This window comes from Pipistrellus kuhlii, unplaced genomic scaffold, assembly GCF_014108245.1.
Source record: "Pipistrellus kuhlii isolate mPipKuh1 unplaced genomic scaffold, mPipKuh1.p scaffold_m20_p_8, whole genome shotgun sequence".
NCBI classification, from domain to species: domain Eukaryota; kingdom Metazoa; phylum Chordata; class Mammalia; order Chiroptera; family Vespertilionidae; genus Pipistrellus; species Pipistrellus kuhlii.
The window spans coordinates 17,160,964-17,233,052 of record NW_023425584.1 but is presented as its reverse complement, the minus strand read 5'-3'; the positions used below and the strand labels follow the sequence as shown (position 1 = coordinate 17,233,052).

General features: G+C 39.6%; 1 protein-coding gene across 1 annotated transcript; it reads right to left on the bottom strand.

Moving 5' to 3' along the window:
• Window positions 1-39,210: 39,210 nt before the first annotated feature.
• Window positions 39,211-51,233, bottom strand: NMUR2 (neuromedin U receptor 2). Its single transcript, XM_036424454.2, has 4 exons — window positions 50,415-51,233; window positions 45,788-45,872; window positions 43,542-43,667; window positions 39,211-40,433 (listed from the first exon to the last, which is right to left on the bottom strand). The coding sequence occupies exons 1-4, from the start codon at window positions 51,138-51,140 to the stop codon at window positions 40,159-40,161; spliced, it is 1,212 nt and encodes a 403-aa protein (XP_036280347.1). The 5' UTR covers window positions 51,141-51,233; the 3' UTR covers window positions 39,211-40,158.
• Between the last annotated feature and the right edge of the window lie 20,856 nt (window positions 51,234-72,089).

Genomic DNA, 72,089 nt, shown 5'->3' with positions numbered 1-72,089 from the left:
ATTGGGAATGCCATTTCTATCTGCGCTGGAAGATGCTTTGAAATTACCATATGCTGCAGTAAATGAAGGAAGTGTACAGAAGGGAGATACCATAAAGGCAACTTAGTTTGATAGTAGTTGAAATGAAAAAGTTTTAGGCTGGGATAGCAAGTTCATTTAATGCATTATGGCAATGTGAATGGGGTCTCAGCTAGAGTCCCCTATGCCAATGGGGGAAGGGATGGTTACAGCTCCTTATAGGAGGGAGGGGGGGCCTAAGTCCAGTCAGATGGCCCTAGAGATGGTATTCAGTTTTGTTTGGAAGGGGAGTATTGATATAGGGCACATCTAGGAAGAGAGAGAAGAAAGGAGATGGGGGAAAAAACACAGGTTCTATGAGGAATGGTTGAAGATCCTGGATGGGAGTGGTAAGCAGGAAATGGTAGGGGAAGAACCCATGATGAGGAGGGATATGTGATTGGTGAGAAGGGAGAAAATTGTCCTTCAGATAAAACAGTAGCCGGTTTTAAGGAGGCAAAAATACTGTCTCAGGGTAAGGAAAAACATTCAGAATTTCTCAGTAGTAGAAGGGTCTTATCTTGACTATTTGAATGTCCAAGGCAGCAGGGAATGTCCATTTGCATTGAACACTGGAGCTCCTTATCATTGAGGGGGCAAGGTGGGGTTGAGCGGTCTCAAGCAGAGGCTGGAGAAGTCTACCTTCAGAAATATGCTAAGTTGATTGGAGATTTACCAAGGATACTCTTTTCCAATTCTGTTATTTTATGGTGTATATATCATTATGATTGAGCCTTGAAGTTCTAGTTGGAGTGCTTATACTAACTGGCTATGTGACCTTGATGAAATCATTTAACCTTTTTGGACCTCAATTTACTCTTCAAAGTGAAGATAATAACACCTCTCTGACAATGCCACAGTAATGCTACAGAGACTTGTAAGGACAAAATCCTGTATATGAAAGTGCTTTAAACAGGACCCGAGGTGTGAATGATTCATTGATGATGCCACAATTCACAGTTCTCCAGCTGTTGTTTAGGAGGCTCCTGTTTAAACTGCCTGGGTTGGAATCCTGGCCCTGCCTCTTGCTGGATATGTGGTCTTTGATAAGTTATCTAACTTACTGAACATGTTTACTGTCTAAATTAGGGGTGTCGAACTCAATCAGAGAAGGGGCCAAAATCTAAAATCCAGCCTAAATCGCGGGCCGAATGGTTTACTGAACAGTCATAAACTGTCATTGTGATGGAAACGCAGCGGAGTGCAGTGATGACAGCGCGGTGCGGGCCACATTGCAAGGCCTGGCGGGACGGATTTGGCCCGCGGGCCTTGTGTTTGACACATGTGGTCTAAATAATGGGGCTGGTAAGGATAATGTTGATGTCAGGGGGCCAGTGTGAGGATTAGGGACATAATACATGGGAAGTGATTTTTCATGGAGTCTAGCACTGAGTATGCCACCCACAAGGCTTTGTGCTTCTTACCATTACCATTGGCCTCAGGCAGTGCTCACATCTGTTGTGGTGGGTTGTGCCACCAGCTGGCTGAGTTGTTGGGGTATAATCCAGACACCATCTGGAGGCACTCGAGCCCATCTTTGAATGTCCAAGGCAGCAGGGAATGTCCATTAAGGGAGATGGAAATACAGCTACCAAAGTTTGTTAATTCAGCGACCCCAAATGTTTTCCTTTATTTGAAAGCTAATAATATTCCATCATAAATGTTTCATAATTGCCTTATGAATTATTCACCTGCAATTTAATAACCTTAAATTTTATGGGATTATGGTTTTATGGGAGGAAAACATTGCCAACCTGGGATCCAGCTGTGAAGAGAAAGTGCTGATGTTACCAGTTTGTTTTCACTATGCAGTGGAAGGTTTTTTTTTTGAACTATGAAATATAGAATATTAATAAAAGAGCAAGTAAAAGGAGCTAAAAGAGGAGGAAAAAAAAATCCTTGCATTTCTTTTAAAAAATATTTAATCTCAGAGCTGTGTTTGCAAGGTTTTAACCTTTTGCCAAGAAACTAATCCACTTCCATTGGTGTAGGTGTCATTTTCAAAGAAAAACCACCTTCCTTTCCCTTCTTTACTTACCTGGCCTTGGGCCTTCCTACACATTTTTCCATTACTCAATGATATTTTTAGTCTGTATTCCTTAGTAATTTTAAAATTAGTATCACTGTCTCACTGTCCTAGATTGTTAGGCTGTTAGTTTTGGAAGATCCTAGGTGTTGTCTAAGCAGAGCATAGTAGTATAGTGGAAAGAGCAGTGGTTGGAAGGTGTGGTTGGAGATTTTAGTCTTGAGTCTAGACTACCATTTAATTGATGTATAACCTTAGCAATTCAATTAAGTTTCCTCAGTCTTGGATTTTTTATACATAAATGAGGATAATAATGTCCATTCTACTTACCTCATAGAAATCTTGAGAAAGTCCAATAGATGAAATAGCCTTTTAAAAGCAAAGTACTATATGGATATAAGGAACTGGCCCAGTAACACAGGTAAGGGAAGGCAGGGGTGTAGATATGACTGAACCTAGTGGAAATATGAGCAGAAAGATCCAAAGAGAACGCTAGTTCCTATCAAATATTGTAGTTGGTAAAGTAGCTGACTCCTTCATTCAGGCTTGAATTTTCATTGGGAGCAGAAAAGAACAAAGCAAGACCATCCTGTCCTCTAAGGATAGGTAGGGGTGCTTATTCACCAGCTGTTAGTCAAGCCCTTTTAATGCAAATCATGAGGTATACATGCACTTTCAGAATCAGAGACTAGTAGAAAGGCAATAGGGATAATGAAAGAACCATTTCAGTGTGTCCATTTTACAGATGAGAAATCTGAGACCTAGTGAAGAGGGTAGATTTTTGACCCAAAGTTCCATGATGATTAAGAGGCAGAAGCAGGAACCAAATACTTGGTCTTTGATTTCTAGCACTGGGCTCTTGTCTGCCATAGGAAGTGCCACGAATGTACTGTAAATAGGGGCCCTTGGAATAGAGGGCAGGAGGCTACTCATGAAAGTGGGATGGGGGCAGGTATTGGACATGGCGAGGGCTGAAGGAAGGGAGCTAAGAAATGTGATTTTGTGTAGGCAAATGGGCCTCGCAAGCAGAGCCTCAAAACAGTGGGGCATCTTTTTGGACGGGCCGGACCTGAGTCATCCAATTAAAACAGGAACAGGTGCTCCAGGGCTGCAGCTCTTTCTCTTCCCCACAGTTTGTGCTGACTTCTAATAACATTTTATTAAAATTCTCTGGGTTCTGATTAATTTTCCTGGCTGCTTTCTTTCTTATTACTCTCCTGGCCACGAGATAAGAGCAGTAAGTGCTCTAGTGAATGGAGTGAACAGTTGGGCTCAACTCATTGGCCTAAATGGCTCTCTGTCCTCTGTAATGAAGCTTTGGGGGTTTCTCCTGGTGCATTTGGTGGGGGAGGAGTGATTGGAGATGACACCTGCTGGTGTCTGAGAAGATAGGCATTATCAAACTTACCCTCTGGGGTATCACCTAGAAGAAGATGATTGATTTGGTTACTTGAGGGTGTGAGTGTTGGCTAAGGGAGGAAGAGAAGTCACATTTGCTGAGTGCCCACTGAATGCTTAGCATTTGTCTGTGTCCCTTCCCTGGGTTCCTAGAGTATCCCGTGCCTGTATACTTTTCTAACACAGGCTGTAAAATCCATTTCCCCAAAAGCACAGTGAGCAATATGGGGGCAGGCATTATGTCTTGCTCACAGAGAATTCTCAGTCTCATTACGAAGGCCAGTTCATAGCAAGTTCTCAATAAATAGGTGTTCAATTAATGAATGACTGTTGGGTGCTAAACATAGGCTGTTCAGTTTAGTGCTCACCACTACCCTTACTCCAATTCTTATTTCCATTTTACAGGTCATTAAGGCAAGGCTCAGAGAGGCTTGACTAGGGTCACTCATATCATATGTACAGGTCTACATGACATAAAAAGGACCATGATCTTTCTACTAATTTAACATGCTGTCCACTTCTAGGGGCAGTGTCTTATCTCTAGGGACTTGCCGAATTCCAGACTTATATCCCAATGAAGTGTTTCCTTTGCAAGTTATATATTTTGAACTTATCCTCAAGGCACACAATGTGCTAAGGTATTGAGCTTGGCCTGTACTGAAAGTATTTTTGTGGAACAAGAGGTGGCTTCAGAAATGGCAAAAGTGGATGTAGTGGCATGTGAACTGGAGTCTAAGAAACTGTGGTTATTAGGAGGGAATGCAATTTAGGCATTATCTTCTCTGTACAGTATTATAATTATCTCTAACCCTGCCAATGCATACTTGAAATTAGAGGCTGAATAATTATATAATAATTCTTCTTCTTAATGGTTGTGGGAGTTGCCATTGGATGACAGAGCTATGTTAGTTGATGAGGCAGGCAAGAAAGGAGAGTTGAAAACACTTGTATGTAGAAGGAATCAGAGAAAACAGGGAGGAAACAGGAAAGGAGCAGGAAGAGGTAAGGCTCTGGGAGCTAAATCAAGGGTGGGAACACTTAAATGGAAGGCATTTAAAAAGACAATTTTGGTCTGGTGAGTATGGCCCAGGGATAGGCTTCAAGGTACTTTCTTGAAAATGTATGTAAAATTTGCATATTTTTGTTTCATGGAAAGAGGCTACATAGCTTTTACCTTCTAAAGGGTTCAGAAACCTTTCAAAGGATTTATGAACCAGTGGTTGGGCTAACTAAAAGCAAGTCAAGGAGTCCTAGGACCAGTGCTCCAGAATGGAAGGAGGGAACCCAACAAGTTCCCCAAATTGCATTAGGAAGATGGATGTATGGACAGGCTGTCATGGTTAACATCTACTGAGTATATATCTTCATAATGTTGCTTTAAGCCCTCTTTCAATATTATTTTGTTGAATCCTCACCAAAGTGCTTTGAAGGAGGAACCCCTTATAATCTTCAGTTTGCAGAGGCAAAAATCTAGGCACATAGAGCTTATGTCAGTTACCCAGAGTCACATCATTCACATGTGACAAAGCTGTGATGGGTCTGAGCAATCTAATTCCTCAACTCGTCATTCTGATTATACCCTGCATGGCCTCTCTGGAGGAATACAGGAGAATGTCCATCCGGGATGTGCCTTCTGAGGTCACCTGACTGTGTCTCCATGAATGCAGTTTCCCCAAATGGCCTCAAGTTGGGTGGTTGAGTGAACTGTGTGGGAAGAGCCCTAGTGGATGAGGGCCAGGATGGTGATTGTCCCAGAGAACCTCCAAGGAAAGTCACCCCACGGTGGCAGCAGCAGCAGAAGGTCTGGAGATTGGGTGATTGGGGGAACCTTCTGTTCATGAAGAGGCTTCCTGGAGCAGCCTTCTGGAAAGATGGTGAAAGTTGAGGCTCCGCTTTAGAATTTACCCCGAAGTTTCAGGGGCGCTTCTTTCTGCCCTAACATTGCCCCAAGCGGTCTTCCATGGATGTTTCTCTGTTGTTTAAGCAGCAAAGGACAAAAGTGGAAAGAGTGGAAAGAGTGGGCTCCGCTCTCAGCTCCTGTCCCTCCTGCCTTATGTCCTTGGGCAAGTTTCTTAGTATCATAGTGCCCCCTTTCCCTCCTCTATGGGCCTGCAGTTAGTGCCACCTAGAGCCACCTACCTCAGAGTGCTGTTGGGAGTATTAAATGAAAGAAAGAAGATAAAGCAGCTGATAAACACTCACATATGGGAGCTGCTAATTTCCCTCTTACTCCAAGGAAGATCCATGTCTGCTATTTGTGGAAATATCCATTGACCAAAACAGATCCTTTTTTTTTTTTTTTTTTTTTTTTTTTTTTTTGCCAGCCTTTCTTAAGCTCCCTTTGAAGTTCTCTGCTCTTACAGAATATGAACTTTGCTTTTCCAAATTCTACCCCTTCAAGGAACCAGAGAGACATCTGTGAGCCATCTCTAATCAGACTGAGAGAGGAGAGAGAGAGAGAGAGAGAGAGAGAAAGAGAGAGAGAGAGAGAGAGAGAGAGAGAGAGAGAGAGAGAGAGAGAGAGAGAGAAGAGAAGAAGAGAAGAAGAAGAAGAAGAAGAAGAAGAAGAAGAAGAAGAAGAAGAAGAAGAAGAAGAAGAAGAAGAAGAAGGAGAAGGAGAAGGAGAAGAAGAAGAAGGAGAAGAAGAGGAAAGAGGAAAGAGGAGGAGAACTTTAACTTAGTGGTATGCTGTAGCTGGCTTATAGCATCTTGTTAAAGCTGATTGTTAAAGTTTGTTTGTCATATTCTGTTCTAAGAACTTTACATGTACTAACTTAATCCTCACAAGAGCCTTTTGAGGTTATCATTATTATCCCCATTTTACAGACTAGGCTAGGGAATAGAGAAAGTGAGCTGCCAAAGGTCACATGGCTTGCTAGTGACAGAACTGGGATGCAAACTAGGGCAGACTGGCCCCAGAGCCTGCATCCGTAGTCAGCTACAATGCCTCCTGAGGGTTCTTGGGCGGATTCAGTGACTTATGTAAAGGGCTTGGCCCAGTGCCTGGTCCTTAGTATTGCTTGATAAATATTAGTTGTTATTATTTTTATCAGGGAATCTTAAGTTTTTTTGAGGTCCTGAGAATTTGATGAAAGCTGTGGATTCTTTTCTGCTAAAAGATGCACAATATGTACAACACACACACACACACACACACACACACACATTGTGACGGTGTATGGATACAATATTGGGGGACTCATGGACTCTGCAGTACTCATTGATTCTGGGTCTACCTTCTCGGGCACATGCCATAAATCAGCCAGCTGCTCCTCTTTCTCCACACGGCCTTTGAGCCATTGATCCAAAGATGGGGAGTGGATTTCCTTTGTTCCTCCTTTCCAGTGGATCACCCACATTTCTTCAACTCCTCTCCTTTCAGGACTGTCTGTTCTCCTCCCTAGCCGCTCCCCTCCCCTGTGGATGTGCTCTGATTTGCGTTATGTTTCTCAGTGTGAGGTCCAGAATTGGGTCCTGTTACAGCCTTCCTCATTTTTTCCTGATCTCTGCCAACAGATATTTTTTTCTAGTTTCATTTTGCTTCTGTTGTATGCCTCTAGGGGGACCTGCAAGTTCCCTGGCATCTGGGATATAAAGCTGAGCTATCGTTTTAACACTGCTAACTTCACACTATGCACACCTACAAACACACAACAGGACAAGAATACATGAACCAGCATCTTGGAGTGTCTTCCCTTGTTTTAACCCAACTTCAGTGACCTGGAGGCATCTACTTTGGCTTCTGCCTGCCTTTTATACCCTCCTTGTGCCTCTGTCTTCTTTCTTACCCTTCTCAACCACCCCTTCTCCCCCCTACAGAATGCCTACTCTCCAGACCTTGAGTCTAACTCTTACAAAAGATGAATAGCAACTAATAAAAATTACCTGGCCTTTCTATATGTGTGAAATTTTGTATGTATTATCTCATTTAAATTAAACCTGGTCAAGGGAAACCAAAGCTCAGAGAGATTAAGTAACTTGCCTAAGGCTTCACAGCTAATCACTGGCTATGCCAGAACCATGTTTATAAGACTTAAAGGTATTTCAGTCACTGGGCACTGGGGAAATTCTTGCAGGTGGAGGATTTCCCCAGATTTCTCCTTCCCCACTAGCCTTGTGGCTCATTGCCTAGGTAAGTACAGGCTGTGGCCCATATTCCCTTCCCCCCCACCTCTGGAGGAAATGGGGCTGTGAACGCCCTTGGAGGAAATAAAGCCAGCCTTCTTTGTGAAAGTGCCTGAGCTGGATTTCTGATAGTCCAAAAAGCACTTTACATAAGAAACACAGTGGTGAATGCCTGACAGGCTAGGCATCTTTCCAGCTTCTGTGGCTTACCAACGCCCCCTAGTGGCCAGTGGGTCCAACTGCCACAAACCACGATCCTTACCTTCTATGCTGTCTCCTGGCTCCCTGCCCTACAGAGTTTTAAAACACTGCTTTGGGAGGGTGGGGATAAAAGGGAGAAATCAACCAAAGAACATGTGTGCATGCATATGAGCCTAACCAGTGGTCATGGACAACCGGGGGTGTGTGTGTGTGTGTGTGTGTATGCGTAGGGAGGGGTTTGGGATAGGAATGGGGGGATGAGGACAAATATGTGATACCTTAATAAAGAAATAAAAAATAAATAAAACTGCATTAATTTATGCTCAACATATTTTGCAATATTAGGACAGAAAAAAAAATGGCAGAGTCATAATAAACTCTGGGCAATGAGGATTTCACAATGGGTGATCTAATTGATAATATCAGGGGCCTAGGCTGTCACTAAAGCCTTATCCACCCTTTACTTTAAACCTCACCAGAGGACATGCTGACAGAGAGAGGGGAAGTTAGAGAGCGAGAAACATTGATTTGTTGCCTTTCATATACTCTCTGACTGGGGATCAAACCCGCAACCTCTTGGTGCACAGAATGACGCTCAATGAACTGAGCTGCTCCAGCTGAGCAAAGCCATTTCCCCTTTTTAACATTCTTATTCACAAACCTGGGAAGGAGACAATACCATTATCTCAGTTTAGTTGCTGAGTAAACTGAGTTCAGAAAGGCCACACACTGGTTAACAAGATAAACACCCCCAGGTTTGTGCAGACATAGGTCTATGTGAACACAGGCTCTGACCTTTGCCAGGACGTGAGAGGTTTGTTGGTATGGTGGTGGTCTGGTCTTTGGAATAATAAGGAAAACTAGCTCTAAAGAATTCATTCTGTGCCAGGCACATAACTAAGTGCTCTTTTGTGGAATACCCCTCGGTTCTTCCCAGCCACCATGGGAGATAAACATCTTGAGTTGACAGATGATAATGTGGACTGTTAGCAAGGTCAATACTGCCAGAGGTCATGCAGGTTAGCTGGGAATTGGGACCTAGGTTGTTGGAGTTGAAACCAATTACTTTGATTTATATGAAAGCATTGTGTGTGTATTCTCCTTGTAGCAAATCCGGGTTGTGGGTCCTTAGTCCTCATTCCCCTGAAACCTTCCCTTCCTTCATTCCTTCCCCTGACCAGCTATGAGTTAATGAGAGTTTGCCTGATAGAAACTCAGGGGTCTGTGAAAGTCTGTTGGTCAGTGTCCCTCAGACCATAGACTTTGTAGTTGGGGGGAAAGTCTGCTCTTTGTGTGTTTGATGCTCTCAGGTGTCCTCTCTGACTCCTAGTCAGTAATGTCCTAGTCTTGCAGGATCTCAGTTAGGGAGGCAATGGCAAGAGTAGAGTAGAACGGTCATGAGTCAGGAGACACTGCAACAGCTACAAAACCATTCAGGACTCAGTTTCCTTATCCACTAACTGGACACAATCGTGCCTACCTCAGGGCTGTTGCAGGAATGAAAGAAGACAAATAGATAAGATATTAACAATACAGGGTAAGTCTCACTGCTGTGTTGATGACTGAGGGAACACACAGTGACTTGCTCTGGTTCCTTAGACAGGTTCCCTTAGTCCTGGCCCCTTGTTGCCTAGTAGCATGTGAAATTACCATTTCTGGCGTATAAGACGACCCCCTAATTTTACAGTTAAAACATAGGTTTAGGCCTATATTTGCTGTATAAGACTACCCCCCACTTCCAAGGCAACACCAGTTCTTTTTTTAATAGACCGCCTCTCTGACTCTGGCCAATCTGAGCAGGCTTTTTACTAGAACACAGTGTAGCTTCGGGTACAGAACATGTATAATTTGCATGCATAAAAAGCCTGCTTGGATTGGCTGAGTTAGAGAGGCGGTCTATTAAAAAAAGAATTGGTGTTGCCTCGGAAGTGGGGGGTAGTCTTATACAGCGAATATAGGCCTAAACCTATGTTTTAACTGTAAAATTAGGGGGGTCGTCTTATATGCCAGAAAATACGGTAGCTTGTTTCCCTTGCCGCATAAAGCATTGGGCTTAAGGAGTGAAGCAAGAACAATATGCCGATAGAAGACAGCCCAAGCAATGAAGCTCCCCTCCCATAGGCACAGGATGGGTGGGAGGAGATGGTGAGAAAGCCTTTCTCTGGGGCCATGCCACCCGAATCCGGTGCCAGGAGAGAATTGAGTATTGGAAGCAATAAGGGACATCCATGAAGGAATTAATTTGCCTGGAAAGGAATTGCAGTGACTTAATGGCTTTATTAAACTCTTAGTCCATTGATTTCCGTTTATTTTACTTCAGGGCTATGTGGGAGCTGTGCTTTGCTTTACCTGGCCACATTGATTAGCCAGTATCTCTGCTCCTCTGGCCTAGCATCTGTCCTTCTTTACACACATCACCATTTTTTTTCTGTCCTTGTTTCCCCATCTCAGTGACTGGGTCAGGTACATGTACATGGTCCAAGCCAATCCTCTGGATTCCTTGCTAATTGGAATCATGGTGTTGGGAGGATCAATGAAGCCACCTCATTCTAAAGCTCTTTGTTCTGGTTATAACTACACCCTGGATTAGGGTTTTGTTTCAAATCAAGCTTTGAAAAATGCTTTTAATTTTGGGGTACTTTTAGATGATTATCCTATTGGGCCATACCAGGCATTTTCTTAGGAATGTTTTCAAGCTTCATTCACTGTGCACCAGAATCAGCTGGGATCTTGTGTAAAAGGACATATCTGGGCCCAAATATTTTGACTTGGTAGGTTATTGCTCCCTTCACCCCCTTTTTAAATTGTGGTAAACTTCACATGACTTAAGCTTAGCCATTCTGAACAATAGAGTGGCATTTAGTACATTCATGGTGTTGCACAATCATTACCTCTATCTAGTTCCAAAACATTTTCCTCAGCCACAAAAAAAAACCCATATCCATTAAGTAGTCACTGCCCATTCCCCATTTCTCTTAGTCCTTGGTGATAAATAACCTGCTTCTTGTCTTTGCTGAAATATCTATTCTGGCTATTTCATATGGATGGGATTGTCTAGTATTTTGACCTTTTGTATCTGGCTTCTTTCACTTTGCATAATGGGTGTTTTTTGTTTATAATTTTATTATTATTTTTATTGATTAAGGTATTACATATGTGTCCTTATCTCCCCATTGCCCCCACTCCCCCAATCATGCCCTAACCCTCACCCCTTGTTGTCTGTGTCCATTGGTTAGGCTTATATGCATGCATACAAGTCCTTTGGTTGATCTCTCCCTCTTACCCCTCCCCTCCCCTACCTTCCCTCTGAGGTTTGAGCAGCTGATTGATGCTTCTCTGTCTCTGAATCTGTTTTTGTTCATCAGTTTATGTTGTTCATTATAATCCACAAATGAGTGAGATCATGTGATATTTATCTTTCTCTGACTGACTTACTTTGCTTAGCATAATGATCTCCAGCTCCATCCACGTTGTTGCAAATGTTAGGAATACCTTTCTTTTTAGGCAGCGTAGTATTCCATTTTGTAGATGTACCACAAGTTTTTTAATTCATTCATCTGCTGATCCAGTAGGCCGTTTCAAAATCTTAGCTATTGTAAATTGTGCTGCTATGAACATAGGGGTGCATATATCCTTTCTGATTGGTGTTTCTAGTTTCTTGGGATACATTGCTAGAAGTGGGATCACTAGGTCAAATGGAAGTTGCATTTTTAGTTTTTTTTGAGGAAACTCCATACTGTTCTCCACAGTGGCAGCACCAGTCTGCATTCCCACCAGTAGTGCACAAGGGTTCCTTTTTCTCTGCATCCTCTCCAGCACTTGTCATTTGTTGATTTGTTGATGATAGCCATTCTGGCAGGTATAACATGGTACCTCATTGTTGTTTTGATTTGCATCTCTAGGCTGATTAGTGACTTTGAGCAGGTTTTTGTATGTCTCTTTCCTTATGTATGTCATATCCTTATGTCTTCTTTCAAAAAGTATCTATTTAGGTCCATTGCCCATTTTTTTTTAATTGGGTTGTTTATCTTCCTTTTGTTAATTTGTATGAGTTCCCTATAAATGTTGGAGATTAAATCCTTATAGGAAATAACATTGGCATATATGTTCTCCCATGCAGTAGGCTTTCTTGTTGTTTTGTTGATGGTTTCTTTTGCTGTGCATAAGCTTTTTATTTTGATGTAGTCCCGTTTGTTTATTTTCTCTTTAGTTTCCATTGCCTTGGGAGTTGTATCAGTGAAGATATTGCTTTGGCATATATGTGAGATTTTGCTGCCTGTGGATTTCTCTATGCATAATGTTTTGAGGATTTCATCCACATGTGGTATGTCTCAGTACAGCATTCCTTTTTGATGGCTGAATAATATCCCATTGCATGCATATATACCAAATTTTCCTTACTCATTTAAACAAGACCATTTCTTTGTTCTGCAGCAGGGGACCTTTGGTCCACACTTTGGGAATCACTGGCAGTGGTTCCCCAGGGCAGCTTGATACTTCGTTGGAGTGGAGTTTGGAGAGTGCCAGGACCCTGCTGCCCACTGGGTATGACAGACTTTTGAAATGGATCTCTCAGTAGGTGACCAGAGGATGTCCAACCAGGGAGGATGAAGCATTGCATCGGGGTATGGAGAGAGTCCAGGTAAACAGTACAGTGAAGTGTGGGTAAGAGAGAATTGTGTTTACATCCCAACCCTGCTGATCCCTGATCATCCTGTTTCTCATTTGTAACAGAGAACATCAGTCTCATAGCATTATTGTTTGGATTACATGGGATCATTTATATTAAGTGCCTAGTATAAGACCTGGCACAGAGTGAGTTACGTGCAGCCCAAAGTGACTGTGATTTGTATGACTTTTCCAGAAAGGGAGTAATGTGCAGCTGGAGTCTGCCATGGGTAACTTGCGCTGATAGAGGGAAGTGCTCTCGGCAGGGCTGGCTGCTGTTCCAGAATCCCGTAGCCTCTCCAAGAGAACACATGAGAGCAAGACATGGCTCCTGGGGTGGGAGAATCAGGAGACCAGTTGCCAGCCTTGGAAGCTTAGTCTCAGCCATAAGGTAGGGTTTTGTTTTTGAAATGAGACATACTGTCAGAATGAAACAATAACAAGGCTGTGCTGATCAGTGTTATCATTGCTGGTCTGATTTCTCTACCAGCCTGTGGGTACACAGAGGGCAGGAGTTATGGCTGTCTTTCCCACTATTCTGTTTCTAGCTCATGTGTAGAGTCTGCAGTCAATATTTGTTGCCTGGATGCATGGATGGATGGATGGATGGATGGTAGGTGGGTGGATGGGTGGATAGATGGATGGGTGGATGCGTGGATGGATGGATGCTGTGTTGCCTCCCCAGTAGCTCAGTACTCTTTAAATACTATAGAACCAGTCTCATATACTATTGGAGGAATATACTTGGCCTGAGGTTCCCTTCTATTAGTCTATTTGGATATCTGCTCCACAATTCTTAAAAATATGCACATTTTTTGACCCAGAATTTCCACTTCTAAGTATTTAACCTAAGGAAATCCTTAGAGACTCAAAAAGATTATGGCTCAAGAACATTAATTATGAGATTACTTAGAATAGCAAAAGCAGTTGAAATAATTTGCTATCCCACAAAAGGGCGACTGGTTAAGTACAGAGTGTTTCAAAGCCATAAAATAATGAAGAAGATGGTTAAATAACATGAGAAAATGCTCAAATTATGTAATTAGTGAAAAAAGCAAGTCACATGACAATATTTTGATACAATATGCTGTGTGTGACTATAACACTGGAAGGATATATACTAAAATATATACTAAAATATCTGAGTGATTAGAAATCATTTTATTTTTGAGCTGTTTGAGCTCTCCTGTAATTTCCAGTGTTTTTACATTAAACATGATTTAAAAAAAAATAACAGGTGCTATTAAGAATTGTTTCTGATGAGAATTGGGTCTTAGATCTCTGCATGTGGTATTGAATGGTTCCACGAATCAGGATTGGGAAGGGGCTGGGACAAGGATCCAGGAAAGGCTTCTGCAATGTTCTGGGAGTAGAGCATGTTGTTCTTGATTTGCGGGGAGAGAGGATGCTCTGCATCCCCTTTCATGTCTTGCACTCTAGCTTCTTGCACTTATTAACTTCAAGCACACCCCAACTATTGTAACATTTTGGTCTACACAGAGACTGGATCTGTGTTGTGGGCTCCTGACTATTGGGATAATCAGTTACCCACTAATTCCAAGAAGATACATTTAAATGTGCTGAATTGGCCATGCAAATGAATTCTGTCCTGTGTTCCAAAAAATTAAAAGAACATCTGGTCTGAGAAAGCACAAGTGGACTAAGTACTTCGATGGAAAGGGCAAGTAGATGAAACCTCTTAAGCAATAGTCTTTTAGATTTCCAGTAAACTGAGTCTAAGTATGATAACTAACCAGCTTTGAAGCTTTATTCCTAGTTCAGGCATGTCTGCGTGACTTCATCTTCTTTGATGTTAGGTTCTGCCTAGAAGCTCTTGGGCTCTTTATACCAAGATGTATCCTCTGGCTGCTTCTATGGGATTCTTCAATGTGTTGGCATTCTAGATAGGCACATGATTTGGACTCGTGCTTGGACCTCTATAGAATTTACAAATCAACGGTCATGCTGTATTGTGGAGTCCACCTTAAGGGAGAAGGAGAGGTGCTAAAGGGAACATGCAGAGAGAAGCATCTAAAGTGACATGAGATGCAGTTAGGCAGGTAGATAGGAGTTCTTCAGGCCAAAGAAGACATACCGTCAGTGGCAGAGGATAAGGTTCTGAAAATCCACCGAGGCAGGAGGGAGCTCAGAGTCTGACAGGAATAGTACATATCTTCACTTTAGGAAATTCAATGTAGGCAAAATATTTTTATTTGAAATATAGAGGGTGTACAAAGATGTTGCAGATACTAGATAATAAAGGGTCTTGCAATCCATACTCAGGAGTTGTACATTTTTTCTTAGCTCATATGTTGTTATTAAAAGATTTTAAGCAAGAAAAAGTACTTAGTAATACATACACCTTATCTTTCTGTTAATCTGTGAGTTCCCAGAGGACAAAGATTTCATTCTGAGTCATGTCAGTGATTGCAAATATTGATCATAATATCCTAATATATAAAAACCCTGGGTCGTAATGACCAGTAACGACCAAAGGATGACTAACCGGATATCAGTGTTGGTCCTGCCCCCAAGCAAGCAGTAAGGGGCAATCAGGCAGTCAGGCAGAGGGTTTAGGGGTGATCAGGTAGGCAGACCAGCAGTTAGGGGTGATCAGGTAGACAAGCAAGCAGTTAGGGGAGATCAGGGAGAAAAGCCATTGGTTAGGGGAGATTAGGTAGGTAGACAGCCTCTCACTGGGCTGGCCCTGCCCCCAAGCAAGCAGTTAGGGGCAATCAGGCAGGCAGGCAGTCAGGCAAAGTGGTTAGGGGTGATCAGATAGGCAGACCAGTGGTTAGGGGTGATCAGGTAGGTAGGTAATTGGTTAGGGGTGATCAGGTAGGCAGAACTCCCTGCAGGGTTGGCCCCATTCCCCAGTAAAGAAAGAGGGAAGCCTAGACCAACCAAGCCATTGCACCCGAGCTTGTCATCTGCAGAGGGAGGCCACCAGTGGCAGCAGAGGGGGACAGTGCTGTACAGATGGCAAGCAGTGGCAGTAGCGGGGGATGGGGCCAGCTGCCTGCAACACGGGGAAGGAAAGCCCCATAAGCCCTGATCTCAGACCAGGCCTAGGGACCCTACCTGAGGGGTCCTGGATTATGAGAGTGTGCAGTCTGGGCTAAGAAGCCTCCGAGGGCATGAATTTTCATGCACTGGGCCTCTAGTTTATTATAATAGCTATTTTTATATTTATCAGAATAGCTAACCTTTCATCAAGTACTTATTATGAGTATTATACTGTACTAATTGCTTTTTATGATATATTAGCTGGGATTCTCCAGAGAAACAGAACCAGTAGGCAATTTCTCTCTCTCTCTCTCTCTCTCTCTCTCTCTCTCTCTCTCTCTCTCTCTCTCTCTCTCTCTCCTCTCTCTCTCATAAGGATTTGGATCATGCAATTACTGAGACTGAGAAGTTCTAAGATCTGTAATCAGTAGTCTGTAAGCCCAGGAGAGCCAATGTGTGAAAGTCTGAGAACCAGGCAAGCTGATGGTGTAAGTTTAGTCTAAAAGCTGGCAGCCTTGAGAACTAAGACGATCTGATGTTTTTGTCTAGGTTCGAAGGCCATAAAAGATCAATATTCCAGCTAACACAGGTTTTTGGTTTTTTTTACAGGTAGGAGGAATTGCCTCTTATTTGAGAAAGAATCAGTCTTTCTTGAGGCCTTCATCTGATGAGATGAGAGCCCTCATATTAAGGAGGGCAATCTGCTCTACTCAGTCTACCAAATCAATTATTAATCTCATTCAAAACACACTAGTAGACACACCCAGACAGTTTTATCTGGGCGCCCTTCCACTTGCCCTCACCACCATGGCCTGGTCAAATTGACACACAAAATGAACCATCACACATGGATTGTTTCATTTAATTGATATAATAATCTTGCAAGGTTATTTCTATTTTTATTTTAAAGATGAGGAAACTAAACCTTGGAAGGTTTAAGTCATGGCCATGAATAACAATGGCTGATAAACGATAAGATTAAGATTTCAACCTAGACAACTGAGTACTACAGTCACAGGCTAAACAGTCATGCTATAATAAATGTTTTAAAATTTATTATTTTATAGGCTTCATATATATAAATTTAACAAAAACCACTAAGAATTGATTGATTATATTAGAAACCATTAATTTTCATAGAATGAGTAAATAAATGCACCGTTAACATCTGCCTTTGAATGAATCCCTGTGTTAAAATTTTTTTCTGATTGTAGAGAAGAAAACCAAGATATAGTGAGTAGGGGGTTACTCAGTAAGCACTGATGAATCTGCTAGAGAATTCAATTTCTCTTTCACAATGAGTGTCCTAGTCATACCTTTTGCATTTCAGGGGAAAAAATCAGAACATTCAAATGTGGAGGCAGCCAGGTCTCTCAGTATTAAGATATCTGTGTTATAAAGAGAGGAGACAAATGTAACTAGCTCACAGTAAGACTTGATTCTTGGAATGAATAATGCTGTGAAATCATTTCCTGGGGATTGTCTTGAGTGTGTTTGAATGAGGTTAGAGTCAGCTAAGCTCATTCCAGAGTCCCAGGAGTCATAGGCTCTGTGGGTTGATTATCCCTAATAAAGTGGCATATCCAAAAAATGAACCTTGCAAATCAAATCTTACTTTCCTATTGTTTGTCATGCTTCACTAAGATATCCTTTCATGAGCATCACTCTATTTTCTCCCTCTCTCATTCAATTTTATAGGTAGTTTTTAATCTTTGAAGTATATGACTACAAGTAGGAGAGTGCTCTGAATTTGGAAAAGCAAATTTACCCTCATCATTTATTTGTTACCAGAGGCCTGGTGCATGAAATTCATGCATTCAGTGGTGGTGCGGGGTCCCTCAGCCAAGCCTGTGCCCTCTCACAGTCCGGGAGCCCTCGCGGGGAGCAGGCCTAAGCCTGTAGTCTGACATCCTTAGTGCTGCTGCGAAGGTGGGAGAGGCTGCTGCCACTGCGGTTGCACTTGCCAGCCATGAGCCTGGCTTCTAGCTGAGTGGCACTCCCCCTGTGGGAGCACACTGACCACTAGGGGATAGCTCCTATGTTGAGCATCTGCCTCTTGGTAGTCAGTGCACATCATAATGGGTGGTTGAGTGGCCTTAGCATATCATTAGCATATTGCGTTTTGATTGGTTGAATGGATACTTAACATATTAGGCTTTTATTACATAGGATTATTTTTTTATTTCTTAAAATTTTTTTACCCTCATTATTTATTATAAGTTGCCATATTTTTTGTTATAAATTTCCTCAAATCAGGGTGCACCTGGATTTACAAAAAAACATAGAGAAAACTTCTTAATTAACATGCTAGGATTCATTTACTATCCTATTTATCCAATGATTTAATATCTTGACAAAATATATATTGCCTGATTGAAATATTATACATACCGTGAATACTAAACAGATTCAGAGACAGAGAAACATTGATCAGACCATCAAACATTAGAGGGAAGGTAGGGTAGGGTGGGGGTAAGGGAGAGAGATCAACCAAAGGACTTGTTTGCATGCATATAAGCCTGACCAATGGACACAGACAACAGGAAGATGATGGTATGAGTGGGGGGATGGGGGGTAAAGGGGAGATAAGGACACATATGTAAGACCTTAATCAATAAAGACATTAAAAATAAATAAATAAAAAGAAGGAAATTCTGCCACTTGTGACAACATGGATAAGCCTGAAAGACATTATATATTTATATAAATGAAATAAAACAGACATAAAGACAGAGAAAGGCAAATGCTTTATGGTATACTTAAAAAGTAGAACTCAAGGAAAGCAGAGAGTAGAATGGTGGTTGTCAGGGGGCTGGAGGTTGTGGGAAATGAGGAATAAACTTCAGTTACAAGATAAATAAGATCTGAGGATCTAATGTACTACATGGTGACTATCCTACCTAAAAAAGAGGGAATATGGAAAATGACCATCATGCCATCACAAAGATGGTGGCACCCATAGCTACAAGATAGCAGCACCCAGTCCCTCAGCCCCATCAGAGTCCCCCAGTCCTTTCTTCCCAGCTGGGAGGTGAGAGGGAGGGCGGCAGGCGTATAGTGTGGTCGACCTGCCCTCAGCCCCCTGCCACCTGAGGCTCAGGTAACCAGGGCCAGCTGAGGCTTTCACAGCTGGCAGTGGCAGCAGCAGAGGTGTGATGGGGGCATCACCTTCCCCTGATCACTGGGTCCCCTCCCGCGCCTGAGGGCTCCCAGACTGTGAGTGGGGGCAGGCTGGGATGAAGGACCCCCCTCCAGTACATGAATTTTTTATGCACCAGGCCTCTAGTAGTTGATAATACTGTATCCTATTATTGAAATTTGCTCAGAGAGTAGAACATAATGTTTGCATCAAGAAAGAGTAAATATGTTAGGCAATGGATGTATTAATTAGCTAGATGGTGTAAATCTTTTCATCATATTTACATTTATCAAATCATATTATAAACTTTAAGTTATTACCATTTTATTTGTCAATTATACCTCAATAAAGCTGGAGAAAAGAGAAATATTTGCATAATTAAGATTTACTGAGCTAATTGGAATGTTGGGACTTTAGTGGCCCATGCTCCTCAGAAAAGATGGCCTAAGATTGGATAATTGTCTAATTTGTTATACCCAAGAGGCAGCTGCAGGCTAGAATAAGACCAATGTTCACCACTTAAGAGAATTCACCACAGGCAAATCTTTTTTGTTGCAAAAAATTGAACCCATACAAGCTGATAAAAGTAAAGGAGAATTTTGAAAGTTTATAGGGGCATTTCACAAAAATGAAATACAACTAGATACATTGCTTCAGAAAGACATATGCTTTGCTGAAAAGGTCCTTAAGCTTGAGTTTTTTCCTTTGTATTTCTCGTTCTGGTTGTATAAAAAAATGTTGATTGGTTTCTCTGTAATACAGCTTTCTAAGACAACTTGTCAGTAAGAACATGAATGAAAATGAGTCCAGCCATGACCTTTCAGTGTTTGATTATAGAATTTTCTTTTCTTTGTTCAAATTCTCCAGAAGAGCACTAGTTATGTGCTAGCCAATTAGTGGCTGGCTTTCCTTGTGTTGCCTTTTTCTGTGTTAAGTTGTGTAATTGGCTATGGCTTGCAAGAGATCCCATACTAAAATACACCCACCTTCATTTACCCCTTCAACAGAGGTTGGGGAGGAATTTATCTGAGAAAGAAATGTGGGCTTATCTATATTTCAACTTTATATTTCACAATGAGTCCCAGGAGGGACTCTTTTTTAAGCAGTGACATAGCCTTGGACGACAGGGGTGTCATGCATCTGACCTCTGTCATCTATGTTAGGTAGTACTCAAAGCAGGCTGAGAGTCTGAGTGTCAGAATTTAGTTACAGATCAAAGGTGTGTGGTAAAGACTCCAGTCTAGCAGGCTTAGGTTCAGAATGGAATCCTAATTTCAGAATTTAGCCAGGAATCGAGGTAGAAGCTCTGTCAAACAGAGGGCCAATATAATATGCGTTATGAGAAGGCTTATGACTTAGAGCAATGACTGCAAAATCTACATGATGCATTAAAATTTTCTGGCCACCCACCAAGATCTAGTCATCTGCTGAGAGAATTCTTTTGACAAGATCAGGTGGTGAAGTGAATGGAGGGTCAAGTTCAAAAACCTGACTTACCAAACCCTCAGCTTCCTGTACAGACTGGATTCTAAGCCAGCCTACAGCACCCAGGTCCTTTATCTTCCAGTCTAGGGCTCTGACTTTATATCCTCCTGCTGTCTTTATAGTAAAAAAAGATATCACAACATTCTTTACTATCAGAGAAGTAGGGTTTGTCTTGGTGTAACGATTAGCTTTTATGCCAGATGGGCAGCCTAGATAGGATCAGGTTGATTTGATTGAGAGATTGACTTTTGGATCTATGTGTCCATAATAATTGGGCTCTATCAGTCAGAAAAGATTAGATTTTAATAAAGTTTTTTTTTCCATTGGCATACAACAACAAAAGTTTGTTTATTGCTGATGTTACATATCAATGGTGCATCTCCTGGGGCTCTTCTATGAGCTACTCTAATTCCAGGACAAAGGTTGGTTGCTGAGGCAGAGAGAAAGGAGAGCAAGGCAAACCTAATAAATAAATAAAGTATGGCTTTTAAAGCTTCCACCCCAAAGCAACACACATCAGTTCAGTTTCTACTTCATTGGCCAAATCAAGCCCTTACTTCATTTAGTGAAAAATGTATTCCTACTGTGGACTGGAGAGAAGAGACCCAAACATAAAGCCCAACACAGGACATGTGATTTATTTTCGATGATATCCCCAACATTTAGAGCAATTACTGGCACATGATAGGTGCTTAAAAATATGGAAGGAATAAATATATGGAAGTGAAATAATTCATATTGCCTGGAGTTAATGTTGGTTCCTGGACACAGTTTTGAAATTATCTTTGTTAGAACATTTTAGGAAATAACCCCTGAAAATACTACATTGGGGACAATTGTCTTCAATATAGATTATTTACAATTGGAAATCTCTGAGCTTGAGGAGGATCTGGGATGCATGAATCCCTAGCTGCATTTTACATTGGTATAGGGGGTCATTTTTTTTTTTCATGTTTCTACAAAAGGGATTTAGGAGGTCAGTTTGAATAGTTGTTTGATTCTCAGGAAATTAAACGTGTAGAAGGTAGAATATGAGGGTCGGTCATGGATTTCATAATAGAGCCGAGAATAAAATAATATTGACAATTAACTTTGCAGAAGGATGTCATGAGGGGGTCCCCTTTTAACCAAAATTATTGCTTCTCTTGGGGTTAACACTGGTTCTTACATGAATGGCCAGACGACTGCACTTAAGTGACTATCTTGGGAGACCTGGCTCCCAAATCTAAGGCGCATTAAGATTAATGGCCACTTCCAGCTCCCTGCTTTGTCCTCAGTGAGCACGGGTCTTCAGAGCGGCTTCATGCCAAGAGAACAAATGTTTGCAAGTGTCTCTTCCATTTCTGGGAAATCTAAAACCTGCCCATAATTTGGCTAATTCATAGCTGATCATGGGGAAGATAATGAGTAGGGAAAATTGAGGGAGCAGGGGACAGGGTTGCTAGGAAACAGATTTACTTCTAACATCCAGACAAATAAACTAAAGAAATGGTGTTAATGAAGTCTAGTTACTGACAGTTTCAGTTCCAAGGAAACGAATCTAGCAGTAGTAGCGTTACGAAGAAAAAGCAGCAGACAGAGGCAGGGGGTGGGGGAAAAGTGAACGCTGTGGCTCAGTGTGTGATGGCTCTTCTTAGAGTAGATTTGCACAGTATCTGTATAGAGAAGGTGGTTAGTAAACACTAGTCAAAAAATTATTAGTGTTATAATATATATGTGTAAATAATAAATTACTGCTAAGTGTCATCTTCTTATGGGTTCTAGTTCTTCCACTAACTGCAAACATGACTTTCACTAGTTAAACAATTTCTGAGTCTGTCTCCTTATTCTTACTCCTTTACATGGATTGTTGTAAGGATCAGCAAGGGCAGGGGTGGAAAAGCAACTTATAAACTTCATTTTCAATATCCTGTTAATGGACATAAATTGTCCTCATTATTGCTAACTATGGTCCAGCCATTCCCAGGACCCAGTCATGAACTCTGCTCTGTCTCCTCAACCCAGCAAAACTGCTGCTGTCTGCTTGGCTCTATCTATCTGCCCCACAATTTGGAAAATTGCCTCAAGAAGAAAGTTGGTATGAGTGGGAGGGCTCCCTGCCCTTGAAGCTCACAGATCTGCATTGGTTATTGTCCGATGTCTGAAAACAATGGTTTGATGTATTTTGTTTAGCTTTCACAGCAAAGATTAAGTCTGATGCCAGCCACTCCATTGAGGCTATAATTAGAAGTTGTCCTAGCTCCCTAGGTGCTTTTATTTTATTTTGTTAAGTAACACAACAAAGAATTCTCCAAGTGAACAGAAAAATTAATAAAGTAATTACATTTTGAGATAAGTTCTATTAAAAACACACACACACAAAAAGCAACAGCAGTATTGAAATTGAGATGAAAGATGCGGAGGTAGGGCAGTATTTTGGACGAGGCTACATTGAAGATGTTTCAAGTTGAGATTTAAATGATGAGTAGGATCTTATTTATGTGAAGCAGAGCTAGGAGAGAACAAAAAGGCATTCTAAATAGAATATAGCCTGGCCAGCATGGCTCAGTGGTTGAGCATGATTGACCTATGGACCAGGAGGGCACATATCCAGGTTGGGGGCTCTAAGGGGTGTGCAGGAGGCAGCCGATCAATGATTCTCTCTCATTATTGACGTTTCTCTCTCCCTCTTTCTTCCTCTTTGAAATCAATACAAATATATTTTAAAAAATAAAATAAAGAATGGCCTCTGAATGAGTAATACTTGCTAACTTTTTATGCTGCACAAACAAAAGCTAGAGTATTTCATTTAATCTGAGTGCTGACTATGTTTTAAACTAGATAGCTCATTATAAATTCTACTAAGAGGGCCTGGAGACCTTGAAAGGGTGCGAATGCAGAAGCCAAGGCTGCATAGGGGCTGAGATAGGGGGCAGCGGTTTTGGGGGTATGCTAACATGAGTACTATCTCCAAATACTTGCAGGCTGTCCTAAAGAGGATTGGCAGTGCTCAGGTGCATGATTGGCAAACTACAGCCCAAGAGTCAAATCCAGCCACATAGCCTGCAAACTAAAGGTAGATTTTTTTTTACAGTTTTAAATGATTACATTTTAAATGGTTATATTAGTACAGTAAATCCCCACTCAGCATTGTCCATTGGTTTTGTGTTTAAGCAAAAGGACTTATAACAAAACCAATTTTTACCATAAGCTAATTAGTATAATTGAGTTAAGTTCCTATAGCATCTCATTAGTGTTATCACTAAACAATGTCAAACAAAATGGTGTTATTGGAGAATCTGCTGTACCTACATTATAGCCTCAATTTTGTCACGTGACCCACGATGCTTAACTATTTATTATCTGGCCCTCTAAGGAAATGTTTACTATCTGCTCTAGATCAATTGCAGGCATTTAATTTGCTGTAGTTAAAGAAATGAATAACAAATTGGAATTAAATATCCTCTAAACTGGAAAGATATTTTCCTTCATGGGATGCTGGAGAGACCTTCTTCATAAGTGTTAGCCCTCATTTCATACTGGGTAGTTTTTACCTACTCGGCTCATGCATGAGAAGACAGCATTTGGCTTCTTGAGAAGAATGGGGAGGCGCTGGGCCAACTGGCTAAGAATTTGATTCTGTGAAATTGGACGGTTTTCTATTTGGCTGAGACAATAGTTTGATTTGAAAACACCCAATTAGTGACTGTAAGTAATACATTGTTTCACTGAATTAAATTGTTTTATCATCCCTCCGACTGGATTTAGAGCATAGATAAAATTCTTGAGGAACAGATTAGTATCTGAAATGAATTGGTTACAGGTCACCAATAACCAGGGGAAGGTTAGTTCATAGTCTAAAGAACTAGGCTAATTTTTCAGACACTAGGCAATGAGCCTAGGTATTTCAAAAGGAAAATACTAATTTCAGAGCAGTCTTTTCAAAGCAAAATCCAAAAAAAAGTGATGGAACATCCTGAAATGTGGTATAAACTTTACTCACTTGTTTATCAAATAAGAAGCTCATGGCCTAATGAGAGATAGAGACACAAACTAGTAAGTATATAGGACATTGACTTAGTTTTTGTATATATAGTGTTATGTCCACAGAGCTACAGAACATAGGATAGGAATGTAGCTTGGCTTTGTGGCTTTAAGGGAGGTTGAGAAAGTTCTGGAAAAGATGGCTCTTGGAAGAAATCTTAAAGAATGGTTTAAGGTTATTCAGGTAAAGGGAATGGGGCAATTATGTTGGTATGTAGAGGGATTTAGGCTGCAAAGAAGCAGAGCCTTGAAAAATTTAGTGCAATTAGAAAACTTTAGAAAGTTCTGTGTGACTAGATCAGAGCACTGATTATGAAACTGGAATTTCAAAAAACAGCAGGGCCACACTATACTGAGGAGTTTGAATTTCATCCTAAGGGCAGTGGGGAGCTACTGAAAGATATAAGCAGTGACATGATTATATTTGAATTTTAACAAAATTGTTCTGGTAGCACAATGGGGAGTGGAGTAGAATAAGATCAGAGCTTGGGGGCGATGTTAAGATTGCTGTTGCAGTTATCCAAATGACAAATGACAGTGATGTAGGCAGTCATGAGGGTGATGGGAAGAAGGATATGAAATACCAGGGAGGTCAAATTCACAAGATTAATTATTGCTTGGGGAGAGAAATCAAGAATACCATTCAGATATATCCTAAATGAGATGATCACAATAGGACAGATGCATAAAAATTAAATGCAAGGAAAGGGATGGTTAGTCATGTAATGACTTGGCAATCGGCGAAGGCCTCACAGAAGAAGTAGTATTTAAGATATGAGAGAATTGGAATTTTAGACCCACACAGCACCAACCCCATCTCTGGGAAGGGGAGATGGACTAAAGGTTGAATTCAACTGCCAATTGTTAATGATTTAACCAATCATAGCTATGTAATGAAGCCTCCATAAGGTTCAGAGAGCTTCCGGGTTGGTGAACATGCAGAGGTGCTGGGAGAGTGGCATCCTGGGGAGGGCATGGGAGCTCTTTGCCCCTATCTCCATGCCTTACCTTGTGCATCTCTTTTATTTGGTTATTCCTTTTATTATAAACTGGCGATCTAGTAAAGAAAATACTTTTCTGAGTTCTGTGGGCTGTTCTAGCAAATTAATTAAATTTGAGGGGCAGGGCTCTTAAGAACCTCCAATTTATAAATAGTTGGTCAGGAGGACAGGGAACAACCTGGGCTTGTGATTGGCATCCAAAGGGCAGGGGTGGTGGAAGGCAGTTTATGGTACTGAACCCTTAACTTGTAGAATCTGATGGTGTCTCTAGGTAGATCATGTCAAAATTTAATTGAATTTGCCAGGATGTTTCTCAGCATCTAGAAGTATTCAGGAATCTAAAGAAGAGGCTGCATGTAAATTAATAAAGAGACTAGAAATATAAATTTGGAAGGCATTTTGGGGAGCCAGAGGAGACTTAGCTATAGTAAACAAGTTCTCTGAATCTCTAGACCCCTTGTTTTTTATTAACACAAATTTCCTTAAAACAAAGCAGATATACATATCAAAGGTAAGGTTTGGTATTAGTAGGCATTGTCAGGTTGGGGGAACTGCCTTTGGTGGTTCTAGTAGCAGGCAATAATATATGCAAATCTTTAGGTTTGAGGAAATGTTTTCAGCTATTCCAGTAGGCAATAATATGTATCTTTAGCCCTGCTGAAGCTTCAAGTCCATCAACTTTTTGATGAACTTCTTGCATTTATGACCTTCTGGAATTAGTCCCCAGAATGAATTGTAGGACTTCTATCTGGTGTCCTGAGAATTGCTTGTTGGTGTAAGGAACTCACCCCAACTCAAATTGGAGTTGGTACCAGAATCTGTGTAATTGGTGTTCAGTAAGTATTTGTTGAATGAATGGATATTATTGAATGATTGAATTTTAGGATATCAGAGTTTAAGTGCCCTTAAGAGACTAATATAACCATCAAAATTGGCAGATAGAATTCCAGAAAAGAGTTATGACTTACCTATATGTTTTTAATTTTCTCATGTTGCCTAATACATTCTTTTAGTTGATCATTTTGGCAATGGAGAGCAACTTATGGATAATAAAATATCCATATTTATAAGTGGCTGATGGTAATATCACTTGTACATGTGAAATGTGTATCTTATTTTACTTATTACTGTTATTTAAAGTAGCACTTTGTTTTGTTTTGTTTTTTTTTTAAATGTATTTTATTGATTTTTTTATAGAGAGGAAGGGAGAGAGATAGAGAGCCAGAAACGTCGATGAGAGAGAAACATCGACCAGCTGCCTCTCTGCACACCCCCTACCGGAGATGTGCCCGCAACCAATGTACATGCCCTGACCGGAATCGAACCTGGGACCTTTCATCCGCAGACCGACGCTCTACCACTGAGCCAAACCGGTTTCGGCTATCCCTAGCACTTTGGAAGGAGACTTAAGATTCATTTGCTAATCGTTAGTCCCTAAGGGTTTAAAACTAATTACAAAATTATAAGAAAATCTTGTGGTTTTTGTAAGCATGCCATTGAAATACAAAAATAGCATTAGGTTTTATTCATTTCTTTCTCTTCATTTTTAGCCTCATGATAACATTACCTGCACTCGCAATAGCCTGGTAACTGTCTCCCCTTCCCCATACTTTCTACAATCTGTCCTACCTATGGACAGTTGAAGCTTCATAAATCTAAGCTTTGATTATGTGTTTCTCCACTTAAATGCTTTAGCATGTCTTCAAGGGGCTACAAAGGGATGCCCTACATCCTTAACCTGGCCCTAGCCAATCTTTCCAGCTTTATTTCCAGGTCCTGCTTATTAGAGGTGCATAGAGACCCGCTGGACCTATCATAGACCAGTACTTCTCAAATTTTAAATCACATATGAGTCACTTGGGAGATCTTGGTACAATGCATTTCCTGATTCAATAAGTCTGGGGTGGGAACTGGGTTCTTGCCTGTCTCACAAGTTCTTAGGTGATGCTAGCCTGAGTAGGAGGACCCTGACAACATTATGCACTCATCACCTTTCATTGTCATGTGTGTAGTAACTGTCTTCCTTCACTGGAGAGTAGGTCCCAGAGGGCCATATCAGATCTGTCTGTTTCACTATTAAATCCTTTGCGATCTATCAAAATGAATCTGAAATTCTTAATGCTCTGGCTTTGGACAGGGCCTAATTTACTTACCCTTTTCCCTCAGATGACACACAGTGAATTGAATCCAGAAAGTGACCTTTTCAGGGAGACACCACAAGTTAATGTAGAGCTTGGGGGAGGAACTGGCCTCTGAAATAAATAGCTAATGTGGCACAAAAGTTCAAGTGAAGTTCTTAGGAGAGGTAACAAGTTATTCAGAACTTGCCCCCCAGGTATTGGGTACTTAGCATAGAACTCCTACTGCAAGATCTTTGGCAAATTGCAAATGTCTAAAGGAAGACAACAAATACCTCTGGGGCATTTCTCAGAATCCATGGAGGCTCCATAATTAGACTAACAGCATATAGGATAACTAGAGTGTAGCCAATTGAGAAGGATTGACCTGATTGTTCCTTTTTAATTACCTTAATTTTATGCATCAGATAATTAATTGAATGACTTAGTGATTACAGATTCTTTCTCTATCTCCAGCCAGGAATGAAAACAAGGTGCATCAGAAACATAGGCGGGAGAAGGAGGGGATATTAGGGTGTGGGCCTTTTGATAGGCATCTGAGTGAACCCCGTGTTACAGCACAAAACTCACTGTGGTGTTTTCTGTCTGAGTAATGTATTTGTCTGTGTAGAAGGAGGAAACTACAGGGAGTTCTCCAAAGCAGCTTTTAGGAATAGAGCAGGGTTTCTCAGCTTTGGCACTGTTGACATTCTGGGCCAGATTGTTTTGTATTTTAGAAAGCTGTCCTGTCCATGGTAGGATGTTTAGCAGTATCTTTGGTCTCTACTCACTAGATGCCAGTAGCACATCACTCCCAAGTTATGACAATGAAAAATGTTTCCAAACATTTCTCTCTTTCCTTGGGAGAGGTAGGAAGAGCGTCATCCCTAGGCAAGAACAGCTAGACTAGACCATTGGTCAAGCTAAGGCTAAGCAAGTCTACAGGGTGCTGTAACAGTTACACAAGTTGTGCAGTAACAATTCCACTGAGTGCCATTCTCATAAATTTCAATGTTTTGGGAAACTTATTTAAGATAATATTTACAACCCAAGGCTTCGGTCTTTAATAATGATTTATAAAAGCTATGTTCCCATCACAATATCTGGTGACTTTAATATCCAAGAAGGTGATCCATTGGTCATCTTGATCTCCACAAATGTTCTTTTTTGTTTTTTAAATATATCTTTGTTTATTTCCTTCAATGTGGATTTTTTTAATGTGCTGTGAATTAATCACATATAACCATTCAGGACTGTTTTTACTACCTCTACTAGTAAATTTACAGGCATTATTTTGAATGTACAGTCTACTTCAGTTAGCATAATTTTATGTAGGGAGTGATATCATTTGAACTTTCATATGGTGTAGTTCATGGGACAAGCTTCTGACCCTGAAGTCTCACTTTGAGCCTAGCTCCCAGCTTACTAGCAATTGCTAAGCTTACTAGCTAAGCTATCAGATTCAACGTGTTCATTAATCATTAGGGAAATACAGGTCAAGCCCACAACAATATTCGACATCATGTTCATGTGGATGACTACCGACAAGTGTTGTTGGGGATGCAGGGAAATTGGGTCCCTCATACTAGTAGAAATCAAAAATGGTACGGTCACTTTGGAAAACGGTATGGCACTTTCTTGAAATGTTAAACATGAGCAATTCCATTTCTAGTTATCTATCCAAGAGAAATGAAAGAATGGCCACACAAAAATGTACCTAAATGTTACTATAAGCCTATTATGTATCAGCACAGGGTGTCTGTTTATTGCAGTCACTCAGGGACCTAGGATGACAAAGCAGTCATCATTCCTACCAACATTTGTAAATTGTTATTCCAGAGGGAAAACATAACTCTGGCAGATCTTATGTCAGTAATGAAATGACACACATTACTTCTGCTCACAATTTAGAGACTAGAATTAATTATAAGAGACCTTTTAATTAATTCCTTCTTCCTTTTCTTTCAAACAAAATACTATGCATTTTCTTATGTCCAGTTTAGTGTCATCTGATTTAATACAAGGAAATGAAACCCTAGATGTGCCTGAGGGGTGAAGAATTGGAAATGGTCAGCAGGCATACTCATGGCTCTTCTGCCTGTGCCTTCACCATTCCCTTGACTTGGTATGGTTTTCCTTCATCTCTGGGCAGAGCTAGATCCTGCTCCTCCTCTAGTTCCCAGGACTTCCCTAGAGAACTTCTGTGACAAGTCTGTTCCAAGCAGTGCCTCTATCTCTTGCACAATCCTTTTGAGTTCTTTATCCCAGCCCCGGAGGTGGTGTGACTGCTTATTTCACAATCTGAAATAATTTGCTGTATTTCTTTGCTTATTTTCTTATTGACTTCTCTTCCCGCTAGGATGTAAACTTTTTGAAGCTGTAATTTGTATTCTGTTTCATTCATTACCAAATCCCTAGCATTTAGAACAATGCCTGGCAAGCTCATAATAGAAAAATCAATAAATATTCATTAAATGAATGAGTGAACATGCTTTCTTACCTCCCTAGCATTTTTTTCATGCCTTCTTCCTCTTCTTTCAAACAGAATACTATGCATTCTCTTATATTCAGTTTAATGTCATCTGCTTTGTAAAGCCTTTGATTTTAATTATTGGTCAGAGGTAATTTCTAATCCAACCATGCTCTCATAAAAGGTTACTTATCCTCTTTTTTTTTTTTTTTTTTTTTTTTTTAATAGCAGACTAGAGACCTGGTGCATGAATTTGTGCCTGGGTGGGGTCTAGATGGCCCACCTCTATCAGAGTCAATTGGGCTAGGTGGGCAGGGGTGAGGGTTCCTAGGTGGTTGACACCTGCCGCCCCCTAGTCCCCTGGTCAAATTCTGGTCTAACTCCTGGTCGAGGGGACAATTTGCATATTACCCTTTTATTATATAGGATATTCTGCCTAGTGTCTTTGGAGTTACGTGCATGACTCCTCAACATTTCCTACCTCATACTTTGAATTATATTTATAGAACATTATTAGGGCTAAGTGATATGACTTATAAGTATTTTATATCCTAGCTCCCAGTTCACTCTACAAATATTTACTGAACATCTGTGTTCTAGGCAGGGTTCTTGATGCTGGGGATAGGGTAATGAACAATGCAGACACAGTCCCTGCCCTCACAAAACTTATTTTCTATTGGGGTAGACAGACCAACCAACAAACCAAAATAAGTTTTTTGAAGAATTTTAAAGTAGCATAAAGGGAATGGACAGGAAAAGGATAGTCAGGGGAGGATTTTTGGAGATGTGATATATGAATAGAGATCTGCATGAAGTGAAAATACAAGCCATCCAAACACCTAGGAGAAGTCTGTTACAAGCAGGTAAGAAAGCAAACACAAAGGCAATGAGATGGAATGAGCCATTGTACTGTGGTGGAGTGGAAGCAAGACAGAGTTGTTGGAGCCACATTTTATGCAGGGCCTCTGATAGGCCATCTAGTAGGTTTGGGGTTTGTTCTGAGTGTATCGGCATGTGCTGAGAAGAATCTGAACAGATAAAAAAAATTTTCAAACATCAAATCAACCGTCACTTCATGTCTTGGGTGGAGAACAAAAGTGGAATAAAACAAAACTAGTACAAAGCTATGTGATACATCAATAAGAGAGGAGGGTTTAGATGAGAGTGATGGTGAAGGAATGCTTGCTAAATGACTAAAGTTGAGTGCAGTGGCCAGGGACCCAAGTGAAGAAAGGGTTTCAATAAGGATGGGGATGGAATAAGTCAGTGGTGTGAAGAAGGCACGCAAAAATTGACACCTAGAGTCATTGGTGAGCTTAGTAAGTCTGGTTTTCCTGAAGTCATGGAGGCAAAAGCTTGACTGAAGTGGTTTTAAATAACTGTGGAAGATGAGGAAGTGGAAGCTGAGGATGTAGACTGATGGAATTTTGCTATAAAAGACAAGCAGATAAATGGAGAGGAAGTGTGTAGTGTGCATAAAAATGATTAGTGGTTCAACATTTTAAAAATATATATATTTTATTGATTTTTTACAGAGAGGAAGAGAGAGGGATAGATAGTTAGAAACATCAATGAGAAAGAAACATTGATCAGCCGCCTCCTGCACACCCCCCACTGAGGATGTGCTGCACCCAAGGTACATGTCCTAGACCGGAATCAAATCTGGGACCTTTCAGTCCGCAAGCCGACACTCTATCCACTGAGCCAAATTGGTTTCAGCTCAACATTTTTATTAAAACACTCAGAAGAAAATATAGAAAAGAATGGATTTATTTATAATTTTTATTCACTCTAATCTTAAATGGAAGTCAAAGCTGTCCTCTCTCTACTCCTTTCTCTGTCCCCAGGGAGAAGAAATGTTCCTTTCCACTTTCCCTCACCCCTGTTTCCTGCCATAGATCAGACTCCAAGGACAGCAAGGCTATCTTGCTAATGGTGAAGGTTTTAGAAGGAAGCAAAAAGGGAAAACCTGCAGATGTGTGCTATGCAAAGGCTCTCTTTGCCCTTCTGTGTTTGCTCTCCCATCCTTTCTTGGCCATGATTCCTTTTTTCTCCCACTTTGAGTTTTTTCTTGGAAATGGGGATAAAATGTGCTTTCCAGAAAGCCAGCTGCCCTGGCCAGAGCTCTTAATTGCAGATGAGAAAGAGAGAGAGAGAGAGAGAGAGAGAGAGAGAGAGAGAGAGAGAGAGAGAGAGAGAGAGAGAGAGAGCGAGCGAGCCAGCGCACGCAAAAACTAATTTTTAAGATAATACCCCAGAAAGGTTAAGATCCAGTGCTCTGGGTTGTTTGAATATACTTTCTGGAGGGTGATAGCATCTTTTTTTCTGGAAACTATGAAGAACATTAAGAATGGTGTGGATGACATGAGAAATCTTGTGTGGTTTACAGACAATTCGCAAGAAAAATGAAGACTTACTGTAGCACAACTCCAGTTGAGTTGTGGACAGAGAGAACAAGCTGCTTTGGTAGGCAGCAAAATAGAAATGTATGAGCATAAGACAGACTGTAGAGGGAATGCAAATATCTTAACAGCTCTAGGGTTCTGAATTTCAAAGTTTCAACTTTTAAAGTTCTCATCAGCTCTGAGATGCTGAGTCTGATCTATAATCACTCCATACCATTTTGTGGTGGCTATTGGAAGACAGTGCCAATTTTACATTTTATTTTCTTAAAAATAACTCATGTGTCCACTTGGGGGTAGTCAAGTATTTTTTCAGGATCTCTAGAGAGTCTTCCTCTGCAAATGCATTAGATGTGAGTAAAAACAGTACCAACTATAATAGATGTTGTGATATTTCTTTTATTCTGCAAGAGACAGTTCCTTCTACCCTGTTTCCTCGAAAGTAAGACAGTGTTTTATATTAATTTTTTCTCCCAAAGTTGAGCTAGGTCTTATTTTCAGGGGATGTCTTATCTTTCCAAGTACTAGGTCTTATTTTCGGAGGATGTCTTATTTGGGGGGAAACACATAAATAAACATAATGGGATTTATGGGTAAACACAGATTTCACTTCTTTTTAAATTTATTTAAATTTAAAAAGAAGTGAAATGTGTTTACCTGAGAGTTAACAACATACAAATGAAAATTGTCTTATTAGCAAACATACCGAGGCTGAATGATGGTGGTCTCATTATATTTCACCTTCAATTTAGAATTCAATTCAATTCAATTGACTAAAATAAATTGAATTGGATGGAAAGTTCCTGAGTCCTAAAGATTTTCCTCCTCTTAAACAATTTCAAAATCTTTACAATTTGACTGTAATAACAACATAACAAATCACTACAAAGTTTATAGAACAATGCATGTTTATTATCTCAGTTTCTGTGCTTCAAGAACCTGGCTACAGCTTAGCTGGGTACCCTGGTTTAGGGTCTCTCAGGGGCTACAATCCAGTGGTTCACAGTCCCACAGGCACTTTGGGGCTTGGCGAGGAGAGGTTCTGCTTCCAAGCTCACCAGCAGCTGGCTTTCCAGAGATAACTGAGGGAGGGGGAGAGAGAAAGAGAGAGGGGGTTTATGCCCAGGAGAGAAGCCAGACTCTTTCTCTAATCTAATCTTGAAAGTGACATCACAAGGACTTGAGTGCCAAGAGATGATTCTCGTATGGGAACATTAGAGGCTCTACCACACAAGTATAGATGAGGCAACAACGTTATCTTAAATGATTTCTCTTTTGAAAAAGTGCTACAACAATATTCAGTAGTTAAGCAGATTTCTATTTTGTGGGCTGAGTCACCAGCCCACAAAATAGTCACTGGTGTCCCTGGACACGGGCTCTGGTCCTTTCAGGGGCACTGCAGTCCAAATCATAGTTTCTTTGTCAACAGAGAGTCAGTTTGATTATACCCTAAGATCCTTCTAGTCTGGACATTGTTTTCAAATAAATAATCAATTTCTGTTTAAAGGGAGTCCTACCCTCTTTGCTTTAGGCAAGAGTTTTACAACGTCAGCACTATTGACATCTTAGGTCTGATAATATTTTATAGGTTTTTTTTTTTTTTTTTTTTTTTTTTTTTTTTTTTTTTTTTTTGGGTGGGGTGGGGTGGGGGAGCTATCTTGGCCACTGTAGGATGTTGAAAAGCATCACTGGCCTCTACTCACTAGAGGTCAGGAGCATCCCCTTATTTGTGACAATAAATGTCTCCAGACATTGAGGACCACAAGTTTAGCCAGAGCCATACTTTATTTGGCATACACAAGTAATTTCCTTTTCTGTAATATCTTGGGGTGTTTTTTTTTTTTTCACTTTAAGAAAACAATCTGTAAATTAACACACACATGTTAATAACTTACAAGTATTTGTAATGTAAAAGTGACATTATCTTTTGAGGTAGAAATTCAAGGCCTAGAGATAAGATGTTTTCTAATGACTGTGTCAGCAGTTGGGTTGGTGGGGGCGGGGATAGGACACTATTCATACGAAGCATGAATCACACTTATTCCACACACAAAGAATGAAATTACTGGAGAGTAATTTCCAGAACTACTGAAGTGATTGTGTGGAGGGTATGCATGAGTCCAGTGACTGGACCTTTGGGTGTCCAAACATTTGGTCTCACATTATTCTGGGTGTGTCTGTGAGAGTGTTTCTGGATAATTATGCAGGTACATTTTCATTTCTACATGTACTGGAAACATTCAATACCCTGGAGGCTTTCCCCTCGTCATTTAACTCTGAGCTTGGTGTCTAGGCTAGAATGATCACATTAGTTGGATCCTTAGCCCTTTGTCTTCTAATTCTGAGAGCCCCAAATCACACATTTAATTCCCCATAGGAAGACAGGCCAAAGGCCTTTCAAAAACAATTAGATTGCCTGGCCATCCTAACAGCCTGAGTGCCTGTGGCTTTGCGGCTGCCCTATCATAATATTGATTAATCTTTCATGTAACAGAGAAACAGTCTTGAGTACCTACTTGTGCCTTCATTATTAATGGGCTCCTAGCCATTGCTGATGGAATCTTGAGCAGCTTGTTTATCTGGTAGAAATGATTACCAAAAATAAATAAATAAATAAATAAATAAAAAGCCTGACACATTTCCTGGTGTAGAGCTCATTTAAAAATCATCTTACATTTGAATGCTGCCAGAGAATAACATTCTCTAAAAATGTAAACAAAAGCAGATGTTAAAATAACATACCTTCATGAAACAAAAAAAGTGCACTAATTCCTAGTTATTATTCTCCTACAAACATTTTTTTTCCTGAAAAGTCTTATATTTATTTTAATAATGTCACCAGTATATTGACATACTTTTCTTACATGTAGGTTCATAAACAAATACTTATTTTTAAAAGCATTTTTAAAATTGATTTCAGAGAAGAGGGAGAGGGAGAGATAGAAACAGCAATGATGAGAATCATTGATTGGCTGCCTCCTGCATGCTCCCTACTGGGGAATCAAGCCCACAACCTGGGCATGTGCCCTAATTGGGAATTGAACTTTGACCTCTTGGTTCATAGGTCAATGCTTAACCACTAAACAACACCGACTAGACATACAAACACTTATTTTAGCACTTCCTAGGTGTCAGGCAGGATCATAAGACCATTAAGAGTAGTATATTAATTTAACCCTTATGTAACCACCATGATATAGATACTACCATAATTTCTATTTTATAGATTGGGAAACTGGACCAGAGAGATTAGGAAACCTGCTCAAGGTAACAGCTAAGCATGTTATAGGCAGGATTTGAACCCAGGGATCTGGCTTCAGTGCCCATACTGTTGTTTGCTCTCTGGTCTGTACTGGTGATTTAGTGGTAAGTAAATGAGGTAATATTGGGGGTGACATTAACTGAGAGGCTTTTGCTATGATGTCAATGAGGTAGGGTCACATGTGGAATCAGTGTAGTAATGGGGGAGCTCAGACACTGCAGTCCATGTAGTTCTGGGTTCAAAATCACTGTACCACTTACCAGATGGGTGTTCCTAGTCCTGACACTTCGCTCCACTTCTTCTGGGAATATCATACATGCCCCCCTTGGCAGGGCATGGCCTCGTGGTGAGTCAGGTATACTTCCTGAGCTTGTAACTTGAGGATTGGCCAAGTAACTTGCTCACTCTGAGAAACATATACTCTGGGTGACCATTATCTCTCCTGCCAGTGCCCAATTTGGGATAGAGTAGAGAGGAGCCACCACAGCTAACCTGCAGTTATATGAGTGAGATGTAAATACTGTTGTATGACTCATCTAGACTTGTCTATTTTACTAAGTGAGAAGTGAGGATAAGTCTTGTTTTGTCAACTGAAAGGGGGCATATATCTCCCTCTTAGTGAAGCTGTGAAAACTTAGATAATAGTACAAATGAATGTTATGAAGTAAAGCTTTTTTTAAGTTTCTATCATTAAGGGATTAGTAATGAAGTTAGAATCAACATTAACATTTTCAACATTTACAAAGGGAAACATACAATTATGGTAAGATATTCCTTCTGTTGATATAATATTCAAATAAGCAAGTTTTACTCAAGTCTGGTTAAACACTATTTAAAAATACCTACTTGCTTACAAATCATTATTTAGGCATTAGGGAAGGTTTTTTTTTTTTTTTTTAACATACAATTAATTTCATATCTTTGAAAACAATGAATTGCTTTCCTTTTAACTTTTTTTTTAAAACCTGCTCAATATAACCATTCCAGCCTACTAAATTCATGGTATATATTTTTCACAATGTATATATTTCACTTCAATAGTATAATTTATGTAGATGCAGCAATTTCTAGGCCTCATGAAAATTAGTTAAAACTTTCAAATCTTGACTTTACCTAGAAAATATTTTCAAAGTATAACATATACATGTATGTCTAATGCAGAGTTCCAATGTGATTTAATGATTCAAAGGGGATGTAAACAAAAAGGGGGTAGGTTGTAGGTTGTTTGCTTGGCTTGCATAATCCAGTACAACCTCAAGCTTCTTTATAACATTTATATAGTCCCTTTCCACACATTTACAAAATTTAATAAACGAAGTCTCCAGCCAAGCAGAGAATGTGGAAATTGTGCATCCTTTTTTTTTTTTTTTTTTTTTTTTTTTTTTTTTTTTTTTTTTTTTTTTACAATGAATCCTGTGGGATATTTAAAACAGATATAAAGGGAAGATAATGAGTAGCTCTGTTGCTATGTTCTGCACTAATATTAATGGACAGCATCCAAGGGTAATTCTTCCACTCTAGCTTAGTTATAAAATGCTGATGAGGTTTTCATGTCATAATTAGCATGCTTTCAATTATTTTATCTTTTACCTCTGGGTCAAAATCTGGCCTATTGACTACGTTTTGTCAACGAGTTAACCACAATTTTAAGTGGTGTGTAATTATAACAGTGTTATTGGCCATTTATTCTACAGTACAAACAAATCACACATATTATACAAGATGGCAGATTGCTAGCCTATTAAAGTTAGAGGTGTGCTGAGGTGTGATGTTATCCAATTTCTATGGTGTAAATATTCCCACTGTGGCTGATTTTAAGCTATCATTTGGCAACAGGCTCTCAAAATTTCTATATATGTAACAATTTTGCAAACCAGTCCTCGCTGGCGCCAGCATATCACTGAATAGCTGATACTTATCTATACTGGATTTTTATGTTGGAATAATAACACTTTTAATTATCCTGCAATATCTTCATTCAGCTACACCTCACCCATTAAAAGAATGACCTTATGTATGACTGTTAAGGGCACTTTACAACAGTATTTATGATAATTTAAGTCATAAGCTATTTTTAGAAGCTAATCAAAGTATATATCTTATTGCCAAGAAAAAAAAGTACAAATTAATAATTAAAACGTCAATTTCAGGAGATTCTTGGTCCTTCTGACACTTGTTTATAAGTCTCAGATTAGGAATTTCTGCTATCTCTCTGGTCTACCAACTAATTGGGCAAGCAACCTTTTGAATGTCAGAGCTTCAGTTCACTGAGTGTGAATTAGTAGAGAGCTCAAAAGTCACTTTCTCATTGCAGAAGAGTTAAATTGCCAACATTTATCACACTGACCTCTTCTATCATTATTCTAAAATTCAGAGATAACAAGGAATTCACGAGGTTAGCTATGATAGAGTTGAAAATTTAGTGTCTCTCTTTGTTCTACTAATTTTGTATGAACTTTATACAAACTAACTCTAGGACATGTGTATTTCAATTTTTACTTTAAAATATAACTTCCCATATGTAATCATGTGCTTAATTAAACTTACTTCCCCCTGACTTGGCCAAATACCTTTTTTTAAAAATATAGTTTCATATAGTTTGTAATTGTATTTTGTAGCACATTTCACAATTAGATTTGAATAAATACACTCTGTAATGTTTTTCAAAAACAATTATCTTCTATTAGATGCAAACTTTCAGATTCAGGGAATTCATAACCTGGAGCATGCACTTCACCTGCTGTGTACTTAGTTAAGATCTGTTGAATGAAAGAGTTAATGAGTTAGTGATAATTTGGGGATTGTAAATTTTTAGGAAAAAAAGGTAAGTGAGGAGAAAAATAAAAAAGAGCCCAAAGTTTTAATCAAACAGCCAATTTACTAACTTCAGTGTTATTTCTTTTTCTATGCATCCACCTATAACAGCAGCATTTTTAGGCCTGGTCATTGGGAGTTGATGTTAAGGATAATAACCCTCTTAGAACTTCATTAAGAATGTGCCTTAAAAGGCAAGAAGGAAACCCATTCCTCCTCCATTTCTGAAGTTTTGTTTTGCCAAGTCTTTTCAACTTAACTCACAAATGACCAGACAGTTCTGCTCACAAAAATAAATCATCACGGGAGAATTTTAATTCATTAAAATTTGGCTTGTGATTAGCAAAGCAAATTTTAAAAAATATCGAATCCCTTTGGAGATGCCTGTTCAGTTAAGAAATGTTGACATCAGAGACCATGACCCCAATTTTTCAATAGGATGGTTCATTCAATTTAGGAAAAAATCGTAGATTAAAAGCTAGAACTGGCATATCTCAGCATCAGTGAACCCGGGAACTGAGAAGGGCCTTCTTGCACTGCAGGCATAGCAGGTACACTGTTATAAACTCACCTAATTAAATGGCCATCTGAAGTCAGGCATCCGTCAGAAACAGAATCTGGTTCTCTTTGAAGCTGTTGTTTGGCTCAGTATATTGGAATGTGAAGTCAACTCACTTTCCATGTATTTACTGAACACCTACAATTGTAATAGATATATTTCCAGGGTTTTAGCAAGAGCAAAAATGAACACAAGATACCCCATATCTTTGATCCATTTACATTCTGACAAAGCAGGAATATAAATCTCAGAAATACAAAGCAGAGTGAAGAAAAAGCTTACAAGACATAAAGTGACAGAGAATTCAGATACCACATTTATCAAATACATTAAACAAGGTTTCATAGAAGAGGTACAACATTGTGATGGACATTGAAGGATAGGTAGGATAGAAAAAGATGGAGATTGGCGATAAAAAGGGAAATCTATAAGCAAATATGTGCAGCTGAGAAAATTGCTATGTATTTTCATAAGAAGGTCAAATAATACAGTTTATTGAGATGATGTGATAGAAGATGAGTCAGGAAAGTAGGTTTTTCCCATATTATACATGAGGAGTATTATATAGGCAATGCAGGACTGAGCAGCTGAAAATAATGGGTTTGAGACCAGTAGTTACCATTTGACTTGTCTTTTTATCAAGATAGTAGTAGAACACACTTCTCTTTATGAAGTTAGATTATAGAAATCCAAGTCTAGACCAAATTGTAAAAATAACTAAGTTTGTGCTCGGTATAGTTTATGTATCTTACGATCTTCCACCTTAGCCTTCTATCTCATCCCCTTCTTCTCTAGGTAGAACTTGTATCTAATTGAATTCCTGGTGAGGACCTACTTATAATAACTTGGGCATGGGGATGGTGGGGGTAATAGTTGTAAGGATCATTCCCATGTTATCAGAAAGATTCTTCTAAAAGTACAAGTCTTCAGACTGAAGGAATCACATTATGATGGCAGAATATGAGGCAGTTGGGAAAGTAGTTTGCTTTGGAGGAACTCTGGCATGGACCCTTCAAATCACAGGAAAGAAAACCATATCTACATGCCTTCCTTCTGGGGCTGACAGGGACCATTAGTTGATAGAGTGACCACAGCCTGACTCAGAGTGAGGATGACTCAGGAAAAACCATTTGGACGAGTGTAAAATACTCAAAGTATAGCTATCCTACTTTGCTAGTCATGTTCTCTTCATCAACAAGTGAAGGGGCCTCAGGCTGTCAGGAGGTTGTGGGTTTTAGATCCATATTTCAGTAGGGATTTCCACATTTGTTTAAAAATACACCTACAAATGGATATATAAGTTCAGAGAGCCATTTTCCTCCTCATTATCACATATGAAGGCATAAGTTATCGGCTGACTTAACTGTGAAGGCAGACAGGAATGTCAATTTTTTGAGAGTTCCTTTCATGCGGTCTGTTCCGAATAGTGCACTGTGTGGAGGTGATTGCTGCTGATGGACAGCTGACAGGGGAAGTGGGGGCCCGCCTCTTCAGTCAGCTCCATAAGATGACATTCTGTCAGGAAGATGTTCCGCTGGACAGGTGGCCCTTGTGGGTGTTGCTGGGGGTGCCACTGTTTGCAGGAAGGAAAGATCACACTCCTGAATGCTGCTCGGAATCGACGAGAGAGTAGGTTATAGATAATGGGGTTGACAGCTGAGCTCAGATAGAAGAAGACACCTGGAATGCAGGGGTTAAATAGACACACCGAGGAGATATTGAGTGAGAGGCATGCTAGGAAGAAGCATAAATGTTTAACAAAACCTAGAATCCCCATGATTGCCTATTTTGGAAGTGATAATATATACAAGACACTAATTGAGGATACAAAATGCTCTACCAACTGTGTACATAGGAATCAAACGCAGAAAGATCAAAGAATCTTGGCAAATTTTAGGCCAGCAAGGGATCTCTCTGAGATGTTCTGCAACTTCCTTTGATCCACACTTGTTTAATTAAAGAGCATGTTCCCACGGCATTAACGAGAAATGCTTAACTATCAGAGGAAGAGAGATGTTTTTGTCTCATTGGAATTGTGCTTAAATCTATAATTTGAAACTTGTAAGCCATGGAGGAATGGTAAGTCAGTCAAGGCATTGTCCCTGCTGAGATTCCTTATATGTTTAATATCTCTTCAAAGAAATATTCCCAGTGCCTCTTCTTATTTCGCTTTTTCCTTCCATGGTTCTTCCCACCTAGTTTCCAACCTTATTAAATAACTGCATTTTGCCATTTATTTTCTCTACCAAGTGCCTTACACACTGTCACTTTCTTGTTTGTTATATGCTCATCCTTTATTACCATATCTTATTTTATTTCCCCAAAGCCCACGAGGAGCCTAAGGTTGAGAATCACAGGACTTAGTTTCCGATCTTGGCCTTTGCTTATTCCAAGACTTCAGGCAGAATTGGCACTTCAATTTTTCTCTCTATATAAAATGGGAATTACAATACAAGCCTAACTCACCTATCTGCATCATTGTGAGGATAAAGTTGAGATACTATCCACAGAGGGGCTGGGAATGGTTGAGAATATAAAGTAAGTGACAGGTACTATACTGTCATCAACATGCTCATCATTGTCCTCATTTATTTAGTTCAGAACATGAAAAGTGGCATAGGCCCTGTGCACAGAATTGGGAATAAAGGAATAGAGAAGGAAAACATTTCTATGGACTATTAATTCATTCAATAAATAAATATTGATTGAACTCTTATTAAGTGCCAGGAACTTTGAGGTACATTAGGAGGTAATGGATTTAGAATTTGTTTTCCAAGAACTTGGAATAGTGTTACAGAGGCAAGATCTCTGCCCTACATCAATAATTAATAATAGAGTGATACCAAACAATATCTATCAAGAGCAAAATATGTCATACCAACAGCCATGTTATAAAAATTCACATAATGGCATAACTGTAAAGAGTATGATGGTTATGAATGATTTAATGGTGGGTGATCAAATTCCAGCCAGACCCTGAAATGCGTAGGAGAGTTGGGCAAGAGAGGAGTGAGTTCTGAAGGTAGAAAGTAAAGCATGCACAAATATGCAGAGGCAGCAATCTTTATGCCCTAGCCATTTTGGCTAAATGAATAGAGCATCAGTCTGAGGACTGAAGGGTCCTGATCTTGATTTTGGTCAAGGGCATATGCCTGGGTTGCAGGCTTGATCCTCAGTAGAGGGGCATGCAAGAGGCAGCTGATCAATGATTCTTTCTCATCATTGATGTTTTTATCTCTCTCTCCCTCTAAAATCAATAAAATATATTTAAAATATATATTGCAGGAATAATGCAGAGTGTGCATAACTCTCTAATCAGCTGGTTTGACAAGCATAAGGTCAATGATTGGAACTATTATAACTTATTATAACTTGGGGATCAAAAGGCTGGTTGGAGACGTTTTCTGTAGTGTTTAAGGTTTCACTTGGCCGGTACTAAAGGGGAGGGAGAGATTACATTTTAACAGGAAAATGTTATAAATACCGTAATTTGGAAGTCTTAAAATGGTCATTTTGTTACATTTAGAGAGGGATAGTCAGCTATTCAAGCCTCAGGTGATCTTGTGGTGTTTTCCAGTTTATTTAGACGCCCCATTTTTCTCAGATTATCTTGAAAATAAGAACTATAATCTGAAATTTTTGTTTAAAATAATAGCTTAACATAACAGTAAATTCTAATGTTCAAGTATAAGCTGTACACAAGGCCTGTTGAAAATAAAAAGAGAGTGAAGAAAATAAATAATTAAATGATATTCAATAAACATATGAATACTATTGCTTTAGCACTGTGCACATCTGGAGCTTAATTTGCACAAATTGATCTTACCTTGCCTCTCTGAACCAGCTGGTGACTAGGAGAAGCAGAGGGACAGAAGTGGTGTGAACCCAAGGCTCACAGACACACTGACTGAGAAAGGGGAACTACATGGCCATTCTCAGCTCTATTTTGGGCTCAAGAACTCTGAACTTGAAGTTAGATGATTTTGCCCCAACCCTGCTTTTACTATTTGTCAGAAGTATGCCTTTGGGCAAGCCTTTTTTTTTTTCTTGTGGAATTGTTTCTTCAACAGTAAAATGGTGATGATAATATGTGGTGATTATAGAAAAATATATGGCATTTTACAGTTTAAAATTTCTTAGTAGCTAATATTTTATTTGCTTCTTTCCATTAGCCCATATTTAAACAGGGAAGGTGTTATTGCCATTTTACAGTTGAGGAAACTGGCATAAAGGAAGCCATGGTCTTCAGAAAACTAATGGTGGAAGTGAGATGCAAATCCAGGTCCTCTTACTTAGTGACCTTCCCTCCCCATTCTCTAGTATGTTCAACAAGCAGCGTTAAAGTAGCCTACAGGCAGACCCCGACGCACCATGAATATAGTAATACCCTTTGGTTGGTTTTCATGAGAATCTAACACTTGATAAAAACAATACAAGATTTCAAGGGCATAGATATTTAATAAATAGGAATTAATTCAATCATGTGGTCATTGGAAAGAATATCAAGGCAGTCACTCCTTAGACCATTTTTCTACTGTAGTCATCATGCTTAGAGTTGTGGTCTTCCATAGAGTAACATCTAAAGCAGTGATCCGGTGTATTTCTTTTGGACCAGTAACATACTTAATTGGTATTTAAATAAAATAAAAAATCAAGTGACTTCATAATAGTATAGTAGGCCCCCATGATAAATCAGTAGATCCAGACAGAACCTACTGCTCTGAGCAAAATAAAGAAGCTTCGTTTACCCGTATACTTATGATGCAACCAAAGGAACTAAGATTTTACCTGACACCACATGGATGAGGTTGAACACAACAGCCAGGGATTCAGTCCATTCCTCCACAAAGCTGAAGAAGAGCCGGTCAATGTGGAATGGGGTCCAACAGATAGCAAACACTAAGACCAAGACAACTGAAAAAGAAGGATGAATGGGAGAACAAAAGGCAGTCAAAACAAGGATAAGTATCTAATGGCTACTATGGTAAGTCCATCCATTCCTCCCAGCATTTTCCCTTCCCTCTTGTTATCATTATTACAGACTAACTAGGTCTTATTTAAATATAAGAGTGAATTATATAGAATTTAGGATCAGTTTTTTTACATGATTGTATAAGATTTCTTATATAATGTAAGTCTCCTTTAGAACATTTTAAATAGTATCAAATTCATTCCAATTCATTCTATTGTGAGAAATGAATTATATTGCAAGTAGACCATTGGAACCACATAAATTGGCTATATAAATAAAATGATTGGGTTCAAGCATTTGATCATTGATTAATAAAAAATATTGACTATGGTATGAATATTTGTTACTCTAGAAAGAACTAAAATCTGCTCTGAATCTAATCATTTAAAATTTTGTAAGGGGTAAGAGAGAAAGAGAACAATCATAAGTATACTAATCCTTTATAAGCATTTTTTTATTGGGACAAGGGATGTGTCTATTATATTAGATGTTCCTAGACTACAGAATTATTTCTAGTTTCTTTTTATTTGGTTTAGTTTTTATTTTGAAATAATATAGATTCACAAGAAATTGTACCTTCTAGTTTCTTATTTTCAGCTCCCATGACAGCCATTGGTGCTACTGCAGTTACTCTATGGGGCATTTAATCTCCACACATATAAATATATATATTTTTTCTTCTTCTGAAGTTATAAAATACTTTCCTTTTCCAAAACATGATGCTTGAGATTTGCTTCAAAATATTCTTTTAGGGGCAAGTGAGAGACAGTGATATAGATGGAACAAGATTTGTTATGAGTTGATAATGTTTGAGGTTGGGTAATGGTATATGGGTGTTTATTTTTACAGGTCTCTGTACCTGTGAGCACATTTGAGGTTTCTGTTGTCAGTAGTACATACATTTACTTTGGCATTAAACATATTCAGAGTTAAGTTATTTATCTGTGTGGTGTGGTTTCAGGAATATCTGGAAATTTCTTCTGAGTTTACCTCTCCAAGAAAAAGTCCCTAATCTGCTCACTACTGCCTACAATTCCCCACAATTAAAATTTTAATTGCTTTAAAAAAACGAACCCTCCATACTAAAGGCAAATGCTTTGCAGCATATTTTATCATTATGATTTTAACATAAATGCACTTCAAGTCTTTTTGTGAGAGTAGATTACAATCAAGGAGAAAAGGGAGCGATAATAAAGACATGAGATTTCTTAACAGGGAAAGTCAAGTGCCTACAGGGACTAAAACATTTTCAAGAAGATGAGTCTTAGAGTTGAAATGACAAATTTTGGTGACTTTCACAGGTTTAATTTTTTGTTCGTAAGCAACATATAGTTATGGTGAGTGTTTCATGTACATATTAGCCTGGAGGATTTGTTTTTTCCAAACCTTAGGTTTTGACTTGGAAAGTATATCATAAACCTCTTTTCTCTCATTACTATCTATCTCCTATAGGGTAGTGCTGGATCAAATATTTTTTATCAAATGCTTTTGGAGAGTGTAGTTATGTATTTTTAAAAAATTATTTATATAAAATCATGCAGTGTCATAGGTGGAATGACCACATAGGGGTACTCTTGAACAGCTGTTCTTAATCTGGAGGTAAAGTATTTCATGGAGTCCAAGAAAAGGTAGTAGGGGTTTCATGATCCCCTAAAATGAGTTATAAAATGTTTGTGTATGTAATTTGTGCATTTTCTAAATGGCGCACTCATCGTTTTTTATATTTTAAAACAAATCCATAAAAAATAATTTTAAAAACATCTGCTTACTTTAGAGGGAGAAAGAGATACTCAAAAGCTCGTAGAGTGGATGTGATTTGTGCCAAAAAGCACACAGGACATTACAGTGAATGCAATTTAGTGTGTTGTTTTGAGTGTTAAAAATGGAACTAGGAATCAAAGAGGTCCTAGAAAATTTGAGTAAGCCATAGAAGACCAGACCATGATTTACATTTCAGGAGAATTTTGATCCTGGTACTCAGAAGCACTTTCTTAGCACCAAATGCAACTCTTTTTCTTTTATAAACACAGACAAACAAACAAAACCAAAATGGAGGACTTACATAGCATTTTGGTGACTGATTTTCTGTAGGGTCTTTGAATATTTGCAGTTATTTTGTCTTCCTCAAGGGTTTGGTCTTTCTTTAGCTGCAAGAGAAGTGAAAAGAAATGTTAAGAAAGAAAACATTCTCCCTTCTGTTAGGATCTGAGAAGTGTAACTCTAACACTCATTCTTAGACCAAAAATTGGGAATTAAAATAAATGTAAGAATTTGTCAAAGTTTAATATTAAGTTGGAGGTGAATCTAGATAATCTAACTCAACTGGACAGGTGGATGTAGTCAAGTTGCATTACAACCATTTATTATCTTCTATTTTATAGAACCCTTGTTATATATGGCATGTTAATAGGCCACATATAATTTTCTATGAAAAATGTGAAGTTATGAAGTAAAAAAAGTTATATAGGCATTTCCATATAATAAAGGCTGAAGTGACCATTACAGCGGAACAACCAGAATGACTGATTGCTATGATGCTCAATGACCACCAGGGGGCAGACGCTCAATGCAGGAGCTGCCCCCTGGTAATTAGTGCAGTCCCACAGGGAAAGCACTGCTCATCCAGAAGTGGGTTCAAGGCTGGTGAATGCAGTGATGGTGGTGGGAGCCTCTCTTGCCTCTGCAGCAATGCTAAGGAGCAGCGAGCAGGAGGGCAGGGCAGGCAGTAAGGAGCAAGGGGTCCCAGACTGTGAGAGGGATGTCTGACTGCTGGCTTAGACTCCCTCTCCTCAGACATCCCATAAGGTGTTCTGGATTGCAAGAGGACGCAGGCTGGGCTGAGGGACCTCCTCCCTCCCCAGTGCACAAATTTCATGCACTGGGCCTCTAGTTCATTTGGTAATTATTATACATCTATGAGGATGTAATCCTTCTGCTATGTGGTGGATTGGCAGTAGAAAGCTTAAACAGGTATTACTTCTGTTTTATAAATTCTATAGTCTCAATTGTGGGTCTTCCCAGAGTCTTTAATATGCTAATAGGCCCTATGAATCTTCATAAAGCATTATATATCACCATTCTCCCATGCCCACCTTCCACACCCTACATCTCTCACCCCAGCCTCAAAGGAGATGTTTCTCTGACTAAACAATACTTTTCCCAAACTCCTTTTAGTGGAATACCTAGTACCATCTTGAAAAACACAACTTGGGAAATTCTACTTTACTAATATTACAACAAGAGTGCATATGTTTCTCAGTTTAGAAATTATAAATACTCATTCTTATTGGGAGAGGTAATGATTCTTTAAGCAGTATCTGAACATTTCTTTAAAAAATATATTTTTATTGGGTTTTAGAGAGAGAGGAAAGAAGAGGGAGAGAGACAAATATCCATTGGCTGCCTCTTGCATACCCCCTACTGGGGATCGAGCCTGCAACCCGGCACATGCCCTGACTGGGAATCAAACTGGCACCTTCTTGGTACATGGTTTGACACTCAACCAACTGAGCAATGTGTCTACAATCTGAACACATTCTTTTAAATTTAAAAAAGTTCAACTCTGGTTGGCATGGCTGAATTCTGTTGCAATCCATAATGCATGCTCCTCAACTCAAGCATTAATGCTGTATGCAGAAGATACAAGGAGTTTGTGAGAGCTTCAGTGAACCTCCTCCCAGATGGGAGGAACTTGTCCTGTGATTGGATATTTTCCATCTCTATCATGTTTGATATTTGGTTAATACCATCTCATCCAGATGCTCTGTGGAGACTTGTATCCTGGAAGGAAGCTGCACTAACTACTCAGTTTTGAGCATATACGTGGCTCTCCTCCTCCTTCCCCCATCCTGGATTTCACCAACCTATGGTTTCCCACCTCCTGAAGTCAGTGGGTTCCAGAGTTTATCATAACTTAAGATTTGCTAAGGGAATCAATAACAATCATCCTCAGAGTTGCTTAAGTCTCTTTAAAACCTTTTAGATCAAAATAGCCCTATGAGTTTGTTTCCAAGTCTCTTGTTTTGAAGGTAAAGAAGCTAAAGTCCAGCTAGGATGGGAATAATTCAACTTCATTCATTCATTCATGCACTCATTCATTCATCTTACAGTCAAGTTGGAGAGAAAGATAACAAGGAATATCCAAATATAGAATTCTAAATTGGAATAAATCTAAGGAAGAAAAATCACCAGGAACCATGAGCACCTATACAAGGTCCAAGTGTAGGTAGGAAATCAGGGAAAGCTTCCCTGAGGAAGTGTGGGCATGATTTAAAGTGAGAGTTAGAAAGGTAAAAGAGAGCCAAAACCGGTTTGGTTCAGTGGTACAGCGTCGGTCTGCGGACTGAAAGGTCCCGGGTTCGATTCCAGTCAAGGGCATGTACTTTGGCTGTGGGCACATTCCCAGTGGGGGATGTGCAGGAGGTAGCTGGTTGATGTTTCTCTCTAATCGGCGTTTCTGGCTCTCTCTCTCCCTTCTTCTCTGTAAAAAATCAATAAAATATATTAAATAAAAAAAAGAAAAGAAAGGTAAAAGAAATTGTAGTGATAGATGGCAGAAACATTCAGGCAAAGATAGAGCAAATATAGCATGTGCCAGGTCCGGAGCCCAAGGACACAGACTAAGATCTATCTCCTGTCTTTAAACTCCTCTAGGAGTGACTTTCTAAGCAGGGAATTTCTTCATCCTTCCTGAGAACAGGACGCTGGAAGTAGTATTACATTCACAAAGCAAATTTGGGTGATTTCTAAGCTGTTGTCTAAGCTGTCATTTAACTCCTGATACAAGACAGCTGTAGTCTGATGACAACAAAACAACAAAACAAAACAAAACAAAACTCAATGTAATTGGTTGGGGGCAGGGAAATGTATGTATTTTCTGCTCCAATTAAATATTTCCTCCAAATTGATCCAAGGTGATTGCTTGGTGTTGGATGAGATGATATTAACCAGTTTGGGGTGGATATTCCTCATAGGATTCATGGTACTTGGAATCATGCAGAAGTCCTATCCCCCAACTGAAACGCACAGAGCATACTAAAGACATGATTGTGAGGTTCTCTGGGAAAACATATGTCTGGGAATATAGCGACCAGCCCTTCGGGAGGAGACTAGCACAGTTTTCTGCCTGATCAGAGTTGCTTCTATGTCTAGATATCCATGAATTTATTCTTAGATAAAGAAAATTTAATCTTAGAATTTATTCTTCCTATTTCAACATTGCATTCACCTTAGGCCCAGCAGGTATTCACCAATGATATGAGGATATATTAATTGTTAAGTCATGCATGGTGTCCAAACCAAATTGAAGCATATGATGTAAATGTGATGTCAGCTTTGTTTTTCTTTCAATGTATGACTCACATTGCTCCTACTCACACATTTTTCCTTCTTGTTTTTTTTGTTTTTTTTTTGTAAAGGAATCACAGACAGAGCTATAAGGAGCCTTCAATATAATCTGATGTGACCTTTTCGTTTTATAAATGTGAACAGTAATTCCAAAAGAGAGTCGTGTTGCTTGCCTAAAGGCACAGTAGACAGTGAGCTTCAGACCTGAGAGTCTAAATGGCCTCATAATGGTTTCCTACACAAGCCACCTCCTTAAAAGGGTATAAAACTGTCACAGGCAGGTGTCATCTCTATGAATTTGGATGCAGAGTATACTAGGAGATAAACAACATCAATTTACTTCTACCCTCATCAAAAATAGTTTTTCTCAGCTTATTTAGACTCAGAAAAAAAATACAAAAAAAGGAAGAAATTGATTTACCATTATGTGCACAGAAAAAGGAACCTCTAAGTATATGTTGCACAAGCAGAGATGATTTTCTATTAATCCAAGCAATCTCTTATTCACACTGCCTTCTACTCTATTTCACGTGCTCTATTTACACCCCTAGCCCCAAATCTCCACCTTCTCAAGAGAGGCCAAGTTGATCTGGCTTAGGACATATTTTTGCATTTTTAACCTGATATTTCAAACCTGATAGAATGAAAACAATCGCAGGAAAGTGTCTGACTGTAAAACTGTATACAGAGTGAGGCAAGAGTAGGTTTACAGTTGTTTATATGGAAAATAATATGATAATAATGGTGATGATAAGAACAACAATAATACAAGAATGAACTATTTGTTTTGCATACCCACAATTATAAACCTACTTTGTCCCACCCTGTATTTGTCTTGGAGTATAAATGGGTGGGGTTAGTTTATATTATACTCAGACCAAGTTGGTGCAAAGGAAGATTTCAGTGCAGGCCATAGATATGGGCTGAAAAAAGACAGCAGGCTGTGAAACTGGCTCTCTAGGGGATGACCACCTGTGCTATTTAATGAGGCTCCACCTCAGACATACTGAATCAGAATTTCCCTAGGAAGGGGCTTGCATATTGCTACCCATAGTAAGGTTTCTAGATAGGAACACCTAGGTTTGAGAACCCCAGGTATAGAGGGAAGAATAATAAAAAAAAAAAAGGTGTTTTAGAGGAAATAATTTATAGTTTTTGGCACTATTTGTCCAACTGAGGCAAGTCCTTTAACTTCTGGGTTTCCCCTATGAGCTCATTCTGTGTTACGCTATGCTCCCTTCCCATTCTGAACTTCTCTGATTCTAAGTTCCTCTTATAAAACTTGGAGTCAGCGAGTGAAAAAAAAAGGATGCTGCCCTAAGCCAGCCAGTTGGGATACTCACTCTGAGCCCCATGAGGTAGTAGAGAACACTGATGACAGTCATGGGGAGGATGTAGAAGAGGAAGGAGGTGGCCTGGATAATGAAATTATAGATCCACATGGGCTTGATGACTGTACAGGTGGCAGAGCCCGGCACCAAAGACCCATTGGGGAAGTAGTGGAGCTTGATGCCATGGAGACTGGTGTTGGGCAGAGAGAAGAGAACAGAGAAGACCCAGATGATGCCCAGGACCCTGAGGGCCCTCCTCCGGGTGCACTCCAGCTTGGCGCGGAAAGGGTGGAGGATGGCCACGTAGCGCTCCACGCTGACTGTGGTGACACTGAGGATGGAGGCGAAGCACACAGTCTCAAAGAGGGCTGTCTTGAAGTAGCATCCCACGGGCCCAAACAGGAAGGGGTAGTTACGCCACATCTCATAGACTTCCAGGGGCATCCCAAGGAGCAGGACCAGAAGGTCCGAGATAGCCAAGCTGAAGAGGTAGTAGTTTGTGGGTGTCTTCATAGTCTGGTGCCGAAGAATCACCAGGCACACCAGGACATTGCCAGCGACCCCAACCACAAAAATCAGGGTGTACACCATAGTCACCGGGAGGAAGAGGTGGCTGCGCTGAGGCCCACAGACAAAGGTCAGGTAGTCCTCTGTGCTGTTCAGATATTTCTTGAATGGATCTTCCAGTTCCTGCTGGGGGATCCAGGAGACATTCTCATATTTTTCCATCATTGACATTAAAATCCAAGGCCCACGTTTCCTTTGGAAAGAGCCTCTGTCCCAAGATGAGACAGAAAGGAAAGAGAAAACAGACAGGGAAGCACAACCCCAGTGCAGGAGGCAGGGGAGGGTGAGTGCTTCTGCAAGGATCTCTTTTGAAGAGCCCCCGGAGAGACAGAAGCCACGCCCCTCCTTAGGCTGTGGGCCAATGAGAGTGTGTCAGGCAAATGAGAGGACAGCTGGGTTGGGCTTGCTGGCTTTGCGTGCAGAGAGCAGGAGAGGATGGGGGAGACATTTCTCTGAATTGGAAGGAGCTGACAAAACAAAGCTGACACAGCCGGTGGCACTGACTTAAGGTGTGGGCACTCTGAGCAGTGTATTTGGTAAAGTTGTGGGACTCTGAGTGGAAATACAAATTAAATTGTAGGGTCATGGGCAGAAGAGTATAAATCTCCATTGATCCTTGTCACCTGTACAGAATGACCAAAATGGGAGATCAATAGATTTCTCAAGTTATCTTGTTCCTTTGGAAATTCAGGACTCCCTGGGGAAAGCCTGATCAATGTACCTTTTTGGTTTTGATTGCATCCACAGTAGAATGAAAAGCCTAAAAGAACACGTGTCTGTCATCTAGCCTTGCCTGCTGTCTGACACTTTAATCTTTTTTGGCAGTGCCTTTTGCAAAGGGCAGTGAAGTTTATTTTATTTTATTTTATTTAAAAATATATTTTATTGATTTTTACAGAGAGGAAGGGAGAGGGGTAGAGAGTTAGAATCATCAATGAGAGAAAAACATTAATCAGCTACCTCCTGCTTACCTCCTTCTGGGGATGTGCCCACAACCAAGGTACATGGTACATGCTCTTGACCAGAATTGAACCTGGGACCTTTCAGACCCCAGGCCTATACTCTATCCACTGAGCCAAACCAGTTAGGGAAATGGGCAGTGAAGTTTAGAATCAGGCACACCCATAGAAATCCTGTGAGACTTTTTAGAAGTTACTCAAACCCTTGGAGCCTCATTTTCTTATCTGTAAATTGAAGGGTCAGTCATTCAATTTTATTCAATAATTACAATACTTTTTGAAGATTCATCATGTACTGAGCTTTGCAGAAACATCAGTGAACAAGAAATACAAGTTTCTCTCACATCCATGTTTTCATCTCTCTATTTCTCTCTCTCTCTCTCCTTCCCTCTCTCTAAAAAATTAAAATAAAATAAAAATCAATGAATCCTGGTCAGTGTGGCTCAATGGTTGAACTAGGACAGTGGTCGGCAAACTCATTAGTCAACAGAGCCAAATATTAACAGTATAATGATTGAAATTTCTTTTGAGAGCCAACATTTTTAAACTTAAACTTGTTCTAACGCCACTTCTTCAAAATAGATTTGTCCAGGCTGTGGTATTTTGTGGAAGAGCCACACTCAAGAGGCCAAAGAGCTGCATGTAGCTCATGAGCCGCAGTTTGCCGACCACTGAACTAGGAGGTCATGGTTTGATTCCTGGTCAGGGCACATGCCCAGGTTATAGGCTCCATCCCCAGAAGGGACTGTGCAGGAGGTAGCCACTCAGTGATTCTCTCTCATCATTGATGTTTTTATATCTCTCTCTCCCTCTCCTTCTCTGAAGTCAATAAAAATATTTTTGAAAACGACTCTTTAAAACAAAAAGGAATATATGAGTGGCAACACTTTTCAGTGAGATATGTGCCCTTCCTGATTTCTCCCTCAGACTCTCCAGCTGTGGTTAGTCTTTGATTATTTCAATAAAGAGTCTAGGCCAGAGGAGAAAATGAGGAATAGATAGTTGGGTAGCATTAGATGGAAGTCCTAAACTCAGTAGTCAGAAAACCTGTATATAAATCCCAGGTCACCATCAAGGGGATTATGTTTGGTCTAATGTGTCCTTGAACAAGTTATTTTATATGTAGGTAGGTCAGTGTCCTAATGCATGAAAGTATGGGTTGTTGTGAACTCCAATGATACTTGGGGAAGATACTTTGTAGTTTCCAAGAGATTTTTGCAATTTCTTGCTTAAATTGTCAGTCTTCCCAATAAAGATCTTAAGATGTCTTATCACTATTTTACATCCATGGCTAGCATACTGCTGCCATACAAAGAACATAAAGAGAACTCAATCAAGTTTGGATAGATGGATGGATACACACAGGAAGGAAAGAAAGGAGGAGTAGGAAAGAAAGGCAAGGACCGCAGGCTGGTTATTTGTGTGACATTAGAGTCTTATTTGTGATAATCAGGTTTCCTACCATCTCTTTCTGGTCTTCTGTTTCTTTTATAGGTTTTTCATTTTAGTGATGATACTATACTGGTTACCAGTGTAGTAAAAATAACTGGGGCTCTGTGGTCAGGCAGACCCGGGTTTAATTTTGCTGTTTGAAACTATATATATTACCTTGGACAAGTTACATACCATAGCTAAACATTAATTTTCTCCTCATAAAGATTTCCAATTCTTAATTTAGGATTGGTGTGAGGATTAAATGCAAAATAGTTTAGCATGGGGTTTGGCATACAGTAAGCATTCAATAAATGTTTCCTTACACTAACAGTTCAAGGAAATTGATCTATTAATGCAAAGATTTGATAGATGGCTGGTGTAGTAGTACATGGTAGCTATTCAATAAGTAGTTTGCAGTAGAATGCATAAATATGGCATTGATTTTTGTCTTCATTCACATTTTAGTTAAAGGTGATTATAATTTTGTAGTTATTTTTATATGATTAAATTTTAGTTTATTATCTTTTATTTTAAAATGTTGATGGTATAACTTATGCCTTTTTAAAAAATTTAACTTTATTGTTGAAAGTATTACAGGTTGACACAAAAGGTGTTTCTCTCCTTTTTTTTTTCCCCCCATTAGCCCCCTCCTCCCACACCTGCCCCTCCCAAGCCTTTACCACACTATTGTCTGTGTCCATGGGCTATGCATATACACACACATATAAATTTCCTGGTTAATCTTTTTCTCCCCAACACCCACCCCGTCTTCCCTCTGAAATAATCAGTCTGTCCATGGTTCTATGTCTCTGGATCTATTTTATTCATCAGTATATGTTATTCATTAGATTCCACATAAATGAGATCATGTGATACTTATCTTTCTCTGACTGGCTTATTTCACTTAGTATAATACTCTCCAGGTCAGCTATGCTTATTACAAATAGTAAGAGTTCCTTTTTTACCTCCATGTAGTATTCCATTGTGTAAATGTACCACCATTTGCTGGTTTATTTGTACCAGCAAATGCTTATTACAAATAGTAAGAGTCCCTTTTTTACCTCCATGTAGTATTCCATTTGTAAATGTACCACCATTGTTGTTGTTGTTTTTGTCCATCATCTGCTGATGGGCACTTAGGCTGTTTCCAAATCTTAGCTCTTGTAAATTGTGCTGCTATGAACATAGAGTTGCATATATTCTTTCTGATTGGCGTTTCAGGTTCCTTAGGATATATTCCTAGAAGTGGGATCACTGGGTCAAATGGCAGTTCCATATTTAATTTTTTTATGAAACTCCATATTGATCTCCACAGTGGCTGCACCAGTCCGCATTCCCACCAGCAGTGTTCTACGGTTCCCTTTTCTCCACATCCTAGCTCACACTTGTCATTTGATTTGTTGATGATAGCCATTCTGACAGGTGTGAGGTGATATCTCATTGTTGTTTTAATTTGCATCTCTCAGTTGCTTAGTGACTGAGCATTTTTTTCATGTGTTTTGGCCTTCTATAGCTCCACTTTGGAAAAGTGCCTAAATTTTGCCTTTTGAAATTGAATTTTTTTTCCACTTTGTTTTGATCTGTGATCAATTTTTTTAAATGTGTGAAAATACAAAAAGAAGATATATTTTATATGGATTAAAATCTGACCTATGTCTATTAATTTCATCTTATGGACTAAATAGGTTAACTTTCTTTGATGGAAAGCATTAATAATGTTGTAGAAGCAAACAAATAAATGAATACGCTTGTTTACCTGCACATACTGGGTAATTCACAAAATTAAAGGATGAGATAAATAGCCTGGCCTCAAGCAGGAAAGAAACCAGGTTATCTCTGAAGATGCCCCCATGGATGGCATCTCTGGGAGGCTGTCATCTGGTGCTTTATTTTCTACTATATTCTCTCCCTTTGGATCTCTGCTGATCCATTGAATTATCCATTGAGTGGATAAAGAACATCAGTGTAGGTCTGAGCTTAGGGAGAAATAAGCATGTGTTTAATTTTGGGCATGCTGGCTTTGATATGCCTTTTTGACACCTATGTATAAAATTACAGAGAAGGTTGAACATAGATTTCTAGAACTCATAGCAAGACAGAGGATGATTCTCATAAAAAGCTGAGAAGGGAGGAATGAAACCAAGACTGACCAAGAAGGTTAGATTCTCTAAGAAGTCAAGAGAAAATCAGTGATGACTTTATAAAAGGGGTACAATTTCAATAATGCGGGAGTGCGGACTACACTGATATAAAGACTTAGAGAGAGGTCAGGAAATTTTATTAAGCAGAAGAAGTTACCAAAATTATTTTGAGAAGTTTGGCTGTGAAAGGGATGAAACGAGATAAAATTGTGACTATACAGTGATTTTTTAAAAAATATCACTTAGTCTGATATGTTCTTTTACTAAATCCTGCTTTTTTAATCAATGACTTTCAGAGTAAAATCTTTTTTTCGTTGGTGGAAAGGAAATTAATGGAGATAAAAATAAATACAGAGACCCTTTACCTCCTCATAGGCAACAGTCTTTAAAATAATCATGGTTGCTCTGGCCAGTGTGACTCAATTGGTTGAGAGTTGTCCCATGTGCTGAAAGGTCACTGGTTCAATTCCCAGTCAGGACACATTCCCAGGTTGCTGGCTCAATCCCTGGTCAGGGTGCATGCAGGAGGCAGATAATTGCTGTTTTTCTCTCACATCAATGTTTCTTTCTTTCTCTCTCTCTAAAAAAAAATCAATAAAAATATATTTAAAATAAAATAAGCATGATCACCTAGATTCATGTTTGGGTATATTGGTTAAAAATAGAAGTTCCATTAATTAATTTATCTTCATGCTATAAAATGTCTAAATTTTTGAGCAAAAGGCAAGCCTAAGAACATCTTGCCAAAATATCCTGTGCCCTTGATGCATGCTGGGTCCTTTCCAGAGTACCCTGGGAGCAGAGAGCTCTGGCTAAACAGAAGGAACAGTGTTATATCCTCCCGTTGTTCTCCATCTGCTATATTTTGTAGGTCTGCCAGAATTTTCCCAGCATGACTCCTCCAAATTTCCCATTTCATCCCAAATTACACACATCTCAGCCCTGGCAGGAAGGTCCTTGTTTAGAACCAGTTTTGGAAACAGCAGAAATGTTTGACATAAATTCAGTTTTTAGTACTCATTATTCTGCATCCAATGACAAATCAGAGGGAGTGTGACCAATAATACATCTTATTCTCAAGGATGCTTAGGATTTCTTTCTTACACTTGAGTGAACAACCTTAGAATTTTCCCAAGTCTAACGTTCTCATTTTACTAATGGATAAATGCAGGCCCAGTGAGATGACATGGCTTACTTTATGTCTCCACATCTAGTAACTGACAAAGCTCTCTGTAATAATATCTGCAATATCATTATATAATACATTCCTTGGAGTTTTGCTGCTTTTTTTTTTTTTGACTGTTTGCTTTTAATAAAAGCCTGTTATTTGATTAGCATTTCTGTAGGATAAAAATCATCCTACACTGGAAGCAATTAACACCTTATTTAGGTCAGGTGAGACTCAGTTGTTAGTGAGGCCACAGTGGCACCCAGCACAATGCCTGGGGCACAAGAAGGTCCATAAATGAAAGGAAGAAGCCCAAAGTCCAGGTTGGAATGGAGAACTCACCCGTGGATTTAGCACGATGAGATGGGATTTGTTGATGACTCTGATAACAGTGACTTCTGTGCAGTGTGGAAGGAAAACCTGACCAAAATGGGTTACAAAGAGAATTGGACATTAGGGAGTGAAAGGATACTAGTATTTCATTGATTTTTTTTTTGTCTAGGTGAACAGAGAAATGAAATAGCTGGAGAGAAACATGAGGCTAATGGAGGAATGTTTAAAAATATGCATGTAAATTGCCAAAATCGGTTTGGCTCAGTAGATAGAGTTTCGGCCTGTGGACTGAAAGGTCCCAGGTTTGATTCCGATCAAGGGCATGTACCTTGGTTGCAGGCACATCCCCAGTAGTGGGTGTGCAAGAGGCAGCTGATCGATGATTCTCTCTCATCAATGTTTCTAACTCTCTATCCCTCTCTCTTCCTCTCAGTAAAAAAGTCAATAAAACATATATTAAAAAATAAAAATAAAAATATACATGTAAAGTGTAGCATATTTGTGTTCTACTTTGAATGCTTCAATATTTAGGGGCAAATTGAGCATGAGGAAAAAGAAACGTTGGTCATACAGTAAAGTCTTGGGTTGTTGAGAGGGGATAGGATCTGGTGTACAAATAGAAGGCTTGGTTTTATATAGATGCAAAATAGTTTATGGGTGGAGAAGCAGGTAGTTGAGAGATTTGGTTGTGGAAAGATAAAATCATTCCTTATTGGTGGCTTCGATTTTTCACAATGAAATAAAAACTAAGTCAAGAGCTGAGAGGGAGCAAATGTTAAAAATTTCAGAAGAGATGACAATATCCATCTCAGAAAATGGAAGAGTGGATTAATTAGGGGAATATAGTGAAAGTGCTCTGTAGTACTAAACGCCCCTTGAGTTTGATGGTCTTCAATTTAAAGAGAGATAAGTTAGACTTGTAAGATTTTCTCTAGCCCCCTTCAGCTGCTTGATAGGTAGAGGATTGACTTAAACTGACATTGGGAGCAAGAAGCCAGCGATATGGGATTTTATAAAAGGTATGGTTAAATAGACTAATCATTGAATCTAAAAAAGGACAAGGAAAGAACTAGTTCATGAGATAATAGTAATGAGCAGTGAAAAGTAGTTAGACCGGTGGTATAGAAATCCTGATGGAGGTCAAAAATTTGTAGAGGAGTAATAAGGGAGATTACAAAATTAACTTAGTTTTAAAAAATAAGAGCATCTGTTTGAAATTTATTTTAAAAGCAATGCAATTATTAATAAAAACAAGGTCTAGTGTATGATCCATGGTAGTGGGTGGCTGAGGTGGGATGAAGGAGAAAACTGGAGTTGAGGTAGTAAAGGATTGGGAAAAACAGGGATTGGGAGGTTGGATGGTGACCATGACATTGGTGTGTAAGTGGTCGAGAATGGTAACATAGTAGCAGAATGTAGGAAGTGAAGAGTGGTGGCATGGTGTTGACAGTGGAGTAAGAAGGGTAAATAGTAAGACAGTGAATTTGAGACTAAGTCCTCAGTAATTAAAGAAGTAAATGAGAGTGACAAATGACTACAACAAGGCAGGATAATGAAAGGTAGAGCTTGATGACATATGCTTTTAAAATGACAGGATTTTTGAAGAAAGAAGGAGGAAATTGACTCTAAATGATTATGAGGATTGTGGAGAGCACCTAGCCTCACCTCCAGGTTCTGTGCAATGTCAGGTGTGGAAGAAAAGCAACCTTCATCTGAGAGGCCTACAAGGAAAGCCGTTTCCACAAGAAGGAACCAGGTTTCATAAAGAGCACACAACACATTATGTGATACAGGAGCTAAAAAGTGGCTTAAAATATAGGGATTTTTTCTAGTATAGATCATAAGTTCTAGAAGACCCAATGGAAGAGCTGGGATGGGTGGTTAATAATGGCTGTAAATCATAATAAAATATGTGCAAAGCTTGTGTAGAGTAGAACATCTCACACTTCAAGGCATCTGCAAATCTCCTTGAGATCTCTTGAAAATTCAGATTTCATAGTTCTCATGGGGAGGAGTGGGAAATGAGCTGAGATTCTATTTCTAACATGCTCCTAGGTCATGATAATACTACTGACTTTAGGATTACACTTTGAGGAGCAAGGCTCTGTAGGCTTGGACTGGTGTGAGCAATGTCAAGGTTGGGACACTGGGGAAGGAATGCCAAAGATACATATGATCAAGGACATAATCTGCGGACCCTCCTTCATTCCAGGACTATTCAGTAGTTGCCACCATTTTTGGAAGGAAGATCTGTTTTTATGACTTTGATTCTCTTCTTTCCTCCTCTGAATCTGAAGTGTCTAATGTATATTTGTTCCACTGAGGGTATTATCTTTGTTTCATATGCATTTGCCTTATTTCAACAGGATCATTTGCTCCTTGGAGTCAGAGACTATGAGGGAATAGTGTAACGTTATTAGCTCATGAGTTATAACCTCATTTGCATTTCCGCTTCTATCATTAACTAGCTATGAAAAGCAATGGCAAAAATCACTTACCTGTCTGATCGTTTTTATATGTGCAGTGGGGATAATCATGCCTAAGTTGCCTTTTATGAAATTCAAATGAGTTACTTGATATGAAAATGTTCTATAAACTACAAACTGATATAATAACATGACAATACTTATTACAGGGCTAGTATTTGTCTGGTACATATCAGCATGGCATTCTGGCTTGATTGGTCAGTGCCCATGCCATAAGAGTGGTTAAATATTTTTAATATAACCTCTGAGGCAATTGTGTTTCATAATTGTTATTTCTTCTATATATATTTTTACAGTCAGTGCTAACAGAAAAACGGGCATGAAATAGTTATTGAAGAGCTGACATAGCATTATGGGCAGAACATAAGAGCATCTATCCCAGGGAACACTGAATGAAAAGTGGAAGTAATTTCAAAACTCTGGAATGAGCTATTTCAAAGGACGATTATATCACTTTCTACCAGGAAGTATTAAGGTGTCAGTTCTTGTTTTCTTAACAGATTTTAAAGTGACCCCACCACAAATTCTTACATTGTCTTCCTCTATAGATTACACCTTTCACATTGCTGCTGATGGATGGTTGATTCATGCAGGTGCACTTAGCCAAGGGAAGACTGCTAGGCACAGCCAAGCTCTGATGAACCTCACCCATTTATTTTGTTCTGGAACAGAACTCTCTGTTCAAAAATGTGTTCTGGGGACTCAGGTGAAACTTCCTCAAAGTCTTCTTATGTGGGTTACTATATGGGGAAATAGTCTTACAAACATAGTCAGTAAACATATTTCTACTATTTATTTATTTATTTATTTATTTATTTATTTATTTATTTTTTAAAGAGAGAGAGCTTCCTTTGGTTAGGTTTCATTTCCCCAGGTCTCTGGTGATGAGATAAAAAGCATGGATTTTGGAGTTCAAGTTCTGGCTTTAGTAGTGAGATCTTAACCAAGTTACCTAATTTCTACAAGCTTTGAGTTTCTCATCTGTGGGACTGAGATTATTATAGGATCTTCCTCATAGGACTGTTATATTGAGATATTATGCATAAAATAAGTCTGTTCTAATCTTTTACTCATTTTAATTGGGTTGTTTGTGTTTTTACTGTTGAATTTAGAGTTCTTTATAAATTCTTAATTCATACCTTTTATCCACATTTTTATACAGTAGTAATAATAACAGTAACTAATACTTATTTTAGGCCAATACTGATGCAAACACCAGTGTCAATGCATCTCAACATAATTTTGCTGAATGAAAGAAGCCAGATTAAAAAAAAAAGCACCTCCTATTATATATATTCCATTTATATACAATTCTAGAAAATGAAAACTATAAGGACTAAAAGCAAATCAATGATTTTTTGGGGAAAGGAATAGGGAAAAGTAAGAAAGAAGCAAATTAGAAAAGGAATATGAGAAAAATTTCTGGGGAGTGGTTATGTTCATGTCTTGATTGTGTTGACTATAGTGTATACAATACATTTTTCAAACTCATCAAATTGTACATGTGGAATTTATTGTATATCAATTACAACACAAAAAAATCTGCTATCAGAAAAAGAACATATGGTGGCTCTGACCCTCATTGCCTTTCCTGTGCTTTTAAGCCTGTGAGGCTATCCATAATTTCACCCCAGTTTGTTGATTATCTCACCTATTGCTCCTCTGATCCACTGAGACCTTTTTTTTTATCCCCTCCCCTGCAAGGTCAAATGGTTCCTGTTTTCTTGCCTCTCTGTCCATGGGGTTCCCCTTATGGGGAAGGCCTACTCCTTTGTTGTCCTGCTAACTATATTCCTTTCTAGAAACTCCTAAAACATTTTTTTTTTTTTTGTTCATTAAGTAGACATTTATCGGGTACCTGTTATGACACAGACTTTAGACTGGGACTTAGGCATCCTTCAGTGACCAGGACAATCCAGTTCCTACTCTCAGGAGGCTCACAATCTTTTAAAAGATACAGACAAGTCAATTGCTGTACAGTTATGCATACATTTATTATTTTGGGCTACTTAACCTTTGCACATCCTTTTTGTTTGGGAGCATTTTCCTTTGGGAGTAGTTGATGGGAAGCAAGAACCCATTTTCCCCTAAAGGTGTTAGGATTACTCTCTGCTCCCTGAGTACAGCCATATGGTTTAAGATTATTAGTTAAAAAATTTACTAGAGAGAGCAAAGCAGGCACTGTAAAGTTTGGGTGGTGGCAGAACCAGAAGTTAGTAGCAGCACAGAGCAAGTACCCAGTGGTGGCTTTGCCAGTGTCATTGTTCTAAAGAGACTGTCTGTGGGGGAATATTTTGGTTCTTGACCATTTTCAGATCCTTGCTCTTTAGTCTTTCTCTAGATAGCCAGCATCTTAGTCTGTTCTGGCTGCTATAACAAAATGCCACAGGCAGGGTGGCATCTAAACAACAGATACTAATTTCTCATCGTTCTGGAGGCTGGAAGTCCAAAATCACAGTGTCAACCTGATTGCATTCTAGTGAAGGCCCTTTTCCAAGATGCAGACTGCTGGCTCCTCAGTGTCCTCCCCTGCTGGTAGGAGCTAGGGAGGGCTGTGGGGTCTCCTTCATAAGAGCACTTATCCCATTCATGAGAGCTTCATCCTTAGGACTTAAGCTTTCACCGCCACCCATCGCTGGTCTACTCAATCTCTTGGTTTTAGCTTCCTGGGCATTTGGTTATTATAAGATGCAACTGGATAATCCAAGTCAAATGCTCTGCACAGTGGTTGGCATGCAGAGGTGCTCCATAAATGTTAGCCCTACTGGCTTACTAAGGTAGCTTGATACCTATGTAAAAAACCTTTCCAGATGAATGTGGTCAACTAATGCTTAATGGAAGCATCGGGGACCCCAAGTCTTGGAGGGTGGCTAGATCACCAAAGAAAATGTTTTTGTATGGATTATATGATCACATATCAAAAGAAACAGATGTTGAAAAGACTAGGTACTTTTTTCTGAATCAAAAATACATACAGCATGGAACCCCAGAAAAAAGGACATGTCAGCAATTTAGGTGGTCAAAATTCAACACATACACAGGTAAGTAAAGCAAACTGAAGAAGAGACTCCTTTTCAGGACAATTAACCAGGCTTCTTTGGGTTATAGTTATGTAGATAAGAAAGCAATACCAATCTAAATGCTAAAATGACAATTTAATCCTGAGATCCCCATCGGCCCCCACCACGTGCAGCTATCTGGTAGGTAGAAGTGAGTGTTGTGGGACTCCAGAGGCTGCCATGCTGAGAGGGGCATGAGAGCTGTGAGGACTGATGAAAGCACACAAGTACAACTTGGCTTTTCATCTTCTTTCGTCTCTCATTGTTAGCTCATTTTTACCTTAAAACTTGGGATCTGATGGAAATTCAGGGAGGAGAAAAAGTCACTGAAACAATATTATTTGTCCTCTGGGAACACATTAACTTGGTTGGTCATTTAAAGAAAAGAAAATATGGAACAGGCTCATTCTCAGAGACATCACCCATGGTGCAATGGAAATGGTTTTAATGCCACACCTAAAATATCCAATGCTTAAGGAATTTAAGAATAATGGAAAATTGCCATTCCTCTAATGAGCACAGAGCCAAAAAAGACCCTCCATCATTATGCTAATTATATTCTCAGCATGCAAGCTGGTTGGCAGTGTTCTCTGCACTCATGCCTAATGGCACATCATAAGGCGTCTGTGTGCAGAGCCCTTTCAGTGTGGAAAGAGGGAACAGGAACAATGAAGCGAAGGAAGTGGCATGTTTTGTGCAACAGTTTGATTGCAATTATAGACTGTTTGCTAGATCCCAGCTAGTGCCCTGTGTCAGAATCTCCCTGTTGCCAGGCTTCTGCTGGAAGTGGGATAGCTGCAGAAAACAGATAAAAGTGGAAAAGCACATGACTTCAAACTGAGAGCAGTGCTATCAGAGATAATCATTAATGCTGAGGTTAGAATGAGATATGGAAGTTTAACACGAATGGACTTGCTCAAAACAGACCATGAAGCCTGCTGTGTAGCCCCTCTTCCTACCTTTGGTTCTTTCTCCCTCCTTTACTTTCTATATTCATCCTTTCCATCATTCCCCCCTCCTGCTACCTCTAGAACTCTAGGCACTTGATAGATTGCAAGATGGATAAGACTCAATTCCTGCCACTAAGGAAGTTAGAGCAGCACACTTCTATTGATCTAAATTACTGTGAGCAAGTCTCTTCACTTCTTGGTCCTTCAGCTTTATCTCATTCAAAAACCAAGTACTAGGGATAGTTTTTAAGGTTTTCCTAGCTCTGAAAGTTTACTACATTGTAAGGGTTATCAGTTATTCAGCTAATTGCATTATTTGATTTCCATGAAAAGTAACCAGGTAAATGTTTATTTATGTCTCCCATTTTACAGATGAGGAAACCAATGCTTAATGAGGTTAAGTAAGCTGTAGGAGATAGTTTAGATAGCTAGTAGATGTAAGAATTAGAATTTGAACCCAGGAAGTCTGAATCCACACATAGCCACTATACTATGTTACTGTTTTTTTAAGCCAGTGGATTTGTTTTATAGCTGGCTTGCCTAGAACTAACAGAAATTGCAGAGGTACCTGGGCTCTGGTGTTAGAATTGCCTGTGCTGAAATTATAACACCATCACTTTTTAACTGAGCACCTTTGGGCAAATTATTTAACTACTCTGTACTTGATTTCAGACTATCAATGGATTAATAAAACTTTTGGAGTAGATATCATTACCACCCCAGGTTTTGCTTCACAAATCAATAGCCATTGACTCTCTGACCCCCAGAATATTGCCACCATCCCTATTTCAGTGCTGTAGTGCCTGAAATGTGATCATGATAATGTAAGTTTCTTTAAGCATAACATTAATAATAGAAGCGTTGACTAGGACTTCATATCATCAGGCAACATATAAAACACTTTATGTTCACTATCACTCACATTCTTCATGACAACCACATAAGGTATGCACATAGCATATGTGCAATAATTGTTCCCATGTTATATATGGGAAAATGAGACTCAGAGAGTGACAAGGGTCACACAACTTGTAACTGGTGGGGCTGTGATTCCATCCACACCTCTCTAATTCCAGAATTATGCTTTTAATCATTCTGCTATTTGGTGACCAATCAATGTGCCTGGAAGAATTAGAGTCATTATTACATAAATGTGAACTCATTTCTCCTACCATTTTCCTACAAGAAGAGAAACTGGAACACAGCCAATCATGGTGTGGCCAATTAAAAAAAAGAGACCATCAACAAAGTGAAAAGGCAATCCACTGAATCAAAATATCTGATAAGGGCTTAATATGTAAAATTTATAAAGAACTTATAAGACTCAACACCAAAAAGTTTAAAAATGGCAAAGGATCTGGGTAGATACTTCTCCAAAGAGGGACATACAGATGACCAATAAACATATGAAAAGATGCTCAACATCACTAGTCATCAGAGAAATGCAAATTAAAACCACAATGAGATATAACCTCATACCTATCAGAATGGCTATCACCAATCAATGAATAAGTGTTGGGGAGAATGTGGAGCAAAAGGAACCCCCATGCCCTTCTGGTGGGAATGCTGATTGGTGCAGCCACTGTGGAAAGCAATGTTTAGTTACCTTGAAAAGTTAAAAATGGAACTGCCTCATGACCCAGTGATTCCACTTCTGGGAATTTATCCAAAGAATCCTGAAATACTAATATTTGCACCTCTATGCTCATTGCAGTGTTATTTACATTAACCAAGATTTGGAAGCAGCCCAAGTGTCCATCAGTAGATAAGTGGCAAAAACAGCTATGGTACATTTACATAATAGAATACTACTTGGCCATAAAAAAGATGGAAATTTTACCCTTTGAGACAGCATGGATGGACCTAGAGAACATTAATGCTAAGTGAAATAGGCCAATTAGAGAAAGACAAGTACCATATGATTTCACTCATATGTGGAATCTAATGAACAAAATGAACTAACAATCAAAATAGAGACAGACTCATAGAGAGCAGGCTGAGAGCTGTTAGGGGTTGGGAGGTTCAGGGGCCTGGGTGGGAGGGGTAGAAGGATTGAGCAAAAAGGATAAGGAAAAGGAGAATTTAGTGACAGGGACAATGGTGTGGTGATTGTGGGGAGGGGTGTGTGTGGAAGTGGGAGAGAGTATGGGGGGAGGGAGATAGTGATGGAAAACAAAATAAACTTTGCAATGAAACAAACAAACAAACAAACAAACAAAAACAAAAAAATAGAGAGAGAAAAAGAGAGAGAGGCCTTGAAAACCAACTTCCCTGGGCTGAGCAGGGCTGATTATGGAGATTAATTTGCTTTTCTTTGCTTGCTTTGTACTCATGCTGGGCCTGCTGCTGAGAGACAAGGCAACCCTGATTCCAATTAGAATTACAGAGGTTCAGGGCTGGAAAGAATCGGAGAGTGTGGCCAGTCATCCCTTGTCTGATGAAGGCACTCTCCCTGTAAGGACATAAGCTGCTGTTCTGACCCCTCTGCCTCTGCTGTGACATCTCCTTGAACATGAAATCCCTACATCCGTCAGGTCAGCTCTGTGCTTCAAGTTCCTTCTTAGCTCAAGCTTGACTTAGCCTTGTTTTGTTCCTTTCTGTTGATCAACAAAGAACCAATACACTTGTTTCCCATGCTACGAATGTTTATCTTTTCGGAAGCAATAATTTGTCAACGTAAGAAAAGTCTAAACCTGTAAGAATTTTTATGCATTTATTTGAGCTAAAATGACAACAGTGAAATCCATCGGTGAGAGATTAGGGAGGTTGGAGAAAGCAAAGGGGGAGGATAATCTCTGGGATTGGATAAAAATTGAGCATCGACCTATGAACCAGGAGGTCACTGGTTCAATTCCCAGTCAGGGCACACCTGGGTTGCTGGCTTGTTCCCACATAGGGGAGGTTCAGGAGGCTGCTGATTGACTGTTCTCTCTCATTGAAGTTTCTATCTTTCTATCCATCTCCCTTACTCTTTTTCTAAAATTCATAACAAAGAAGTAAAACAAATAGATACATACTTCTTTTACATTGCAGGGTATAGTATAGAATAGTTAGCAGTTAGCAATTGACATGATAACAATAACAATGAGGGGTTCCGTGGTCCTGCTCTGGTGGGAGACTGTGCCCTGAAGAACTTGGGAAAAGAAATAACACTGACATTCCAAAGGTGTTATCCTAGATGGGAAAAGACAACAGGCAGTTCAGTTAAGATAAAGATTGATTTTTGTCAAGAAAGATCCAGGCCTAGGACACGACCCCCTGCCAGGACCTGCTTTGAGTTAGAAAGTGGTAACTTTGGATCATCCCATGTGGTTACTTTAAGTTTGTGTTTGTGAGGTTGCCTTGCAGGCCTCCTCTCCTGAGCTTGTCAGGTTTAGTATGTGGCTCCTTTTTCGTCCTCAAATTACAAATCATAAACTTCACTTTCCAGTCTTGCTGCCATCCATTAACCTCCTTACTCCTACTCATTCTTCAGGTTTTAGGTCACACATTACTTTCCCTCACCCCCGAGACAAGGTCAGGTCCCCTGATTTACAACCACAACACCCGAGTTCTCCTTTGCAATGCATTATGCCAACAATTATATAATATGTTGAATGTTCTCATTTCCCATGACATAAAAGCTCTATTAAGGGCAAGAATGTGTCAGTCTCTTTCAAATCTGTACCCAAGGCACTGTGCTCATTTGTGCCACTCAGAACTTTTGTGGGTGGGTATCAGCCACTGTACTTTTGTACAAGAGAGATTCAGCCCCTCCCCGCATGGGATTTAGAGTCTAGTGGAGGGTTTCATCCTTTTTCTCTCAACTATTATCGCCTAGCAATAGGCAATGAAGGCGTTGTGCCGTGTGGTCCCTCTGCACCATAGTTTTCTAAGTATACAGGTAAAGTGGGTGCAGAGTGGTAGTGAGTTGTTCTCACTGCCTTGATTTAGTTGACAAGCTATGCTTGTCTTCACTGTGCAAACTGAAAACACTGAGGCGAGGCAGTCAGCTGACGCTTGTGCACTTGAATTGCATCAGTAACACCATTGGTTCATTTAATTTTTTCAGCTCCTGATTCCTTTTGCAGTTCAGTTCCACTTACCTCAGCATTTGGGAGCATGAAAACATTGGCCATGCTGTAGGCATGGGCTTGGGGGGCAGAGTGACTTGGGTTCTATAGCACCCTCCCACTTACTAGCTGTGTGGCCTTGGCTCGTCAGTTAAACTCTCTGAATTCTCAGTTTTCTGAGAAGTATTGATCCCTGCTTCCTAAGCATTTTTTTAAGGGGATTAAATGAGAAGTAGTAGCATTAGCATATAACAGTTATGTGATCCTGATTATGAGCCGAGAACTATTCTAAGGATTTAATGTGTGTTAACTGATTTAATCCGACTGTTGGGGTAGATGCTGGTATTATCCTTATTTTGCAAATGAGGTGAGGAAGCCACCTGGGGGTTATTGAACGGGCCCAATGTCACCTAGCTGGTCAGGATAGACCCCAGAGAGAAACCTCTGTGTCTGGATCTGCAGCCCAAACTCTCACCAACCTGGCTGTGCGGCCTCCGGATAATGCACGCAGAGCCCTCAGCGTGGTGCTCAATGTGAGGCGTCTTTGTCTGGCTAATACAGGATTGTGACAACTCTGAATTGCTTTGTCCCACTTTTCCTAGGAGATCTCCTCAGATGAAAGAAGCATTGTGAACACGAGGCATTGCTTATCCATTCTCTTGCTCAAATGAGCCCTAAGCCCAGGGTTATACCAGCTCTAAGGGCCCAGGCTGACAAAATAAAAGGAATAAATAGGTAAAGGAAAAAGCGAGGCATAGAATCTAATGAGGGGAAATGAGTTTCTGATGTGAAAACTGATAATGGGGTTGGTTCCTGGGTCTTCCACATGCATCCCTGGGCTCTGAAGGCAGCAGGATTGTCCATCAGCGTCTGCGACTAAACTAGCCGGTGCCCTCTAGGTGCCAGTCATACCCAGAGCTGTGAGGTTTTAATTCTTTGAAAAGAGAGCAAACCTACCCTATGTTATAGACTCCCACTCTCAGAGACTAATAAGGAGGGGGCTTTCTATGCTTTCCAACCTCGTCTGTGAGTTTTCTGCGTTCTCTCGCTCTCTCTCTCTCTCTCTCTCTCTCTCTCTCTCTCTCTCTCTCTCTCTCTCGGTGTGTGTGTGTGTGTGTGTGTGTGTGTGTGTGTGTGTGTGTGTTGGGGGGTGGTAAGGGGAGCTGTCCCTTTCCTGCTTCCCTGCACCATTCCACATTCCAGTGATTTTGCCTTTTTCAGTCTTTGTTCCAGCCACTTGACTTTCCTTTAAGGACCACTCTAGGTGCTAAGTCATATTTTCACCCATTTACTCCTTCCCTTCCTCCCTTCTTCCCTCCCTCCCTCTTTCCCTCTTTCCCTCCTTCCCTCAACAAATATTTACCTACACTGTTCTAGGCATTGGGAGTAAATACAAGAGAAAACAAAACAAGCATGGACCCTGACTTTTAGGTTACAATAAGAAAAATTTAAAATTTATTTAATTTTTAAAAATTCTTTATTGTTGAAAGTATTACATGTCTCCTCTTTTCCCCAATGACCTTTCCTTGCCCCCTCTAGCTCCCCAGCACATGCCCTCATCCCCCTACTGTCTGTCCCTTGGTTATGCTTATATACATACTTGTAAGTCCTTTGGTTGATCTCTTAAAACTCACCCCCACCTTCCCCTGCCTTCCCAGATTTAGATTGTAGGTTCAAGGGAAATACCCTGTTTCCCTGAAAATAAATTAGTGTCTTATATTAATTTTTGCTCCCAAGGATGTGCTAGGTCTTATTTTCAGGGGATGTCTTATTTTTCCATGAAGAAGAATACGGTACACATTTATTGTTAAATGAAAATAAAGGAAATTTATTACCTGTATACGGTACAGTAGTACGGTAGTTGTCAACACAAACCAGACAAACTGTGAATCCTACAGTATCAAGAATTTACTCATTTATTCAATGACAACCATGTCATCATCTTCTGGAACATCATTATAACAATCCAATTCCTGAATTTCCTGGTGAATTTCTTGTGACTCCATTTCTTTCAGAATCAGTGGACCAAATCTCTCATGTTTAGACTGGGGGGGGGGGGTGTTATTTTCGGAGGGATGCCTTATATTTCACTCAGAAGGAAACCTGTAAGTAGGTCTTATTTTCGGAGGATGTCTTATTTTTGGGGAAACACGGTATTTTAAAGGCCAGGTCTTATATAAAGACTGATCAGATTTGCAGTTTGAGAAGATCTCTCAGTATGCAGATAGATTGGAAGGGACAAGAGTAGATGATAATTGTGTCAACAATAAAAAAGTGTTAGAAGACTGGAAACAAAAGAATATTATGAAGCACTCTAAAGTGCTTTTGAAATCTTAAATTCTCATAATGTGGATCTATTTGTCACTGAATAACAACCAGTTTTATTAGGTCACTGAATATATTTTTATTAAAAAATAAAATAAAAGGCAAGAGGTGATAATAATACTCTGACCCCCAGTTTCATACTTTCTCTTTCTTTCATAATCTCCTGTTATTTGAAAATTTCCTCCTGGAATCTATTAAATCCCATCTGGATAACTGGTGAGGGCCTTGCTGAGGTCCATGTCTGCTTACTGTCCTTCATGCCCAGGGCAGAGCCTTATTCCGGTACACCTGTTCGGGGCTCACTATAAAGAGTCTGAATCTCTGCCTTCCAGCGTTGAACAGGCTGCTGGAGGAAATCTAGTCTGATCACTTTATTTTACAAAGCTCCACAGGTTAAACAACTTGCCTGAGGACCTGCATTAGGTGGGTGATAGAGATCAGATTTAATGTCAGCATTCTGACTCCAACTCCAGTTTATGAGTGGTCTGAAGAATTACTGAACAGAGGTGTGTTTTGTGTTTTTTTTTTTAACCACTTATTTACAGTTGGAATCCTATCATGAAATAGGAGAGGAGCCAGGGTTAGAGAAGACAATAGAAAGAGAAGGGGAAGAGTTAAAAAGGAAATATTTTTACCTGCTGCTCATAAAGATCAGTTTAGATTCTCATAGCAATGAGGAGATCCAGGAGTTCTAGACTGGCCTGTTGACAATCAGAGGGTCAAGGACAGACTGTGTAACCTCCTTGAGGAAAGTTTGGGGAGGGACCATGGAGCATATCAGTAATTATCTTTCTTTCTTAAATTCCCACTACCTCTCTCTATCCTTGCAGGCTCACCCTTATACATGGTTCTTTTGTCTAATATGCCAGTGCTTTCTTTCATGCTCATGCTTTAATTCATGCACAATGCACTCAGCCTTTTTTATGTGAATGTCTTTGGATTTGGGATCATACATTTGCTTTTGAGATTTAGCTCTCCTGTTCCATGTAGGATCTTGGGCAAATTGCTAAGTCTCTCTGAGAATTCATTTCTTTTTCTAAAACTCTCTTAAAATTTTCTAAAAAGTGACAATTAGGCATTGTCAGACCAATGTAAGTCAGGGTTTTTCTAAGTTTGGTCTGCAGACCACCTGTGTCACACTCTCCTGCAGGTGGCTGATGGAAATGCAGACTCCTGGGCCCTGCTGTAGACTTTTCTATTTAGAATCTGGCAGTGGGATCTCAGAGTTGGCATTTTCCAAGCGATGTGCATTTAGGTTTAAAAACTACTAAATGACTTGGAAATGTGCTTTATACATTGTAAGGAAGCGTTTAAATACAATTTTAAGAAAATTTAGTTTTATGGTTAAACTGTTCTGGTCTTTAGCTCTCTTTGCTTAAAAATCTCTTTAGAAAACCACCTTTTAAGGGTTCCTTTGCAGCATCTCAACAGCTTAGGGACACATGGATGAAAGCAAAGAGCCACCTGATGGGAAATTCTGCAGTCTGCTTTCGGCTTGACTCACCAGCCTTTTAAGAAAATTCTGTAATGCTGTTGAGTGTGTGTAATAACCGGATGGGGATTTAGGCAGCAAGATTGAGACACATTAATGAACAAAGAAACACCTCTGCAGCTGAAAAATAGCAAAATGAAGTTAAGCCCAAGGTTTTATCTAAATGCAAGACCTGTGCTCTTACACAGAAAGTGAATATTAAGTCTATACTTTCATCATCTCTTGTCTAGATTTCTATCATCCTTCAATTGTGGTCTAGTTGGATGACCTCTCTTGTATTTCTTTGTATCACAGAGTGGGGGAGGAAAACCTAGGCTAAGCCATTTCCTTGCACCCAGCAAGAGGCTGTTGGCTTGGTCCGACACTACCTTTGGTCCAGCACTACCTCTCTTTTTAGAGAAATACTAACCTCAAAATTTGCCCGAGTTTTTCACTGCAAAATATGAAATATTCCCAGGCAGACTATCTAAAAGCTCAAGAGATTTCCATATAGATTTTCACAGCCTATGGATAGACTTGTCCTGATAAAAGCTTTGACTTTGAGATCTACTTTTGCATTCTGTCCCCACCCCCTTTTTTTAAATGGATTTTCACTAAAGAAATTAGATGTTTTTGAATGAGCATAATAGAGCAGAAAAAGCTATAAAATAGCTGGGATTTATGGTGTAGCTCAGAGGTGATTTTCCCCCCAACTCAGCTAGGCTGAAATTACTGCAATATT

Bases quoted from the DNA above. Each gene is read 5' to 3' on its own strand.
- NMUR2 (XM_036424454.2), bottom strand. From the start codon at position 51,140: ATGTCAATGATGGAAAAATATGAGAATGTCTCCTGGATCCCCCAGCAG. The intron at 45,873-50,414 runs GTGAGTATCCCA...CTTCTCTTGCAG, and splicing joins ACTACCTCATGGGGCTCAGA to CTAAAGAAAGACCAAACCCT. The intron at 40,434-43,541 runs GTAAAATCTTAG...CCTGCATTCCAG, and splicing joins CCTCATCCATGTGGTGTCAG to GTGTCTTCTTCTATCTGAGC.